The sequence below is a fragment of the Leopardus geoffroyi genome, chromosome B1, assembly GCF_018350155.1.
Source record: "Leopardus geoffroyi isolate Oge1 chromosome B1, O.geoffroyi_Oge1_pat1.0, whole genome shotgun sequence".
Lineage (NCBI taxonomy): Eukaryota > Metazoa > Chordata > Mammalia > Carnivora > Felidae > Leopardus > Leopardus geoffroyi.
The window spans coordinates 92,893,929-92,966,017 of record NC_059327.1 but is presented as its reverse complement, the minus strand read 5'-3'; the positions used below and the strand labels follow the sequence as shown (position 1 = coordinate 92,966,017).

The 72,089-nt window shown below is 34.1% G+C and overlaps 2 long non-coding RNA genes across 2 annotated transcripts in view; one reads left to right on the top strand and one right to left on the bottom strand.

Annotated features, from left to right (window-relative positions):
* Nucleotides 1–24,139: 24,139 nt before the first annotated feature.
* Nucleotides 24,140–51,059, top strand: LOC123583045. Its single transcript, XR_006704718.1, has 3 exons — nucleotides 24,140–24,356; nucleotides 27,494–27,580; nucleotides 50,998–51,059. It is a non-coding gene; the product is annotated as an uncharacterized LOC123583045 (long non-coding RNA).
* Nucleotides 51,060–70,927: 19,868 nt separating this feature from the next.
* The window catches only part of LOC123583040, a 19,307-nt gene continuing 18,145 nt past the window's right edge, over nucleotides 70,928–72,089 (bottom strand). Inside the window, exon 3 of the long non-coding RNA XR_006704714.1 lies at nucleotides 70,928–70,938. This is a non-coding gene — a long non-coding RNA (uncharacterized LOC123583040). The remainder of the gene's footprint in view (nucleotides 70,939–72,089) is intronic.

The following is a 72,089-nucleotide window of genomic DNA, read 5'->3' as shown; positions in this document are numbered from 1 at the left end:
AATGAAATGGGATTGCTAAAATTATACGAGACAGAAATGAATACCTTTGGAACATACTTATCAACGAATATGTAATATATATATTCACTGTTTCGTTTGAGGGCATGTGTATATGTGTGTGTGCATCCATATAAACTTATAAGCAGTTTAGAAAAGTATTTAATCTATTAATGTTTAAACCCTGTCTTTAGCTAACCTTGTCCTAGTCATTACTAGTCATCTTATATTACTCATATCAACAGGCAAAAAGGACTCAAAGAATTATAAACACTAACTACGATCTTATATTCATCAATTCCCATAATGAACAATTCAATCCAAAAATAAAATATGAGTGATAGATACTGATTTTAAGACCACAAGTAGGCAGCCCATAGTTTTGCCTCCACAGTTGACATAGTTTTAAAACAAGATCAGCCGGGCCATCAGGTCTGAGTTACCATGTTCCAGTATTCCGATCTTCTCTTCATATGTCTGCAAGCATTCACTTGGTTCATCGCACAAATATGATCATTTTAGAAGTTCAGTCATACAGTATGGTGAGCATACAGTTGAACAACTTTCTGAGAAGTCAAAAGCTATTTATAAATATATGCTAAATCATCTTTTGCATTTCACAGAGCCCACACAAGCATTTTCTTTTGGCTACTCACAATAATTTTATTAAGTAAGCCAATATTTAAGCGTATAGAAAATTAAGACTAAACATAAGGGAACTAGATTTTGCTGACAACCCTTTAAATCATTTTTGCTCACACTTTTCTAAGCTAGGCTAATTTTGCTTGCATTATTTTTTCCCTCTTTGAGACTGAATAAGTGGTTTGCTCATAATCCTGAGTTTAAAAAAAATTCATAAAATAAAAAGATACTGCTTTCACAGAAAAGTTAGATCACATGGAAACTGAACCTAATACCACATTAATATGAGCAAGAAATTAGCTTCCTTATACATTTTACATATTAGAACTCATACTGGACATTTGATATAACAATGACAGTAACAGTAACAACAATTTCAAAGAGCTTTTATTTATTGGGTCCTTTTTGTATTCTAAGCCTGTACCTTCCTGTCTTTTGTTTCAGAAATCCTTTTTTAAAAATTTTTTTAGGGGCGCCTGGGTGGCGCAGTCGGTTAAGCGTCCGACTTCAGCCAGGTCACCATCTCGCAGTCCCGGAGTTCGAGCCCCGCGTCAGGCTCTGGGCTGATGGCTCAGAGCCTGGAGCCTGTTTCCGATTCTGTGTCTCCCTCTCTCTCTACCCCTCCCCCGTTCATGCTCTGTCTCTCTCTGTCCCAAAAATAAATAAACGTTGAAAAAAAAAATTAAAAAAAAAAATTTAATGTTTATTAATTTTTGAGAGGGAGAGTGTGTGAATGAGCAGGGAAGGGGCAGAGAGAGACAGAGACACAAAGTCTGAAGCAGGCTCCAGGCTCTGAGCTGTCAGCACAGAGCCTGATGAGGGGCTTGAACCCACAGACTGCAAGATCATGACCTGAGCCAAAGTCAGATGCTTCACCGATTGAGCCACCCAGGTGTCCCTGTTTCAGAAATCTTCAACATCTTAAAAGATTGTCCTAAGAGTTGTGAAGAAGGGGGTGTTTGGGGGGCATGGGATAGGAAGGTGGAAGCTGACTTTTCAATACAGATATTTTAGGGAGAGAAAAAAGCGAAAATTTCCCTCGAGTGAGGAAGGAAGATAGTTGATTCTGTGTGGGGCATATACCTTGCCTTCCTGAATCATTCAGGAGAGGTAAGAAATAATTTCATGGTACATTTTAGGTACATGGGCTTTACATTAAGACTACTATGTTCAAAAGGATACCTGGCCGTCTGATTATTCTTACCATAGAAGCAGCGGAACTGCAGTAGGCATTATGAATGGACGACCACAGGGGCTTTCTCCGTTGTTCTGCCAAGACCTTTATACTAACCAGTGGTGTAGGGAAATCCAAGGAGACTTAAACTAACAGCTTAATTTTCTATTAGGTAAATGGTATAGAAGATTGGGGTCTTATTTATTCTCATTTTTTACAAGATCAACTAACATAGCACTGCTTCTCTCTCTGTCTTTTTTTTTTTTTTATTTTTTGGAATGATATTCATTACTGATACAAATGTTTAAAGCAATTTTAAAATAAAAAAGCTATATAGTGTATTTTATCTTCTTCAATAATCCCGAAATAATTTTTGACGAAGGAAGGATATGTCCTAGATTCATCCGTTTACAAGTAACTGATACCTAGTGACATGAGACCACACAAAGTTATCTCCACTCTTCTCTGATTTCGTGGTGTGAAAAAGCGGCAGAACCTCACTGATCCTTTGTACTGAAAGGGAAAAAATGAAAGAGGTTTTTTTTTTTGTTTGTGTGTATGGTTTATTTAATTTTTTTTTTTTTTTTTTTTAGTAATGACATCTGTGTCTTGTATCTCTTATGTACTGTTATATACCTACATGTTAAACACTGAACACTTTCATATGATCCAAGCGAAGCATCGCGGAAACAAGATTAATGAACGTATTGTGTTATCCTCATTGTATATACCTTCATAACTGAAATTTGTATTTCATTACCTTAGATTTTTTAGATTTGTAATTACATGTAACTTTGCTTCATCAGCTATGGAAAGTACATGTATTAACAGAAACACAAGAGAAGTAAAACACTGACTGAATCCTATAAATGTAATAAAGATTAAGACCCGAGTTTCAAGTCAGAAATACTACGAGTATGATTTAAAAGTCTTGATGCTAGCATAAAAACTTGTTACATACTCTCAAAATTGCATTGGGCTTCAGGCCAAAGACATGTAAAAGAAAGGAAGATAGTGGTGGGAATGTCTTTTTAATTGAATAAAGAGATTTTGCTCCAAGAGGTTGAAAAATCCCAACATTTAAGCTAAATAAAAACTCAGAGTATTAAAGGGAAGTAGGGAAAAAACAAGATTTATGTATTTACATTATATTTATAATTTATTTTCATTTTATATTTGAGAGAGAAACTGTTATGATAACCTATTCAGGGTTGCTAGGGGCCACAATAGCTGATGAGGGAAATTCAGGGGAGAAAGAACAGCAAAGATCAACTAAAATATATGCTTTGTCCTTCATATTTTGAATCCAAGTATACACATCAAAATCACGTATCTTGCATGAGAGTATGATGTTGAATCTGCACTCAAGTCTGACTTAATCAAAGCAACATTTGGGATTTTAATTTCTATTTAGGTACACTATATAATTATGCTAACTTCCTTGACTCATTCCTTTTTCTTCATCCACTTTTAGTTTAGCTAAGCTCATTTTTCACACAGGTGCCGAGCCTTCTCCTATCCAATTATCTAAAACTTTTTTCTGCTATAGAGATTACACGTCTTATTTTTGCTTTTATTTAATCTGTTACTTCTCTTAGTAACAAGAAACACTTTTACCAATTATCATCTTTGTTCTAAGATCATTTATCCGTACATGCTAACAGTCTTAGCTGTTTAAGACAGTCATTATCAACTCCGGCTACGCTTGGGGATCAGGTGCAGACAAAACTCTAACTGGAGATTCTGAACCAGGAGCCCTGTAGAGGTGTTTGGACATTTGCGTTTCTTTTTAAATTTTTATTGTGATTCCAGTGAACAGTTAGATTAGAGAAGCACTGGTATGTAATTATTGATATTCCACAAACATCAACTTGGCAGAAAGTAGCAATACTCATGTGCAGTTCTGTGGAATATAAAGGATTCATTACTATGGAACAGAATAGAAAACCCAGAAATGGACCCACAGATATATGGTCAACTAATCTTTAACAAAGCGGGACGGAGTATCCAATGGGAAAAAGACAGCCTTTTCAACAAACCATGTTGGGAAAACTGGACAGAGACATGGAAAGGAATGAAACTGGACCACTTTCTTATACCCATACACAAAAATAAATTCAAAATGCATGAGAGAATTAAACGTGCGACAGGAAACCATCAAAATCCTAGAGGAGAACATAGGCAACAACCTCTTTGACATTGACCATAGCAACTTCTTACTACACATGTCTCTGGAGACAAGAGAAACAGAAAAGCAAAAATAAACTATTGGGACATCTTCAAAATACAAACCTTCTGCACCGTGAAGGAAACAATCAACAAAACTAAAAGGCAGCCTATGGAATGGGAGAAGATATTTGCAAATGACATATCTGATAAAGGGATAGTATCCAAAATCTATAAAAAAACTTATCAAACTCAACACCCAAGAAACAAATAATCCAGTTAAGCAATGGGCAGAAGACACAAACAGACACTTTTCCAAAGAAGACAACCAGATGGCTAACAGACACATGGAAGATGCTCAACATCACTCATCAGCAGAGAAATATGAATCAAAACTACATGAGACACCTGTCAGAATGGCTAAAATTAATGACACAGGAAACAGACATTGGTGAGGATGCCGAGAAAGGAGAACCCTACCACACTGTTGGTGGGAATGAAAACTTGCATAGTTACTCTGAAAAGCAGTCGGAGTTTCCTCAAAAAGTTACAAACAGAACTTCCCTAAGATCCTGCAATTACACCATTAGGTATTTACCTAAGTGATGCAAATATAAGATTGGAAGAGATACATATACCCTGATGTTTATAGCAACATTATCAAACTAGCCAAATTTTATAGAAAGAGCCCAAATGTCCATCCACTGATGAATGGATAAAGAAGTTTATGTGTGTGTGTGTGTATATATGAGAAATATAAATATATATTTATATTACATATTAATATATATTATTAATGTATACACATATGTATATATGTGTAGTATATACACATATATGTGGTGTATATTTATATATAAATTATAAATAATATATAAATTATATATATTACATATAATATTTATGATGTTTATATATATTTTTTTATTAATTTTTTTCAACGTTTATTTATTTTTGGGACAGAGAGAGACAGAGCATGAACGGGGGAGGGTCAGAGAGAAGGAGACACAGAATCGGAAACAGGCTCCAAGCTCTGAGCCATCAGCCCAGAGCCCGACGCGGGGCTCGAACTCACGGACCGCGAGATCGTGACCTGGCTGAAGTCGGACGCTTAACCGACTGCGCCACCCAGGCGCCCCTATGATGTATATTTATACACATACACAATGGAATATTACTAAACCATCAAAAAGAATGAAATCTTACCATTTGCAATGACATGGGTGGAGCTAGAGGGTATTATGCTAAGTGAAATAAGTCAGTCAGAGAAAGACAAACACCACATGATTCCACTCACATGTGGAATTTAAGAAACAAAACAGATGAATATATGGGGGGAAAATGGAGAGGCAAACTGAGAAGCAGACTCTTTTTTTATTATTATTTTTAATGTTTATTTATTTATTGATAGGGACAGAGTGTGAGCAGTGGAGGGGCAGAGAGAGAGGGAGGCATAGAATCCCAACCAGGCTCCAGGTTCCGAGCTGTCAGCACAGAGCTTGACATAGGACTCGAACTCACAAACCCCGAGATCATGGCTCGGGCAGAAGTCGGATGCTCAACCGAGCCACCCAAGTGCCCCAAAACAGACTCTTAACTACAGAGGACAAACTGAGGGTTGCTAGAGGGGAGGTGGCTAGGGGGATGGGTGAAATGGGTGATGGGTATTAAGGAGGGCACTTGTGATGCACACTGGGTGTTGTATGTGTGTGATGAATCACTAAGTTCTACACCTGAAACTAATATAACACTGTATTTAACTCACTGGAAACTAAATAAAAACTTGAAAGAAAAATAAAGGGTTCATTACTTTGTTGCTTTCACAGGAGATAAGAATGCTATACCAACGTGGAGTTAATTAACCTCCTAGAGGTTTGAAATACTGTACTAGGTTTAATCATTGGCCAATTTAGTCCAGGAATCTAACAGTGAAATAGTGAAATAGACAATACAAATCATCACTGGAGTATTTTTGTTTAACTTAAGGCAGTTTATATGTATAAATATATACTTCTTTTACTTTATATATATTTTTATATTTATATTTATATATATTTTTTATATTTATTTATATATAAATATATACTCCTTTTACTTCTGGCCTAGTAGGGTAGTTTGCACTTTTTCACAAAGAATGTGGGAAAAAGAGAGAGCCTACAAGGGTCAATGATTGTTCTGATGCTCCTTCTGGCTCTTAATGGTGAGTAAGTCACCATTCTGTAGTAGATCACCCCTCTTGCCTCAGGCCACGCTATTATTCTGATTCAGTTTTATAAAGCTGATCCTTTGCTTTTGATCTCAGTTCTCTCTATTACTCACCTGTTTGATAACCTGCAGTGGATTATGACGATGAACCGTGGACCCAGACTATTCCTATTCAAATCTCAACCCTGACACCTACTAGCTATGTGACCTTGGTGAGTCACAATATTTTTCTCCCTTGTACTTCAGGTTCTTCAGCTGTCAAATGGGAATAATTTAATCTTTATTTCATAAAGATATATGAGGGACGCATGGTTTAATTACTCTAAAGTGATTAAAATGTTTCTTGGCACAGAGTACTCAGCAAGATTTTGCTGTTGCTATTATTTTTATTAGTAATAGTAGTAGTATTGAGAAAATTGTGCAGTGAACTGACTTTTCATAAACCTCAGTAAAAAAAAAAAAAACCCTCCAGTTTAGAATTTAAAAATGGAAATGTCAAATAGAACAGAATGCTTATCAATATATTAATGCATTCTTTGGCTCAAATAGGCAACCTTATTGGGTCACCACATTATAACATGGTGATTAGTTTTGCGAAACAAAAGGTTCATAAACTGATGCATTAGACATGTAATTAAAAACATGGATATATCTATTCTAAAAGTAATAGTTCATAATTTAACTGAGTAGGATAGTCTTTCCAAAGTATATGTTTATCTGCTAAGTATTTACCATCTTCTATAATATTCTTACGGGGGTATATTGGTAAGTACAATAAGCAAGGTCTAGCCTTCAATAATTTAGAGAGAAAAATAAGGAATTACAATGTAAGTATGCCTTATCAAGTGTTCTCATGTGGAAAAATTAAGGTTTTCATGAAAGCCCAGTGTAGGGACATCTACAGACTGGGCAGTGGGCAGTGTCCAGGATTGCTTTCCACACACAGAAAAACATTTTTTTTTTAATCTTGAGAGAGAGAAAGAGAGAGAACACAAGCGGGGAAGGGGCAGAGATAGAGGGAGGGAGAAAATCTCAAGCAGTGCAAAGCCCAAAGCGGGTTTGAGCTCGTGACTGTGAGATCATGACCTGAGCTGAAATCAAGAGTTGGCCACTTAACCAACTGAGCCACCCAAGTGCCCTCACACAAACACACAATTAAAATTGAAGAGGTTAATTACAATTTAGCCATGTGATGTGTAACAAACATATTTCTGATTTCAATGTGTGTTATTTCAGAATTGCTGAAAGAGGTTCAAAATGACTGGAGTAAAGAATGAAGAAACTGAGGTGAGACATAACAAGTGATTAGTTAGACAAAAGACAGCAAATGAGAAACCTGTTTAATCATTTGAGACTTTGAAGATATTCTTAAAAGTAATGATATGCCTTTAAAGTTTTTATTTAGATCTATTCACTACCTGTAAGAACCTGCCACGCACATACATATACACACACACACACACACACACAACCACACTCACATACACAACCACACAAGCTAAGGGCAAACATAGTTTTGGTGAGTCAGATGCTCACAGACTTTTGAATATTGAATGACAGGTCCAAGAGGGAATATTGATAGAAGGTGGAATGTTGATAGAATAAAATGGAAGGGAAGAGAATACAGAGAATCAGAACTGCGTATGAAAGGTGTTTCACTATGCTAGGCTTCCATCTTCTTTTAGTCTCCTATTTAATCTTCAAGTCCAATATAGTCACTGTTCACTTATGATAATCAAAGTATGTTTTTGTTGCTTGAAATCAAGAATCCAGACTAATAAAATTACCCCATTAGAGTATATCAAATGAGGAGAAAAAGTCCCTGGATAGTTCTGTGGGAAAACCCAATAGGTAGGTGATGATAAAGCATTAAGATACTGCACAAGAGAATGGGAATGAGCTATCTGGAAGGTAGGACACTGGGAGTTTGTTGACTCAGACATCAAGGAAGGAGAAGATATGAAAAAGGACAATGTGTTTAACATGGGAATGCTGCCTGGAGGTTAAAATAAGATTAGGAAAAGGGACGCCTGGGTGGTTCAGTCAGTTAAGGGTCCAACTCTTGGTTTCAGCTCAGGTCATGATCTCTCAGTCATGAGTTCGAACACCATGTCAGGCTCTGTGCTGACAGTGTGGAGCCTGCTTAGGATTCTTTCTGTCTCCCTCTCTATCTGCCCTTCCCTCACTCATGCTGTCTCTGTCTCTTTCAAAATAAATAAACTTAAATATATATATATATATATATATATATATATATATATATATCACTAGCAATTGTGGAAAAATTTGAAAAAACAGTTTATGAAGAAACACTGATTTTTGAAAATAGAGGCCAAGAGAATATTAATGGCTTATATGAAATGTGGGATTGATGAGGACAGAGTCATCTTAGCACGCTGAGAACGACTTGGAGGGAAGAAATTAGAAATAATTCATGTTATCGAAATCCAACTGTTAAATAATATTTATATTTCTATTCCCATTTTTCTAACAATCTGTGACTACTACTACTATCCAGAATTCTATGCACTTAATTTCAACTCTGTTTTACGTCTCCAGATGAACACGTTCAATAGTGAGCTCATCATCTTTCACCCCAAATCTGTTTTAGCACAGTTTCCCTCCACTTGACTGATGGAAAGTTTATCCTAATCTTTGCGTAGAGAAAAAGTCTGGGAGACATTCTTGATTCTCCTTTTTCTTTCATTTATAACACCCAATCAATCCACCAATTCTATTTGTTCAATCTTCAAAATAATTCCAGAATCTGACCACTCCCTATCTCCTCACTGCTACTACCAGGCTACTGGCAACCATATCTGTAGATGTATTTGCCCAAAGCCTTCTTTTGGCTTCTTTTATTTTATCATGCAATACAATGCTCAGCATCATCATTCATAAATGCAATCAGATCATGTAGCTTCTTTACTCAAAACATCTCAAGAATTCCTATTTCCTTCAAAATAAAACCTAAAGACCTCACCAGTCTCACAAAGACCTACATTATCTGATTCTTCATTTTCCTTGCTTATTTTTTTCTGGTCCCATGAGCCATTCTGTTCTAAGAACTCTGGACTCCTTGGTGTATTTAAGTCTCTAATAAAAAATCATGCTTTCAGCCTTTGTGTAAGTGAGTCTCTCTGCCTAGAATGTTCTTCCCAAAGATGACCAATACAACTGAACCTCTTATCTCCTTAAAATATTTATTCAAATATTGCATTTTTACCATGACTTTTGTGACTCCTTATGGCAAATTTCAGCTTCCCTTCAAAGATACCCAATTCCTTATCCTCTCTTGCAATTGCTACCATCAAATACACTGTGTAATTATTTACTCTATTTACTATCTTTGGTTTAATTTCTAGTTATAAGCTATGTATTTTTGCCTGCTTTTAATTTTTATTTATTTTTGAGAGAGAAGGAGACAGAGCATGAGTGGAGGACGGAAAGAGAGAGACAGACAGACAGAATCTAAAGCAGGCTCCTGGCTTGGAGCTATCAGCACAGAGCCCGATGTGGGGCTCGAACTCATGAACCAAGAGATCATGACCTGAGCCGAAGTGTGATGCTTAACTGATGGAGCCACTCAGACGCCCCTATTTTTGTCTGTTTTTAAATGATATTTCAAGGTCTTATAGCAATAATTAAAGCAAAGTGCTGTTGAAATTTTGTTTTATCAAATTGATTATAAATATATTTTTCAATAAGTTTGACTCTAAAGGAAAGAGAAACATCAGAGAGTATATGAAGTAGACACAGGATTGAGAGAATGAATTTTCTGCTTCTCTTTCTTCTGGTTTAATTGTAAGATAATAAACATGTATAAATTCTGAGAAGGAGTCAGTAAAGGACAGGATAAAGTGATAGAAGAGAGACAAAGACATTTTTGATATATGTTTCCTTATCGATTCCCTATCATTGTAATGTTTATAGTCTATATAATCTTACACAAGTCAAGTAAAATAATGATAGATTTTCTGCTTAATGAATTTCTTGCAAAGATAACTTATGAATAAGTTACACATTTTAAGTATTTCAACTTTTCAATCACATCTTTACCATGTAGTGGATTATTCATATAAATATAAAATTATAATATGGTTTATTTATAGTATGAAAGAAGGTTGTCCACAATATCCACCTATACTGTATTCAAAATATAGGTTAATCTCAAAACATAGAGTAGGGGTTATCTAATGTGTACCTCCCCTGGAAAAAATCAATATAAACAGATTGACTTGTACCAAAAGGCAATTACAATATATGTGTTACGGAGAATTCAGAGCCAAGACAAATGACTTATAATATATGAGCATGTGTACGTTTTTATGTAAAGTTCAAAATGTTTAACAAATACACAAATTTGTCTGTGTGTAATCTCATTATATAATTTTATTTGTTAAATCATATTTAAAACTATATTTGCCCTTATAAGAAAAAAATATAGGTTCAATATGTTTTTTTATGGAATAATGTCAGTTTGGTTTTTAAAGCCTCATTTTTTATCTGGATCTAATGTGTCCTATTGTGAAGATAATCTTGTTTCTTTCAGTCTAACTGAATGTAGGTCACTGACCTCCTCTAACCACACTCGTTTTGCTGATGAATGATAAACCTTCCTTTTTTTCTTATTGTCATAATAACACTTTTTATTTTCCCCTTTCTCTTTTTCTTTCTGTAACTAAATGCTGAGTCAAAGACATATTCATCTTGAATGCTAAGATTTTCAGTGTCCTCAGAAGGTGTCTTATACCTTGCAGCAATTTCTTCTACCTGCAAATGTACATTAACTTCTTACTGTTACTTTCAACAAGTGAAAAATAACAGTTACGGGTGCTATAGAAATAAAATTTATACCAGCCTCGTCAACCATATTTAAAGCCGTGTCTCATAACTGCTGGTTCTTCCTAAGTTTGGAAAAATATCCTTTCTAAAAATTTAGAGTAGCTTTCCACAAGTTGTGTTGTTTCTGTGGGGTGATAGACTATGAAATCTTAATCAACGGCTCTTAAAATTCTTATTGTAGATACGTTTTTATCACGATCAAATTTGAAATGTTGAAAATTTCATGATTTCATTAAACTAACCTGACTGAGATGATGTTGAAAATTACCAACACAGTGAATAGTTTTTAGATACAATGTGCACTAAGAAACAATTTTCAAAAGTGTTTTAAACTTTTAATGGTTCTAGCCTACGTGAAATACTTAATTCCATTAGATTTTTATTCTATGTCTTCCTTTGGACCAGAGAGCCTCTCTTAGAACTCCTTGATCTATCTAGTCTTCAAGGTCAAAAGAAATTCATTGGTTCATCAATTGAAGGAGTAGATATCTATTGAGTTCTTACGGTAATTTCTATCCACTTCTAGTCCCTGGGGACTCAAATGAGATGTCTCTGCATGCAAGCCTACTTGGGGATAAACTAGTACTTGTAATCAGGAAGGTAGGTCTAATAATACGACCACGAACAAGTTGTAGAAGGGTCACTGTTCAGGCTGCCACCTTTGGGTGAGCATAATAGGAAGCTGCTGGGAAACACACAAATCCAAATTAACCTTGGAAGAGGTATGGGAACTGGAAAATTGGGCAAAGAAAATCTGGGTATAGTTACCAACTAACAGGTACCTTGTTTGTATAAGGAGGACCTTCTTGCCTCCTTTCCCCTCTTTGTCTCTCTAGTCAGGCTTGAAAAAAGGTTTCAAAAAGCAAGTAAGAGAAAGGCATACCATCGGCATCTGCACTGTTTATTCTGCAGCTCTAGAAGACCAAGTAATGACATATTCTATTCTCTCCTCTGAATCTTGACATCACAGCCTTCCACCCCAGCCCCATCTCCAATAGTTGCACCCATGTTGGAAGAAAGGGGACAGAGAAATCCCTGTTAACAAGGAAAAATCCAACTAAGGAGCACCCTGGCTTAGTCATGTCTTATAACAGCTGCCTAGACTCACCCTAGAGGTGGTGATATACTGAAAGACCTCCCACCAATCATTTATTTTAGAACATTATAAGCAAAATTAATAATAGGGCTTTTACATGATGGTAATAAATAACCGTAAAGAAGAAGAGATACAAAGGTGATTGACTAACACTCATATTTCTTCTCTAACTTGTCTTCATATTCTGAAAGGCTCACGTGACATTAATATTTTAATAGTACTCATTTTATAAACTACATTGAAAAGTGTATTGATAGCATTATATTGCAAAATGATAAAAATAAGTTTGGAATGTTAGAAAGCATTTAGACAATAAAAATAGCAATTAAGTTATAATAATAAAGGAACACAGGTATCTTGTCAATGTTGCATTTTGCAAAATGAAAAATACGTTTCCTGCTCATTCATAAATTTTCATTTAATTGGCAGCTTTTTTCTACTTTTTTTATTCTCATAATTTTTACATGTTATTTAATGGGTCCTTTAAAACAATATATATATATATATATTTTACAGTCAGTAAAATAACTTCATTCTCCTAATACTTTTCAACTAGGCCATTAATATGTTAACTCTGAACACCTTCCAGCCTCAGAACATATATTCAACTACATTAATATGGAAATGTGTTGAAAGCTCAAATATAGACTTATGGAATGGTACAGGTTGGCTATTCTTCTTTTAAAGATAATATTTTAAAATATATTTTTCAAAAAAGAGTATTACCTGTGATATTTACTCAAAGATTCAAGCTTTTGTTATAGTCTATCTTTGAATGTACAATGTGAGTTCATTACTTATTTTAAAGTTGGTGGGGCACCTGGGTGATTCAGTTGGTTAATTGGTTAATCGTCTGACTTGGGCCCTGGTCATGATCTCACTGCTCCTGAGTTTGAGCCCTGCTCGGGCTCTGTGCTGACAACTCAGAGCCTGGAGCCTGCTTTGGATTCTGTGTGGCTCCCTCTCTCTGCCCCTTCTCTTCTCGCTCTCTGACTCAAAAATATAAATGTTAAAAAAAAATTAAAGTTGGTGACAAAGATCGTAGATTAGTTTTCCATTTAAAGTATGAGCCAGATGTTAAACCTCTGTTTTGTTGTTACTGTTTTAATGAGTCCTTTCCCAGATACGCATTCTGTAAATGTTTGTCATAGTCTGTAGATCACTTATGTGTTTTCTTATTAGTGTCTATTTTACTTAAAATTTTTACTGAGATAATTGTAGAACCGCATGCAACTGTAAGAAATAATACTGAGAGATATTATTAAAACCCTTACTTAGTTTCCCCAATGGTGAAATCTTGCAAAATTTAGTGCAATAAAGCAACCAGGTTGTTCACTCTGATACAGTCCAGATACATTTCCATAACTACAAAGATCTCTCATTCTTTTTTGAGTAATATGTCTAGATGGTATTGTGTTTTCTTTTTTTTCTACCCCCTTCACCCATTTCTCTCACTCTTTACCTTCTACCTCTGGCAAACACCAGTCTGTTCTCTGTACCTATAAGTTTGTGTGTGTGTGTGTGTGTGTGTGTGTGTGTGTGTAGATTCCATATTGTAAGGAAGATCATATGGTCTTTCTTGGTCTGACTTGTTTTACCTAGCATAATGTCTTTGAAGTCCATCCATATTGTCACAAATAGCAATATTTCATTCTTTTTATGGCTGGATATTCCATTAAATATATATACCAGAATTTCTTTATCCATTTATCCATTAATGAACAGCTAGGTATTTTCTATATCTTGAGTATTGTAAATAATACTGCTGTGAACATGGGGATACACATGTCTTTTCAAGTTAGTATTTTCAGTTTCACCAGATAAATGCCCAGATTTAGAACTGCTGGATCATATGGTAGTCTATTTTCAATTTTTTGAGGAACATCCTTACTGTTTTCCATGGTGGCTACACAAAATTATATTTCTATCAACAGTACACAAGGGTTTCCTTTTCACCACATTGTTACCAACACTTATTATTTCTCTTTTTAATAGCCATTCTAGCAGGTGTGAGGCATCTCAGTATAGTTTTAATCAGTATTTCCCTGACAATGATATTGAGCATCTTTTCATGTATATGTTGGCCATCAGTATGTCTTCTTTGGAAAAAACGTCTATTCATGTCTTCTGCCCGTTTTTAAAAATTCAATAGTTTGCTTTTTGCTATTGAGCCATATAATTTCTTTATATGTTGCGGATATTATTCCCTTATCAGATATACGATTTGGAAATATCTTCTCCCTTTCAGTAGGATGCCTTTTCATTCTGTTGATGATTTCCTTTGTTGTGCAAAAACTTTTTAATTTGATGTAGTCCCACTTGTTCATTTTTGCTTTGCTTTTTTTTTTAGTTTTTATTCAAAATCTAGTTAGTTAACATACAGTGTAATATTAGTTTCAGGTATACAATATAGTGATTTAATTCCTCCATACAACACACAGTGCCCATAACAACAAGTGCACTTCTTAAACACCATCAGCTATTTAACCCATCATCAATCAACCTCCCCTTTGGTAATCATCAATTTGTCCTCTATAGTTAATAGTTTTTTTCTTGGTTTACCATTCTCTCTCTTACCCTTTTTCCCTTTGCTTGTTTGTTTTGATTCTTAAATTCCACATACAAGTAAAATCATATGGTATTTGCCTTTCTCTGAGTTATTTATTTCACTTAGTGTAATACTCTTTAGATCCATCCATGTCATTGCAAATGGCAAGATTGCATTATTCTGATGGCTGAGTAATATTCCTTTACACACACACACACACACACACACACACACACACACACAACCTCTTCTTTTCCATTCATCAGTCAATGGACATTTGGACTGTTTCTATGGTTTAGCTATTGTATATAATGCTGCTGTAAACATTGAGGCACATGTATCACTTTGAATTAGTATCTTTGTATTCTTTGGGTAAATAACCTAGCAGTGCAATTGTTGGATGTAAGGTGGTTCTATTTTTAACTTTTTGGGGAACCTCCATAGTGTTTTCCAGAGTGTCTGTGCCTGTTTCCATTTCCACCAATAGTGTACCCACATTGTCAACAAACCTGATGTTTCTTGTGTCGTTAATTTTAGCCATTTTGGCAGGTGTGAGGTGATATCTCATTGTAGTTTTGATTTGTATTTCCCTGATAATGAGTGATGTTGAGCATCTTTTCATATGTCTGTTGGCCACCTCTATGGCTTCTTTGGAAAAATATCTATTTGTGTCTTCTGCTCATTTTTTAATCAGAATATTTGTTTTGGTTTTCTTTTTTTTGTTTTTTGGTATTGAGTTTTATAAGCTTTTATATATCTTGGATACTAATCCTCTATCCAATATGTCGTTGCAAATATCTTCTCTCATTCCATACGTAGCTTTTTAGTTTTATCTGTTTCCTTCATTGTGCAGAAGAATTTCTTTTCCTGGCCTCAGGAAACATATCTAGTGAGAAGTTGCTATGGTTAATGTCAAAGAGGTTACTGCCTGGGTTCTCCTCTAGGATTGATGGTTTCAGGTCTCTCGTTTAGGTCTTTAATTTATTTCGAATTTATTTTTGTGTGTGGTATAAGAAAGTGGTCCAGGTTCATTCTCTTGCATGTAGCTGTCCAGTTTTCCCAACACCATTTGCTGAAGAGACAAATATTTTTTCCTGCTTTGACAAAAATTAATTGACTGTATAGTTGTGGGTTAATTTCTGGCTTTTCTATCCAGTTCCATTGATCTCTAAGTCTATTTGTGTGCCGCTACCATACTGTTTTGATTACTACAACTTTGTAATATAACTTGAAGTCGAGAATTATGATGTCTTCAGCTTAGCTTTCCTTTTCAAGGTTGTTTTAGTTATTTGGGGTCTTTTGTGGTTCCATATGCATTTTGGGATAATGAACATTTATTTCTATTTGTTCTATTTGGACATTTAATAGAAGCAAAGTGATTATGTATATATTCCATAATTTGATACCAACAAACACTTTATAATGTTGATGTTTATTAGTTCTTTAGATCCCTAGAAAAAATGTTGACATTAAAAAGCATAACTTGGATGTTTATAATTGTAAAGTACTTCATTTGAAAGTCTTTATTAAATAATATTATTTAATCAATATTGATAAAATTGTATACTTTAAGATTTATCTGGTGGTAAGTTAAAATAGTTTTATTTTTTAAATGTTTATTATTTATTTTTGAGAAAGAGAGAGCAAGAAGGGAGGGGCAGAGAGAGAGAGGGAAACAGAGTCCCAAGGAGGCTCTGTGCTGTTAGCAGAGAGACTGATGCAGGACTCAAACCTAAGAAGCCCTGAGATCATGCAAACAAGAGTCGGACACTTAAGCAACTGAGCCACCCAGATGCCCCAAATTTTTATGTTTTTAATGTTTATTTATTTATTTTGAGAGAGAGAGAGAGAGAAGGAGAGAGTGCAAATGGGGCGAGGCAGAGAGAGGGAGAGAGAATCCCAAGTAGGCTCCTTGCTGTCACCTCAGAGCCAGGAGCAGGGCTCAATCTCATGAACCATGAGGTCAAGACCCGAGGTGAAATCAAGAGTTGGACACTTCGGGCACCTGGGTAGCTCAGTTGGTTAAGCATCTGACTTTCGCTCAGATCATGATCTCATGGTTCGTGAGTTTGAGCCATGTGTGTGGGTGTCTGCACTGACAACTGAGAGCCTGGAACCTGCTTCAGATTCTGTGTCTCCCTCTCTCTGTCTCAAAAATAAATATTATGTTCATCTGTTTTATGATTTTTGTCTTTCTCTGACTGAAACAGATGAACATAAGAGAAGGGAAACAAAAATAATATAAAAACAGGGAGGGGGACAAAAGAGAAGAGACTCATAAATATAGAGAACAAACTGAGGGTTACTGGAGGGGTTGTGGGAGGGGGGATGGGCTAAATGGGTAAGGGGCACTGAGGAATCTACTCCTGAAATCATTGTTGTACTATATGCTAACCAATTTGGATGTAAATTTAAAAAAAAATACACAATAAAACAAGTTAAAATAAATAAATAATAAATAAACAGTAAATTAAAAAAAAAAAAAAGAATTGGGATGACTGAGTGACTCAGTCGTTTAATCGTCCAACTTCAGCACATGTCATGATCTCATGGGTCATGAGTTTGAGCCCAGCATTGGGCTCTGTGCTGACAACTCGGAGCCTGGAGCCTCCTTTGGATTCTGTGCCTCCCTCTCTCTCTGGTCCTCCTTCTGTCACACTGTTTCTCTCTCCCTCTCAAAAATAAACATTAAAAAACATTAAAAAGGGATGCCTAGATGACTTAGTCAGTTAAGTGTCTGACTCCTGCTCAGGTCAGGATCTCACGGTTTGTAAGTTCCAGTCCCTCATCGGACGCTGTGCTGACAGCTCAGAGTCTGGAGACTGCTTCAGATTCTGTGTGTGCTCTGTCCCTCCTCCACTCCTGTTCTGTCTCTCTCTCAAAAATAAGTAAACATTAAAAAAAATTGTTTTAATTTAAAAAAAAAAGAGTTGGACACTTAACTGACTGAGCCACTCATGTCCCCCAACATATTTTTAAATGGCAGTGCATATGTATACAATATTGTATTTTTGAAGATTTATAAAGTTGTTTACACCTGAGAAAATATTTTGAAAATGTTAAAATTAATCATATCTGATATTCTGTATTAATAATAGCACATATAAAATCTAGTAATATTATGTACCCCCCACATTTCTCTGTATGTTTACATACTATATAATGCTTACAATGTATGTACTACATATGAGATAGTCATGGTTCATTTTAATATGAATCAAAATAAAACTTTTATGAAGGGATTATGCATAAGAAGTAACTATACTAGAATGAGACTAAATACTTCATGGATATAAGCACTGAATGGAATATAGTTTATGAAGATGTTTTTAAATGCTATTTTCTAATGTTATACAAAATAACTTTTGAATATTGTGTAAAATTAATTTAGTTCCATAGACTAGACTTTGTCTCTCTTGAGCATATTGCTGTCATTTTTCATGGGGTGTAATTTACAGACACACTTCAATAAAAATGATTTAATAATTTTTAAATGTACATTATGCAATGTTCATTTAAAGACAAGCTTTTACTGTACCCATTTTGATTTTCAAACAAAATTTTATTTCACAGCACATTAATTTCTATTATGTATTTTTGCACTTTGTCACTAACACACTTTCATTATTTCAATAAACAAAACTAAATATGGTATTAGCTGTTTGGATCCACGCTTCAGTAATTTCCCCAAACAGCTGGAAGACAAATAAATGAATGTAGTAAACTATTGTTTTAATTACATTTATGGATTCCAGGGTGTTTAAATACTTATTTATATTTGAACAATAGTGTATTTATGTCTATAAATTGATTAATGACTTATAATCTTGATCGTGAAATAGTAGAATCCACAGCTGGCTAAGTAATGTATTTTCTTGCAAATTACTTAAAGTACAGATGCCAAGCACATTGCATTCTCTATTTACTAAGAGAAGTGGTTTGCCAAGAAGTCCTTTTGTTACCAGCCATTCTCCATACTGGTACAGCTGTTGGAAATGTAGCTATCCATTTCAAACTAGCTGTGCCATAAAATTCAATCTCCAAATACTCACTAAAAAAACACATTAGGCCTCTTAACTTATCCATGAATTATGTCTTGTTTATTATGCCTTTTAAAATGAGATACGATGGACATATACGGGTTAGTTTAAAGTGTACAGCGTAATGAATTGATGTGTATATATTGCGAAATGATTGCTATCATAAGCTTAGTTATCACCCATCACCTCACGTGTTACAGTTTTCTGTGTGTGATGAGAACTTTTAAGATCTACTGTCTTAGCAACTTTTAAATATACAATGCAATTCAGTTACAGTCATCAAACTGTACGTCATATCACTAGGACTTACTTATCTGACTAATGCAAGTTTTTACTTTTTGACCAAATATCCCTGTATCCTTCACTCCTAAACTCCTGGAAATATTCTAGTCTCTGATTCTACAAGTTCGGCTTTTGAAGTTTCCACATGTAAGTGACACCATACCATATTTGGCTTTCTGACTTATTTCACTTAGCACGACGATTTCAAGTTCCGTTCATGTTGTCGCAAAGGGCAGAATGTCGGTAATTTCTCATGACAGATTTTCTGTTGTGTGTGTGTATACGAACAACTTATTTTTTATCCACTCACACATTGATGGACAGTTTGTTTCCATATCTTCAATACTGTGAATAATGCTGCAATGAGCATGGAGATGTAGATAACTTTTCAATATCCTGTTTTCATTTCCTTTGGGTGTATACCCAGAAATAGCATTTCTGGGTCATATGATAGTTCTATTTTTAATTTTTTGAGGAATTTCCATACTGTTTTTCATACTGGCTGCATCAATTTATATCCCCACCAACAATGAATAAGGGTTTTCTTTTTTTTTTTTCTATATCCTTGCTAATACCAGTTATCTCTGTCTTTTCGATGATAGCCACTCTAAAAGGTGATATCTTGAAGGTGATCTCTTCATTGTAGTTTTGGTTTACATTTCCCTGATGACTAGTGACATGGGACACCTTTTCATATATCTATTGGCTATTTGTACCTCTTCTTTGGAAAAATGTCTATTCTGTTCTTCTACCTAGTTTTTAAAATCAGGTTGTCTTTCAACATTATTTTCATTGCATTGAGTTGTATGATTTTTCTCTATATTTTTGGATATTAAGCCCTTGTCAGATAAATGATTCACAAATATTTTCTCCCATTCTGTTGGTTACCTTCTCACTTTATTAATGGTCTTTGCTGTACAACAACCACGAGTTTCTAATTCTCGTTCTCACTTTTGTCGGTCCTCATGCCAATCCCTACAAATTTTGTTCTTTGATAGGATGTTAAATGACTTTGTTTTGAGTAACACTTTAAATGTTTTTAATGTTTCCCCACAATCTTCAGCACAACAATAAATTCACTACAATAATTGAATACTCACTAAGAAGAGGTTGGACCATGGAGAAAAAAAAAAGATTTAATTTAGATTTTAATTTAGATAAGATATTGATAATTTTCTCAAGCTCTGGGTTACATGGTTATCATTTGAGGAGGAAATGAATCTCTCATTAATTTCCAAAGAGATAAACAAACATCACAGATATTCAAGTGCTTTCAAAAAATTATATGCTATAATTTTTTAATAACACCACAGCTGAAGAATTTATTAAATTCGTGAGCACAGAAATACAATGAGGCCATAAAAAATAAAAATGATTTCACAAATTTGGAAGTTAAATTCACAAATATCAGAATAGACAATAAAGGCTTCAATAAAATGAATTATATAATGTTAAGTGAATGAAAGGTGGTTAAAGTAAGGATTAATAGGAAAAGAAAAAAATGCTCTTTTACTTAAAATCATCAGCCAAGAAATCAGATAAAGAAGTGCATTTTTCTTTTTCTTTCTTTCCTTTTTTCCCTTTCCTTCCTTTTTTTATCTCTTCATATCTATAAATTTTTCACTCACTTTCTTTCTATAGCTCTATAAAGTTTCTTCTTTCTCTTACTCAAATTGGGTTATGGATGCAAAGTCATTTAGGAAAAAATTTATAAACTTTTAAAGTTCAGCATCAACTGAAGTTCAAAACTTCTCAGAATCCTCCTGACCCTGTAATTCTTTTAAGATATCTTCTATATGTGTTGTAAATTTTCCTTCCCTGTTACATCTGCCATATTCTAAATACACTAAAAAATAATTTGAGAACTATCTTATTTAAATATGAACGTATTAAATGTAAAAAGCTCAATGATGTTTTATACTATTTGTACAATGTTTTAAGGAATAAAATAAGTTAAAGAAAAAAATGTAACACCTCTATTAGTATTTCATAGGGAAATATTTAAATATGCATTTGCTTATGATTGTATTTTAGTGTAGTTATATATGGATATTAGACTGAAGGATGGTGAGTTTACAAGTCTTCCAGAATTGATTGATCTAATAAAGCTAATACACTTGCAGTTCAATGACAGATACAAAACTTAAGTTACCGAATATTGAGATAGAGGACAACTAGAAAAAATTATGTATAAACTGTTTTAAATATGTATACTTCTCAAAATTATCATGTTAGCAAAATTTAAAATAGTATTTAGGGATACCAAAAAATAGTGATTATCCTTTCCTTGTCAGAAAAGATTGTGGAAGCTATCAAAAAATGTTTTTAGAACAGCATTAACTCTGTAGGACACAGGAAGATAAAAGCAGAAATCCATAACAATGGATATAACTACTTAAACTAACACCACTGTACTTAGTAAAGAGGAGAAATTGGTGGGAATAGTACGTTAATATAAAAATTACAAATATTCATAGCAGACAATATTTTAAATATGTGATTAGAGTCATTGTAATGTGTTTCACTAAGAAAACTGGTCTAATTTGTTCATTACTTAGTTTTCTCAGTGTGGCTTTCATGCATATTCCTTCCTTAAGACACTTAAAGCTGGAAAACAGAAGTCTAACTAAAAACAAAACTAAATTACAAAGAAAATATTTTATTTTTTAACTTATATAGGAAAAAAAAATTCAAAGGTATAAAGAACATCAAATTAATGTTCCTGCCCCTTTCCCTTTCAGTAGAGGAGAGGCTTCTCTCCCCAAAGATCAAGATGAATCTCCTTAGAAACCTACCACATACCTCTTACTATCTCACTAAATGAACTGGGTTATCAGCTCACTCGTATAAATCAATTATGAGTAAAGTTAGTAAGATTACTCTTATATTATTCAGATGACCCTGAAGTGGAGGTTTATGGACTAGTAAGAAGAAGGAAAAGGACACGTGAACAAAAGTTAGGTTTGTTTTGGAAGACCAATAGGCAGAATGCATGCTGGTTAGAGAAATAAAAATGTCTCACGTTTCCTAAAACAGAGCTTGGATTATATTGTTCTATGTCCTAAAGACTTCCAAGTCTACTTGTTGCCTAAACACAATAAAGTCTGGACTGTTAATTTGATGTTCTATTACTGTTATAACAAACCGCTACACATTTAGTGTCTTAAAAGAATAAAATTTATCATCCATGGCTCTGTCAGCAGTCCAGTATGAGTCTCCCTGGATGAAAGCCTTCTGGAAGGCTATAGATTTGAGGCCTGTGCATGTAATATACACTCTTCTATTCTAGCCTCAGGTGGTTCCAGCCCCTGTCTGGGAATAGGTGTCTCCACACTGATTTGGGTGAGTTGGGGGAGGTTAGGTATCGAGGAAGATTGGGATTTGTTTGATAAGTGGCATGAGTCAGACCCCTTAAGGACAAGTCTGTGATGAGGGGCCTCTGGTATCTGCTCATCCAGGTAGTTTTCATCCCAAGACACCTCTGTTGCCCCATAGAACTCCAGAGATCCTGTGAGTTCAGGCTTTCTCTGGGAAGAGCGGTGGTTGCAACAGCACCGTGGGCTTGATTCTGCCACTCTCCAAGGTGCCCCTGAAGCTCAGTCCATTCCATTCTCTCCCAGTCCCTCCATCAGCACCCGCATTTACTCCTCCCACATGCTCACAGCCACATGGTGCACCCTGAAGGCTCCAACTGCACCCCATTTGCTTTCCAGGGAAATCCCACATTCTACTCATCCACTACAAACTTGAGTGAAGGGGTCAGCTCCCCCATCAAAAGATAATTTGCTTTTTAGTTCTTTTATAATTTAATCTGAAAAAGCAAGCCAGAATTATATCTATTTGACTTGCCTTTTGTTGTTGTTGTTGTAAAAGTTCTTAGTATTATCCTTATGTATATTATTTTAAAAATGTACAGAAAAACAAGATCTTAAATGCACAAATGCTTCTACACTTGACACTAAAATTCAAAGACTTATTTCCCCCTCATTATTCTTTCTACCGATACAATAAAAAGAAGAAAAAGAGTTGATGATATATAAAGCAAATGAAATTAAATCAAATATAAGTAATAGTAGTAAATCTCTTTGATATTTATAATCATTTGACATCTGTCCAGGGTATTCTTCCTGTTTAATACTAGAAGGAAATGTTTGGTAACATATTTAGAAGGGAAATTGGTCTCATTTGACTAAAAAAAAAAAAAAGAGATGTGAGCCAGTTGCTTTCTTCTATGGACTAATTTATCTGTAGGAAGTAATGTGATGTACTTGTGAACTCCTTTTTATACCTTTTTATTACCTCTCCAGTTTGAAGATAAGATTATTCTTTTCTTCCTCTTGTGTAGTAGGACACACCATCTGCTTCTCCATCATATGCAATCTAGATTTCTAACTACCAAACCATATTCTTACTCATGCTCTTTCCTACAGTGTAAAGACTATGTTTACACAGTTGGAGTTAAGCTTAACAACTGCTGATTCCCCAATACCAACCTGAATACCAGTATCAGAATAAATTCATAAACTCTAAACCCAACGCACCATGACAATTACCAAACCCTATCTCTAGATTTATCTCCCTTTCATGTTTCTAAACTCCAATCATAAATAACTTTTCACCTCTTTGGAACGTCTCAAAATTGTTTGTCCTTCTCCATAATATTCATTCCTCCCTAAGATGCTTTTCTCCAGTTTTCGACAAGAAAACTTACAAAATAGTTATACTATTCCTTTAATACGATGTTTACACTAATTTCACATCATTCAAGGAGGCATAGAATAATAGGAAAATGACAGGTGGGCCTCAAATGTAATTTGAATTTCCTTGTAACAGAAAATCCTTCCAGTCTGTAGCTATATGGCTTTGGTCAACTTATGTTACATACTCTAGGAACCATTTCTTTTCATCCATTATAAATAAGCATGGAAACACATTACAAAGAGTTCCTAAGTAAGGTAATTAACACGTGGCTTAATATTTGACATGATAACAAAGAAATATTGATATTGATAACAAAAGAAATATATTTTTCTGTTCTTAGTAGGAATGATTTTGAGAGTTAAAAGAGATCATACTCTGGACATCCTGCCAAAGAAGATACTCATAAGGTTAGTTGTTTTCATGCCTCAACATTACTGTTCAGAAATATACAACATTTTTTTTTTTTCCCCACAGCTCACTGTTCAAAACGCAGCTAGGGTGCTATGTTGCATCCACATTCCTCTTCCTATGCTTGAAGTTCTCAACAAGAGCAACACTACCATTCCTCCTGTTGCAATCAGATGCCTCTCTTGATATGATTTAACAAACGTATTGCATTGTAAATGAAGCCATAAACAACACACTCTATAAAATTATGAGGTAAAGTAAGAGACGGGAAAATGAAGGGATAAAGTTGATGAAAAAGAAGGGATGAAACTGATGATAATGTTGATGATATTATGAAAGAAAAACAGAAAGAGAGTAAGAGAGCACTAGAGAGATTAGAGACAGAGAGAGAGAGAGAGAAGCAAGAATGAAAATATTGGAAGCTATTTGAGATTTTTGTCCCATTGATCACGAGTTCATAATGAAAATATACAGTTTTCTTCCCCATTCTCACTCTACCCATTCAAATTGCCTCTAAATCTCTGATGCTAAGGTATTATTTGTCTCCCCTGTGAAATAATCCCTTTATTCCTGAATAGTCTGAACCTTGGTGTTCCTGTCTCTATAGGATTGCAATAATTTTACCACTGTTTGCTGCATCCCAGAGGACTACTTTGGTTTCACACATACTCCTTGCCTCCGCAACTGAGACAATATTATTTCACTTTAATATTTATGCTAATGTCATAAGTAAATATGCATAGGTAATTTATTTTCTGCCTGCCACTTTTCATAGAGTTTGCAAATTTAACTATCGAGAGCCTCACTTTATCAAGGAAATTGTGACATAGATCTTAAGCAAGTTTGCCAATAGTTACTTACCTGAAATTTGAATTTAGGCAGTTTGGCTCCAGGGTTCATATTCTTATACTTGTTCTACTAGGTCACCTGGGAGTTGATCACCCTGGGCAACATTTTAACTCTTTTTTTGCCTACTGGCAAAAAGAACAGGTCTAAATGAGCAATTCATTGCACTACCTTTTGGAAACATTCCTTCAAATAAATAGTAAGATTTCTCAGGAAGCAGATCTCAGAGTAACAGGGATGAAAAACAGGCTATTTTGCAATAAAGCAACTTTTACACATTGTCCTTGGATCCTTATATTCTGACCAGGGAAGAAATTATATCTTATAAATGCAACTCATTTAGAATATACCTCATAAAGGCCCTAATTGCAAAACGCCAGTGGCGGTTCCAGTCAATAAAGGAAATGTCTTCAATAAGCCATTCCATTATTCTACTGGGTTAGCTGCTTAGAAGATAGTTGGAAGATGTATCATTTATTTATGTACCAGGCACATGTGTGAATGTAATTGAAGCCCATGGATAACATCCCAAATGCCACATTTTTTAAATCTTTTACTTTTAAATAAGTTCTTTGTATAAAAACAAAATTAAATAGTATACCTTTAGTGTTGATATAAATTTTGGTAAGAACTTTTTTTGTTTTTCTGGTCTCCAAAACGTTGTCTAAGGAAAGGAAACCAACATTCAAAATCCTTGTCAGCCCAATTAAGGCAAATTTCTGTCCCTCCCTGGGATAAACACAGTTCAGTAAATTTCACCTTTCTCTTGGATGACTGATTCTTTTACGGTTGGGTACCACATTAGGAGTCAGTTCTGGTTTCCACTGCTGGCAGATTGGGTACCTTTCTGTATCAGATTATTTGTGTCCATTAATAAAAAGACATGCATGCTTTTGAATTTGTGATAAACTTCATCTATGCCATTATGGTCACATGTCTCAGAGACGTTCAGCGAGCACTTGGATGACTTATTGGTATCCACTAACGATCTCATATTGTTTACTTGATGATGGAGTTCCTTACCAGGAGTGGGCGTCCCCAATGAACAGGAGAGGGGGCACAAACTATCTCACATTCCCATCACACTCTGAGAGTCCATCCTTGTATTTTTCTCCCAGAATCACTCTTGTTCCCTGATAAATTGGTGACTGAAAAAAAAAAAAATTCCAGGAAAACTTTAACCTCTTCCTTGTCTTTATCAGAAAATTAAAAAAAAAAAAAAAAAAACAAAACAGTATTCTGGTAAACATATTCAGAGTATTTCCTAGTAGAAGGATAACAGGGAGTCCTTATGTGTTCAATTCATTTGGGAGACTGTGCCTAGTCTGTGTGGGAGATTATTCATAAATAAACCTAAATTTTATAGATTTGGGGGAACATTACTCGCTGAAGAATATCAGGTAAGATTTGTAATAAGGAGATAAAAATTGAAATTATACCTCAGCATAAATGCTCTTCCTCTTTAAGCTATGTTCCACATGCACTGCTGAAACCTTACGTATGAATTAAAACTAAAATATGTCCTAAGCAAGAGAGAAAATACATAAAACAGAATCAATATTTGTTTTTATCTTCTCCAAAAGAAAAATGCTTGGTTTGTTAGTGCTCTTGCCTGTATCCTTTGAATTACTAGTACAGAAAATATTATTATAATTTAAAAGAAAATATGTCCAGTTCTTTCCCTCTCTATAGCCATAACAATATTACAAATTATCTTTATATTACACCAGAGTTCTAACAAGTCAGAAATGAAGTATGTCAGTAGTAGACTACTGATCCAAAGGCTGCAATGTTAGTACTTTAAAAGTTGTTTTGGGGGCCATGGCATATGAGAGTGTCTGTGTGTGAGTGTGTCTGCGTGTGTGAATAAATAAGTGATAGAGGGTTTTTTTTAACACGTCCTTGATAGAATAAGAATGGAATATACATATTTCACAGAAACCAATAGCTAGAATGTCTGACTTATTATCTAGTTCCACTCTCCTCTTTTGACACATGATAAAGCATAGTCACAGTAACTTGTCTTGCCCCAAGCCACACTGCCAGTTACTTGTTCATTTCAGACAAAAGTGCCGCTATCTTGACTCTCAAGCCACTGCGCGTTTTCCTGTATGGCTTTTTAATATAATCTTTCTGAAAGGGGTCATAATACATAGATATCAAAAGGCATGACAGAATGGGGGTGGTGGTAGTGAAACAGTCAATAGGGCTAAGAATGCAGATGTGCTTCAGTTAAAAAAAAGTCAAGTAAAGGCGTGTAACTCCAAAATATATGTTGCCTTGTGTGCCGTATAGTCCCATTTTAGAATCAAAGTGTTATATGCTTTGGAATTTCCCCCTCCCCCACCACACACACACAAATGTTAGCAGAAAAAGTTTACAGAAACGAAGATCCAGTGAAAAAAAGTAGAATAACATCTGTCACTTTTCCTCAAAGTAGAACAAAATGCCTTAGAAGGTAATGGAATATCGAAATATAATCATGGATGTAATGGATAGAAAATGACCTATTCATAAATATAAACTATGATCTTTTGTTTTAGATTTGTTGTTAGAACACGTCTCAAGAGTTTCTATGGGAGATTAAAAAGTGTATTCGACTCTATAAATATGGAGCACCAAATTATAAGGTATTTTTATTTGTTTTAGTTTAGAACTAATTGGTTTATTAAAATGTATAATTCATGAACAGATTTTTTTCCCTTAGTTCCATATAAGAGGTTTCAGAGTTGTCTGGTTCAGTTTATCTTTTAAGTACTTTTTTTTGTAAAGATAAACTTCACATTTCATGAAGGTTTTATCTGTTTTTCTATCTGTGTCTACATTTTGGTTGCATTACTTAACCAAGATCTGTGATCACTCTGTTACTGAGTCCACTGTGGTATGGTGATCAGGGGGTTCTTGTTTTAAGTAATGTAAAGTAATATAAAAATGCACTTGACATATATATTATTAATTATTTAATTAGAACTATTTGTGTCAGTGTTTGTTTTTCCCATTTACTACGAATAATTAATAGTTGTATGTCTTGATTTATTATTACCAGCTGACATATTTTCAAAATCCACACGGAAAGACTAATGCATGCTTCAACACAGCTACAGTTGAGAGTAGATATTAAACTGAAATCCACTTCTGGTATATCTGAACCATAAATATTTCATGAAAGCACTTGAAGGAAGATAGGAACGATCCCTCTGTGTCCTGGGCAAGATTGCTCTTCTCAGATAATACCACTACATTCAGTATTTATTGGCTTTTATACAGATCAGCAAGGTTGCCGACAAGATGTTGTTATGCTGACTGAATAACCTCGGCTGTACTTGAATATATAATGAGTGTTGAGCATATGCGACAACATTCTTTGGAAAACACTATGTTGAGTGCATTAAGAAGATTTTGTTTTTAAGGCAAAATGCATACCTCATTTTGCTTCTACTTTTCGGTAATATACCAATACTGAAAGTAAATCTATGGCTTATATAAAAACAATGAATCTACTGGAATCTGAAGGTGTTCACTTCCTTATATATTTACATCAGGATATTATACTTTTTATGTACAACTTAAAATAATTATGTCATATGCCTAACTTCATTTCATACTTACACTGCATTAAACTATATTTGTGCTAGATTTTTAAAAGTAGATTTTCATATTTGGAAGAGTTTCAGATTCACAGCAAAATTCAGCAAAAGGCACAGAGACTTCCCTGGATAAGTCCCCATACGGAGACTTGTCTCACACATGCCGAGCCTCCCCCGACTAGTAACATCCCCCACCAGAGTGGTACAGAGTGGTTCATTGTTAATGAATCTATATTGATTCATCAGTATCACCCATTAAGATTCGCTTTTAGTGTTATACATTCCATGGGTTCGGATAAATAATTATACTAGTTATGGGAATTATGGGAATCAAGAGCCTCCTGGATGGCTCAATTGGTTAAGCATCTGACTCTTGATTTCAGCTCAGGTCATGACCTCACCGTAATGAGATCAAACCCCACGGTGGGGCTCTGGGCTCTGTGCTGACAGTGTGGAGCCTGCTGGGGTTTTACTCTCTCTCGTTGTCCCTCTGCTCCACCCCCACTCATGTTCTCATACTCTCTCTGTCTCTCTCAAAATAAATACATAAGAAAAACTTTAAAAAAACCCAACCTTAAAACAAGAAAAAGAAGAGGGACGTCTGGGTGGCTCATTCAGTTAAGCTTCTGACTTCATCTCGGGTCATGATGTCACAGCTTGTGGGTTTGAGCCCTGCATCGGATTATGTGCCGGCAACTCAGAGCCTGGAGCCTGCTTTGGATTCTGTGTCTCCCTCTCTCTCTGCCCTTCCCCCACTCTCTCTCTCTCTCAAGAGTAAACATTAAAAGAATAATAAGATGAAAAAAGAAAAAAAAAGTAGAATCAACATTAAAACCATATACCCTAAGCCTGTTACTAGCCTACATATAGTAGTAATTCATGATGATTATTATCATTAATAGAACAGTATTTTATACCAGTAAAGATTTATTTCAATTTTCTAAGCAAATATTTTGACTCTGTATGTTTATTAAACAATGTGGAATGGATATAAAGCAATGCAATAACCATATCAAAATTTGTCATATATCTGGGGTACCTGGGTGGCTCAGTCGGTTAAGCATCTGAATTAGGCTCAGGTCATGATCATGAACGCGCAGTTCATGGGTTGGAGCGACATGTCAGGCTCTTTGAGGACAGCTCAGAGCCTGGAACCTGCTTTGGATTCTGTGTCTCCCTCCCTCTCTGCCCCTACATCCTCTCACGGTCTCACTTTCTCTCTCTCTCTCTCAAAAATAGATAAACATTTAAAGAAATTTCTCATATTTCCGATATAAAATAAAGAGTAAGTTTTAAATAATTTTTTATCAAGCTAATGCCATTTTTGTTATAATTAAATTAATTAGCCACACTCTGACAGGTTTTTCAAAACATCTTTTGTTTGTTTTTTTTCCCTCCAAGAAAATGGACTAAAGTTTGGAAACAATACAAGAAGTCTCATATGTAAAGTGACGATCTACTCGGTAAGAAAAGTTTAGTGAAGATTTTGAAAGCAAAATAATCATACACTTTTACAGTATATTTCAACTCTGAATTATAAAATGGTTTTTATTATCTCAGTGGTAATATTTTCCCCTTAACTCTCTTTTATATTCTGAAGATATCTCACTTTGAAAAAATATCCTTGAAATATATTGTTACGATATAATAAAACTAAATAAATTATACAATTATAGGTAACTCAATTTGTCCATGCAAAAGTTGTGATAGAATGCTTATGACATGTACAAGAATAATATTTTTTAAGCTCTAATGTATTGATCAAAGAAAATTATCTATAAAAGCTTCAGTGCAGTTTGGCCTACGAAAGATGAAATTCAGGAAATAATTTTGCAATACAAAGTAAATTAGAAAATGCTCAAATTTTAAATCCCCAATGCATGAAACCATGCTTTAGCCCATCGTTAAAAACCAAAACCAAAACCAAAACCAAAACAAAACAAACAAAACTGAAGAGCTGTACATTAAGCATAATATTAACAAAAATTTATTCAGCTTGATGAAAGAAACTATGAAGCCTGTGACAGTGGAAAGGGCATTGCCATAAGTGGATTAAATTTAGTGACAATAAAATCATTAGCAATTACATAGTTTTTGTTTTTGTTTTTTTTTTCTTATAGTTGCTGAAGGTCAACTGTCTCTAGGCTGTTAAATTGGTTAGTTCATTCAAGGGTGAATGAGTCAAATACATAGTAATATCTATGTTCTCTAGAGTTATTAGTTAGTTGGAATTTATTTTTAAAAGTATTAACTAAGTGCTAGCGTAGTTAAATTCATGAAGCAAACATTCATACAATTGCATTTCATCATGTATCTGTGGCTATAAGTCCCCAACACACATAAAATTAGGACAAAGATACGTGTTTTGTTGAAACTGTCAGTGCAGAGCCCTGTGCAGGGCTCGAAATCATGAACCATGAGGTCATGACCTGAGCCAAAGTCAGTCGCTTAACTGACTGAGCCACCCAGGCACCCCTTAATCATTTAAAATTTCTTATGTTGGCATTTAATGCAAACACAATGGTCTATATGGCATCTAATCATACAATCTAAACAGCTTCCTGTTTTTAAGTGTTTCAAAATGAATTTTAAACTAATAAAGAGATTTAACTGTTTAGATAAACTGGTGACATTAGATTAGAGTAGCTGATTTTTAAAATATTTCTTCTTTAAGGGATGCCTAAGTGGCTCAGTCGGTTAAGTGTCCAACTTCGACTTAGGTCATGATCTCATAGCCTGTGGGTTCAAGCCCTGCATCGGATTATGTGCTGACAGCTCAGAGCCTGGAGCCTGCTTCAGATTCTGTATCTCCCTCTCTCTCTGCCCCTTCCCTGCTCATGCTCTGTCTCTGTCTCTCAACAACAAGTAAATGTTAAAAAAATAATAAATAAAAAAAAGTGGGGCACCTGGGTGGCTCAGTTGGTTGAGCGTCTGACTTCAGCTCAGGTCCTGGTCTCACAGTTTGTGAGTCCAAGCCCACATCAGGCTCTGTGATGATAGCTCGGAGCTTTAATCCTGCTTTGGATTCTGTGTCTCATTCTTTCTCTGCCCCTCCTCTGCTTATTCTCTCTCTCTCAAAAATAATAAATGTAAAAAAAAAAATTAAAACATTTCCTTCCTTCAATACCCTATTTGGGGGAAAGTGATTGCTGCAGGGTTTGTAAAAACTATTCTAATTAACAAATGTAACAATTCAAGAAAATGAATATCAAAAATATTAGCCATGATAGTGTTAGTTTATTATGTGGCTTCATAATTTTTATAATATTATAATTTACACTGAATGTAAGGAAGTGATGTTGTGGCAATAATAGTATGAAAAACACACTCTCAAAATATTTATTTGTAGGAACTGGACTCTATGATGAACTTGGGGATATAATTAAAATTAATCAAAAAATTCTATATGTAAATTTGTTTTAATTTTTTCTATTGCTCAAATGTAAAAACCAGAAACTGAAATTAATATTGCTCTGCAATTTCACTTACTTGTTTTTAATTAGCATTAAAATATTGCAGCACCTGGGTGGCTCTGTTGGTTAAGCATCTGGCCTCGGCTCAGGTCACGATCTCATGGTTTGTGGGTTCAAACCTCGCATCGGGCTCTGTGCTGACAGCTCAGAGTCTGGACCTGGTTCATATTCTGTGTCTCCTTCTCTCTCTGCCCCTCCCCCACTGACACTCTCCCTCTCTCTCTCTCTCAAAAATAAATAAACATTTAAAATTTAAAAAATAGGGGTGCCTGGGTGGCTCAGTTGGTTAAGCATCTGACTTCAGCTCAGGTCATGATCTGGAGGTTCATGAGTTGAAGCCCTGCATCGGGCTCTGTGCTGACAGCTCGGAGCCTAGAGCCTCCTTTGGTTTCTGTGTCTCCCTCTCTCTATGCCCCTCCCCGCTCATGCTCTGTCTCTCTCTCTGTCAAAAATAAATTAACATGAAACATTTTTTTAAATAAAATAAAATGTAGAAAATAAAATATTTGATCAATTAAGGAACTATGGGCATGACTATATTAATAATTTATTAGAACCTCAATTAATTTATTCATTTTTTTTATTTTTTAACATTTATTTATTTTTGAGACAGAGAGAGACAGAGCATGAACAGGGGAGGGTCAGAGGGAGAGAGGGAGACACAGAATCTGAAACAGGCTCCAGGCTCTGAGTGGTCAGCACAGAGCCCGACTAGGGGCTGGAACTCACAGATCGCGAGATCTTGACCTGAGTCCAAGTCGGACGCTTAACCGACTGAGCCACACAGGCGCCCCTAGAACCTCAATTAATTTAAAGAAGTAAACAGTTTATGTAAACTTATTAAATTTGTATCCTTTAAAAAAAATTTTTTTTAAGTTTATCTGTTTATTTTGAGAGACAGACAGAGTGAACAGGGGAGAGTCAAAGAGGGAGAGAAAGAATCACAAGCAGGCTTCACACTGTCAGTGCAGAATTCAATTCCCTCCCCCCACCCCCAAGCTGTGAGATCATGACAGGAGATGAAACCAACAGTCAGACGCTTAAGCAACTGAGTCACCCAGGCACCCATATTTTATATTCTATCACATTTTTAATATATATGATAATATACACACACTTATTTGTATGTGTATATATAAACATTTTTATCTTTATGATTACTTTTATTAATATTGAAAGAAAATAAATATATATATTTAAATATTTTATAAATTAATGAAATAATAAATTCCAAATCTAATCAAAGTTAATAGTTTTCTCTTGACAACATGCACGTTTACTATCCTTTACGGTGAAAGATAAAATTTGTTTTTTTCTTTATTCATTGATTTATTTGAGAGAGAGAGAGAGAGAAAGAGCCCATGAGTGGGGGAGATGGGCAGAGGGAGAGAAAGAGAGTTCCCAGTAGACTCTTCTCTCAGTGCAAAACCCAACATGGGACTCGATCCCACCACCCTGTGATCATGACCTGAGCAAAAGTCAAGTCGGATGCTCAACAGACTGAGCCACCCAGACACCCAGATAAAGATAAGTTTTCAGAGTTAAATGAGAACTCAACAGAAATACGAACCTAGTCTGTACTTGTTGAAAAAAGGGATTTATATTTTGCAAATTGATTTTCACATTTGGAATCTCATGACAGGTGTATCTATCCAGTAAACTCTTTCTATGTTAATTGAGTCACTAAAGTATAATTCAAACATGCATTTAAACTGTAGGTTCAAAATAACGATTAGAAAATGCATAAAAAATGTTATCACTTATATTGAACACATTATCCCATCTTATTTTCTTCAGGCATAAAATTACACAAAAAACCTGGTGGGTAAGAATACAAACCAAAAAAAAATGAGTAATACAGACTTAACCAATGATTTTACTAAGGATATTCTACTATGCAAAAGTAAGGCTTATGTTATAGTTGTCTGGTTGACAAACTAATTTTAACATTTAATATGAAATATTGATATGACTCAAAATTGAAACCGACAATTCCTGAGAAACTAATTATTATCATAGCAGTTCTTACGATTATATAAAAGCCTTGTGCAAATGGCTTAGTATTGCTATTAATGCCACATTCCTGTAAACCTTATGCCGCCAGTGTTTATACAGTGCTATTGTTATTCGAGTTAGCTTAAGTTCTTTAGAGTTTGGTCACTTGTGCTTACTAGACACAGACCGTTAGGTCAGTGGGTTTAGGAGTTCTTCATTTTATTCTTTCCCTGAAATGTTTTGGCTCTAGAGAGTTTTTCCCAGTGGCCTTTGTGAAGTCACATGTCATTTTCAAGTTTATTAACAGTCTTAATGTTTACTATGATAAACAGCTCATAACTGACAGCATAGTTAAACTAATAGATATCATGTATCTATTTATTGATCTCATTTTCCTACAGTTTTACTATTTCTTAGACTTTGTTCCCACAACACATATTCCCTATTTATTCTCTTAATCATTGTTTTCTATCCTCAAACTGTTTTATTTCTGTTTCATAAGGGTTTATGAATATTTGTATACCCAGAACAAAGCTGGATATTTGCTAACTGTCGGTGGTTTCTTTGATTCAGATAATTAATTATGACATACTTTGCCACAGGCATAAAATTTAAAATGTTAACTCAAATGTTTAACAAATATTTAGCAGTCATATTATGTGTACCAGCTATTGTGGGGCTATAACCCAAAATAGTGTTGTTTGCCTTTCAGGAATGCAAAAATTAAAAGATGAATTTTATCTTGTACATTTGAGATTATCAGATTGTGTGTGCACGTGTTGCCCTTGTGATTAAATAGATAATGACTAGTAGACTAATAACTGAAATATACATACTCAATAGTTTAATTCATTAGTTAATTAGTCTCATGTTTTTCTATTGATGCTCTTTCAAATTTTAAAATACTCATACTTGATTATTCAGTATCAATGATTTTTCTTTAAATTTATTTAAGATTAGACTTTCTCAACTGTGTCTTCTAAAAATAAAAGCTTTAATTGTAAGATTTCCATTAAGAGTAGTCTCTTTTCTCATGTGAAAAAATTAGTATAATTTTGTAAGATGTAAGAGAAATGGTATTTTGGGACTGTAAAAAAATAAAATAGCTAAGCTTCCTGAATCATTATGTTCAATCATAGGTAAAGCAATTACTTCTCACCACATGAGTAGCAGCTTATGATCATAGCTAATAGCAGTTTATGACTAATAGCTACTATACTGTTCATAGGTGGAAGAAAAGTCGCTATGGCCATCTATTGCAAAATTAAAAAACTAACAAACATATCCTTGCCAGTCTATTGCTGTCCAGTAGTGTGAATGTATTAGAAATGCTACTGAGCTTTTTTACTGAAAACGGAGGGGAAAATTATTGAAAAGTAATGAAGTTTTAACAGGATATATGCAGAGGTAGTTTTATTTTCCTCAAAAATATCTTCATAGAATCACACAGCTTAGAGTTGGTGAAGATTAAACGGTAGTGACTTCCAGTTTTCAAAGAAGTAGTTTTTGGAGCACATTAATACTTAAAGTTGTCTATACTATTGTTCTTCCCACACCGCCTCGTTGGCCTGGCCTCCCCACTCCCAATTCAGGGGGAAAAAAGAATTTCCTCCTTTGGTTGATACATTATCAACCAAATGTCTGTTTATCACATTGACAACAGAATGAAATAGTTTTATGTTTTTTCATTCTTAGGTGGACAAGAGAAGAAAACTTGCCGGTATTTTTCTCCAGCAATTTGCTGAGTGGAAATTGGTAGAGTACTGATATATTTTATTTTTTACATTTATGTGCAGATATAAAGTGGATAGAAATATATACATATGCATAAATAGCATGTGTGCATCAGTTCAAAATAATGTATTTCAAATTTTTATCTTCAAGTATTTCAATATAGAAAAACATAATAAAACAAGTCTAAGACTTAGGTTTAGCTCTGAGCCAACAGAGGAGTTTCTCTTAGTTTATTAGTCATGAACTACACTTCAGATCCCACTGAGTTCTCAACATAAATAATGAGAAGCCTTATTTTAGTGCCCAAATTCAAGGTGTATATGTTTAATGTTAATTATTATTGAGTAATCTTTTTTAAGCTAATGAATACTCTTACAATAATTGATTAAAATGCTAAGAAAAATAATATATAATATTGTCATGAATTAATTATTTCTTGTTCTAAATAAGTATTGTTGCTAATTCTCTAGTCTCACCATTAGTATTTTCTCACCTGAAGAGTGATCCATGCCTCAAGGCTGCCATCAAATGCAGCCCAACATATAATTTGTCTTGCTTTTCATGAAGCATAGTGATAATCAGTAAAATATTAAGCATAATAAGCATACTAAGCATAGGGCTGGATTGGCCCACACTGGTCCATTTCAATTAGGAGTCATTTTCAAGCCCACCAGGGTCTCATAATTTCTATAGTCTTTATCAAATAAATATACAGAGACTTCTGAAGATGTGCAGTCAATATTCTTAAGTGTCTATGTTCTTAAGGATTTTATTGGGCCAGTGGCTAGTGAACCAATACATTCTTAGGTTATAGTTAGGTGTTCAACTGAATACCTTTGTTATTTATTTATTTTTTTTTAATGAGGAAATAATCCTTATGACAACAGACTTCCTCCCTTTTTTCATAAGACTTCTGATGCTGCTGGATTTTGTCACTTTAAGGTGTTTTTGTTTGTTTGTTTGTTTGTTTTTACCAATTACGTACAGGAAGAAGATTGTGGCCACCTGTTCCACTCTAATCATCATGCTAGTCCCTGGGGCTCTGTTCAAATTTTACCTTTATGCCCCACTCACAAGCAAAGGGCCTTCACATTCATCTTTCTAGGGTCTGCCACATGCAGTTTTATGCAGGACATGATGTAAAGTCAGCGTAATATTCTTGTTTGTTTTAAATAAAGTAAGACAATAATACCATTAAAATGAGAAAGTGTGAGAAAGTGTAAGGTAAGAACAAAAGAGAGAGTTAGCAATAAAGAAGCCCTAGTCACAGAGTAGAGAAGACTGAACAATGGAAAAGAGGTATTGAAAAAAAAAAAACCTGCATTCTTGTTAATACATAAGTAATATTAAACTTACATAGTCAGCAACTAACTTCCCAGCAGCATACCCATTGACACATGCCTAAACCAGTCTTATTTCCACTCGCTACTTGGTGAAAATACACAGGAAAACAGAAGCACTTGGCTTAAGTTTCTCTTGATCAATATTCTCCGGCTCTGTTCAGAATGATTTTTTTTGATGCCACTATCGCCAAGTGTTTTAACTACACATTTCCATTCATGATTAATCTTTAAATAACATACATTAGTAAAATATTTAGTTTATAAACTTGTACACTACCTAAAAACATTTCTTAAAATATTATTTTTGTTCACCTTTTTCAAGGTATATAAAACAGAGTGTCACCAACTATTTGAGGATTCAGACAGTTTTTTTTTCTGAAAATCCTATAAGAATATATTTCTCCCCATCTTAGTGGTGTCCAGATGAAAAGTTTTGTGAATAACAATCATTTATTGTATGCTTATTGTGTATTGAATACAGAATAGAGAGAAGAGTTGGCATGAAAGGGATTATAATAAATATATAGACTCTGAGTTCAAAGAACTTGTGATCTGTTTGGAAAAGTTACATGAATACACAAAATCACTAAAATTTAAACCTCTTGGTGAGAAAATAGAAATAGCATCACATGTCTTAGAAAAATCACTGTTTTCCAAAGGAAAATTTAATATATCAAGTTCGAGGTTATAGTCTTTAGTTACAAAACAACTAAGGCCCTATGTATCAATATCAGTTCTCATCAGGAGATTAATTTTTTTCAATTTATTAAAGTAAAATTTCAGCACAACAAATGGATAAACAATATGTACATAAATCTTTAATATTTTTCATCCAAATTAAGAGACAGTACATTTTATAAATATTTGCACAAATATTAGAAATAATGCATAAGAATAAAATATAATCTTATTCCTTATGGAAAGCCAGTATGTCTGACATTTAAACTGGGAGAAATATTCTCTCTGTTAAACTTACACAGTGTCAGTGCACAGGCCTCTCAATATAAGAAGCCATAAAAGAAAATATTTAAGTCATTTTTACCATGCCACTTCCAAGTTACTTGATAAATTATCTTGTCTACAGATGTTGCCATTCTCAGTACATTGGCTTAAAAGTACACATGGAATATATGTTATGTTTCAAGTAGTGGGGAAGTTGTTTATGTAGGAATAAACTTCTATAATTATAAAATAAGTCTATAAAATACTTATTTGAACAAGTTATTTAAAAATATTTCCCCCTTAAAAATTAAATTTTAAGTCATTTACTGAACATTTAAAAAGCAACTGCAGACCTGGGCTAAGTATTGGAGATTTAAATATACAAAATATACATAGAGGTGTACATATATTATAAAATTAACTCCTTCAAGGAAGCAGTCTGTTGGAAGATATAAGTGTGAAGGAATGATTAGAAAAAAATCAACTTTCAAAACACTTATAAATAGTGTATTATGGGAGCACGGAAACCCAGCTTTTGGATATACATAAAGAGTACTACTTAAAGGAGATCAAGATGCTAGTTTTAGGAACCGTTTCTGCCAATTATTAGATGGAATCTTGAAGGTGAACGACATTGCCATTCACAGAGACAGACTGTACCATAATATTGAAAAGCCTGGGCGCTGGTGGGTGGCAGACATTGATTCAAACCCTCTTGTAAATTCATTCTGTCCATAGCCCTAAGATTGTCTCTACCACATAGGCCCTTCATCATACTCACAGTGGGTTATCAGAAGTGACCTGACCAGCCAATCCATAGGTTGGTAAATGACTGATTTAGTGCTGTGTCACAAGATCCTTGCCTAGCAAGGACATGAAAACTTCAGTGGGAAGAAAGAGATCAATCCAGGTTTCTTACCCTGTCAACACAAAACTCAAGGGAAGGTGAGCAGCTTTTTGTTGTACTTATTTTGCTTTGATTTGTGGGGCAGGGTGAGGGAGTGGAAATGGAGAGAGAAATCTTCATAAAGATGAAGTTCTGTAGTAGAAATACATGAATGACTATTTGTTGCTGTTATAGTATATTGTAAGATTCTTCTTAATGTTATGATGTTTAACAGGAAGGTATATAGTTAAAATAATAACTTACTTAATGGAGGTGTTTTGGATCATGAATAAGTTTCCAGTTCCAATCTTCATAAGAATCAGTGTATTCCTATTTTTCCTCTTCCCAGAAGGTCTGTGTTCAGTACTCAGTGAAGTTTAGTCGTGGGAGAGAAATTCTTGTTTTCCATTATTCAATATGTATCAGTAAAATAAATGCCCCTCCCACCTGTATTAGTTGAGCAACCAAAATACCTAATGAACATAAGACCTTGTTGGAAAGAATGAGAATTAGAAATGGTTATTGAAAGAGTAGAGAAGATACACATAAATTATTAGAAGGTGTTATTTTAGCCTATGAACTTCTAGAAGTTCTAGGAAACTTGTCTTTCATTCTCAACTGGAACTCTAATTGTAGTTATTTAATGTTAATTAATATATATTCTTACAATCTCTAACAAAACGATAAATTTCATAAGAAGTGGGATCATGACTTAATCATCTTCCTGTGTGAATGACATCCAAGGTAAAATCTTTTGCATGGTGTTTCAATGATTTGCTGTTGTGGCCTTTTGAATTTAAATCTCTGTAAAAAAGGCTGTGTGTTTTTTTGTAAGCCACTGAAGTCAGTGCTTAGTTAGATCATATTCAGAAAAATTTATATGTGCTTCTCATTCAGGATATAATCAGGGTAAAATTTCTTTGGGCTTTAAATTTGAAAAAGTAGGCACAAAGAAGATTTGTCAAGCATACATCATACATGAAACATCAAGGTGATTTTATGTAATATTAATTTAAGATGTCTCTATGGAAAATGTATATCTCAGACATGGTTGTAGGTATATATAGTATCTACTGCTTTTTCAATCTTCAAATAACAACAATAAAATTTGAGCAAATAAGTATAGAAATTCCAATGGGAGGTGCTGATTTACTGATACTCTACTATCACTTAAAATATTTATATGCTCTAGATTCATAGTTTTAAAATGTGTTTTTCATGTTTATACATGGCCCTGAAGTAATGTTGTTGTTGTTGTTGTTTTGTTTTTTGTTTTTAATGGTCCTTCCCTTCAAAAAAAAAAAATCTTATTCTCTAAACTAGTTTCATTGATTAGTTTGAGGAAAAATGAGTTTTCTGGTTTTAGGGCAAGCAGAAGACTCATTTGTTAAATTAGGCATTTGCCTAATGGATAAAGGAGGATCAGTAAGATTAAGGTCATGGATCTTCTCTTGTTGTCAGATAATGTGTTAAATAAAATCAAATGGATGATAAACAAGGGTAATTGCAGAGAAAAGATTCCTTTAGGGTTCAATTCAGAAATCTTCTAAAAAAGTGAATTTTCAGGTGGACACTCAAAATTGTCTTTAAAGTAGATAATAGGGGCAAATAAGAGAATCATTTTCAGAGGATTAAAATGTCCTATTCACTATTTATAAGAAGATGATAAAAATTGCTTATGTTAGAATTCTGATCAATGAATACACTTACAAGTGATTTGTGAATACATTTTTAAGTCATCTGTGGCAAAGGCCACTATCCTTTTTGACGAAGACAGTAATATCAGTCTTATTAAGACAAATTAAAAGGTCATATCAGAATGCAGACATAAGCAAAGCTCAGATTAACAGAACACAATTAATTTGGAAAGGTAGAAGAAGAATTAAATTACGTAAGCCAAATGGAGAACAAATTTGCATTATTTTGTCTTTAAAAACACATGATATGAGCATAAAGAATAAACCCTTAAAATTCTTCCCTAAGTAAGAAACAGAAAAGGCAAATTTTGAAGAACAAATACAGATGTAATGATGAATAACAGTACAAAACACAAACCCTTAGAACAATGTTGTTTTATTTATAGAAAATTGGATCATTTTGATAATAGCACTACATCAGAACATACAATATTATCTTGGGGGGAAATAGTCATTTTACTAAAAAAAAATATTGCTTCAAAATCTAAAATTAAAATTACAAATGATAAAGCGAAATAGACTAAGATTGCAAAAGACCCAATGGATATCAGAAATTTATGCCTACTTTTATATTTCAATATTGGCATTATGAAATCATTCATCAGTGAGAACAGACTTTACTTAATTTTATTAATTGAAGAGCATTAAATTAAAATTGAATGGACATTTTATAAAATTTGTGAGAAAGATATGCATCTAGGATTTATCATATTTTTTTTTTTCTGTTTCTAATGCTTAGAAAGAAAGGTAAATTGTTATGAACTGAAGCTTATACCTAAAAGAGAAAGAAGGTTTCAGGGAGCATTTGTTATTTACCATATTTATTCAAAATGATAAAACTCTAACATAAGAAGATAGTGGCAGGTGGTGCCAGTATTAAGTTATAGAAATATTTAAATTCTACAAAATTGTATTGATTCATAAACCAGAATTTTGAAACTAAACCTGATTTAGAAGTTTCTATCATCACTTTTTTGTTTAAGTTTCTTGTAGTGAATAAATGTAATTTGATAAAATGAACAAGTTATAGTTTTAAAGATCTTACTGTAAAAAAAGTAAATACATCTTGGCAATTGTGCCTTTTTTTTTTTTTTTTTTTTTTTTAGACTGCAAAGCTGAAATCAAAGGCAAGGTTAGTAAAAAATATACATTTAGAGCAGTTAACAGATTCTAAAAAGTTTGATCATCTTGTTTGAAATTCAAGGCTTGTACACTATTTTACTTACCTTTTAGTTTATGCTCTGTTGTTATACAGTTGTTTTCTGTATGCACTATATTTATTTTTCCTTTCCCAAATTGACATAAAATATTAATTTGTCATTTTTATATCACAGGACACAAGAGGTTACATTGAATAATATATAGTTGATAAATCAGTATTATCTTAATGAGGTTTAGTATTGTTATACTGCTATTGTGCTATTATTTCTTTTATAAGATTAGGTAATTGATTAGTAAAACCTTATACCAGAATGAGAAAGCCTTGCCATCAAAAACCCAAAAAATGAGTACAAAGAGATACAGTTCCTACCAGGAGTAAATTTCTATGAAAAGATAGGCAGGCTCAGGAGGTTAGAGTAAGAGTTTAGCAAGCACAAGAAGAAAGCCCAAAGCTAGATTATACCATGATTTATATTAGATAGTGGAAATGGTTGTAATTAATTTATTCATTTAGCACTTAACAACGTTCAAAGCTATACACTCAAGGTATAATTTGTACCTGGTCACGGATATATGTAGTTCTTGATTTATAAGCATATGATGAAACCAATTTATAACCAAATAACCTAATTCACCAGGTAAACCTATGATCAAATATAAAACCAATGTATAGATAAATAGTTTGTAAAAATAATTTCTTTTTTTTTTTAATTTTTTTTTCAACGTTTATTTATTTTTGGGACAGAGAGAGACAGAGCATGAACGGGGGAGGGGCAGAGAGAGAGGAAGACACAGAATCAGAAACAGGCTCCAGGCTCTGAGCCATCAGCCCAGAGCCGGACGTGGGGCTCGAACTCACGGACCGCGAGATGGTAACCTGGCTGAAGTCAGAGGCTTAACCGACTGCGCCACCCAGGCGCCCTGTAAAAATAATTTCTAAATAACATTTATTGTAAGAACAAGAATTATGTGCTGACTTTTACCCCCAGTTTCAAGCAGAAATATCTATTTTGGGAGCCCTGAAATTTCATTCAATTCAATAACTACTGAATATCTAAGTGTAGGACAAGCCTGGGTGGGACATATAAATACAATAAAAGTAGTATACAAAATATAAAAGAGAGGAGTAAGACTAATTTATTTCTGAGGAATAAGTAATTACTTATCAAACAAATAATATCTTGCATGGTATCTTTAAGAGAATATAGTTTAACAAATGGAGAAGGGAAACATTCTTGGAAACCATAATTTACAGTTGGTAACCACAGATGGTAGTTACCAAACATGTAAGAAGAGTTACATATTTTTGCTAAAGATCTTCAAGAATCCAAAGGCATTCAGATGCAATTTTAAAAAATAGATTAGGGGGGAAAAAAAAAAAAAGCAAAGCCTCACCTCGTTTGATGACATTACAGATTCTAAACTATTAAACAAAAAATTCCTCACAGCTGTTAAAATAAATATATAAGTCAATCGTTGTGCAATGCTCACTTAAGAAAATTCTTTACAAATTTTCTTACAAAGAAGTGGAATTCTTCAGAATTTTTTTTAAATTTCTTTTTACATTTAAAAAATGTACATTTTCTCTTCTTTATCACAAGATTTTAAAATTACCACTAACATTTAAGCTTTAAGTTGTTTTGTTGATTGAATAAAAAGGTATATGTAAAATTTTATTGTCTATCTCTATATATATCTTACAATTTTTAAATTCATAGCTAAATCCTAAGAGCAAGTTTGTAAATTTTCCTACAGGCACAAGTTCCTTTATCAGTTAATTTAGCTTTTAATAGAGGCTGACATTTTTTAAATGTATATCTTCTCCATATTTAGAGTACATAATTCTGTCTAAATAATGACACATTTTTTTTTTTTTAATTTTTTTTTTCAACGTTTATTTATTTTTGGGACAGAGAGAGACAGAGCATGAACGGGGGAGGGGCAGAGAGAGAGGGAGACACAGAATCGGAAACAGGCTCCAGGCTCTGAGCCATCAGCCCAGAGCCCGACGCGGGGCTCGAACTCCCGGACCGCGAGATCGTGACCTGGCTGAAGTCGGACACTCAACCGACTGCGCCACCCAGGCGCCCCAATAATGACACATTTTTTATACAAGGCAATTGATATCTTAAATTCAAGTTTCAGTGAATTAAAAAGGTTAAACATCTGGGCACACATGGATATTATTTCTTTATATTTTATACAAATATATTTGATATATTGTAAACACATTTACAGCATATCATCTGCCTTCTATTTCATAATAGTTTTGAAATTACTCATTTTTAAATACAATGTTTAATATAAAAGTTATTTACATTATAGCATATTTTATTACTTAATGTGTATAAGTCAGACAACGAATTAGAACAACATAAACGGGAGAAAACATTTCTGTATATTTTTTCCCCAAATTACCATTATAATGTGTTTTTTTCCTAAGCTTTTTTTTTTTTTTTTAAATTGCTTCCTGAATGGCTTTGGGTTACTGAATTTTTTAGCACTCACAGCCCATCATGATGACAGCTTTTATCTCATATTGATCATCAGAAAATCTTGGCCTTGATAACACGTTAGCCTTCAGCAATGTTTACTCAAACATTTTTATAAATATTTTAAAAAACATGAAATGCATATATTCTGGGCCTTGATAAGGGTAGTGGACATTTCTCTAATATTTTTTATTCTCTTGAAAACCCAAGACCATTACATTAAACCTGTTCACATCCAAATATAATTTTGTTCACTCTCTGTAAGTTTTTTTTTTTTTCCTTTAAGTGGATGAATTAAACTACTAAACTGTCCTGGGTTTTAGACCTCTATATTACTATAATAAAGTGATCAGAAATCCCACTCTCTTGTCAATTTTCATCAAAACTAAAATAAGAGCTTCCAAAATTACAATTACTTATCCTTTTAGTTTCTAAATTAGGGGAGCTTTCTCTCCTAGACCTATCAACTAATTTCTTGTCCACTTATTTCTACTGGCAGCTAAATTGGTTTTACACTCCAAAGTGTTCCATTATAGGAAAGAGGCTAAATAGTAATAATTTCCTAGCACATTAAAAAGATAAGAATGTCAAGAATTCTATGTAAATCAAGTTTTCAAATGGTGAGCAAGTGAAATAAATGATCACAAAACCCTTTGTTTTTTAATTACAATTTAATTCCCATCAGGCAAAATGTGGTTCCTGGTTAACTTTCATTCATCATGAAATAAAATAATAAACAGAATTCTCTGTTTTTTGTGATTTGAAGAGATCACGAAGACTCTATTTTTAAAGTAAATTTTTAAAAAATGGAGAGGCTTGAAAAGTTACTCATTAATGAATACAAAGGTTTACAGTGTATGTTATTCAAACTTGCTAGATGCAATCATTGTCTTATATGTATGTATATATATATGTATCTAATATAATAATAATATATAAATAAATATAAATATATAAATATTTATATTTATATTTATATACAAATATATACACAAATATAAATATATATTTAATATAATTATATATAGTATGTATACATATATATGTATATCATACTTGCTATATGCAACCTTTGTCTATATATATAACTTATAAATGGCATATCTGGCATTCCAACAAATGTCTGTCTGATTTAAAAAACCCTAAAGTCATAGTAATGTAATTTCAGTATACATTATTGCCTTTTAGAAACAAAAGGTGATCAGTTTGGATAGCCCTTGAGGCTGGTTTTCTTCCTCTGATAGCTGAGCTGAATGTTGATTCAGAGGATTCAAGTTAGCTAAAGGGAAGACCAGCGTTTCAGCAGGCACAAAGCTCCAGAGGTTTCTTCTTTTCTAACAAGCATTCCACCTCTAGGGGTTTCTATCATTACCTGCTCACACAGATATTCTTGCCCCCTGACCTTATAAATATGTAGAGCATTACTGGATGCGGGAGGGGTATGTCTATCAAAGTATTGGCCATCTAAGCTGTGTAATAGTGAGATTTGGAGCAAGATTTGCCACTGCTTCTTCCCTGTTTGTAAGTGTTCCCTCAATAAGCTTCTCTGCAGCATATGGCACTAGATACATATGTTTTGCCTTATTTGACTATCAAAAATTTAGGCACAAAATTCTAACACACCTCACTTAAAATGTGTAATAGCTTTCAACAAGAATCATGAAAACTATAAAAACAGATTTGCTCATATATGTATCAAACTAACACTTCATTCTCTCATTTTTTCCCCACATTTTTATAGTAAACTTCCTGTGGTGATTCGCCCGATCTTCACAAGTTTTATAGTCTAGTAAACGTAGAGATATGCACAAATGCAGTAAAATAAGTTAATTACCATAATTATGACAGAAGATAATGCACAACGGTAGCATTGTAGAAGGTTCATCTCAACAGGCCTATTTTGTCAGAAGTGGCAGCCTTTAGGCTGAGATGTGAGGGGTATATAATCATCTTCCAGACATATCAAAAGGTAGGTATAGTCCGGAAAGATGCAAGAAGAAGAACACAAACGTGAAGGAACAGTAAGGTTGCAAGCAGAATAATGATACCCATAAATGTCTATGACCTAATCGCTGGATGACCTATGACCTAATCGCTGTGAACATATTATGCCAACAGAAAAGGGATTTTGAAGATGTAATTAAGGCTAAAGACCTTAAGAGTCCAATGGAATCACGAGTCATTAAAATTGGATAACTTTGTCCAGCTCAAATTAAAAGAAAAAGATGCAAGAAGTCAGACCGAAGTAGCAGAAAGTGAAGTCAAAGAGGTTCCATGGGTGAGAAGGATTTAATACACTGTTGCAGGCTCTGAAATGTAGGTATCAACATGCAAGAACCAGTGACAGCCTCCAGGATCAAAGGGCAGACTCTGACAGTCAGCAAGGAAATGGAGACCTCCATCCTACAAACACAGGGGACTTTATTCCGCCAACGACTTGAATGACCTCAGAAGGAGATTCTTTCTAAAGTCTTCTGATAAGAAGCCAGCTGGCCGATCCCTTGATTGAGATCTCTGAAACCTAGAGCAGAGGAGACAGCTGTGCCAATCTGGTTTTCCGACCTATAAGAACTGTGACATAATTGTTTATATTGTTTTAAGAAACCAAATCTGTGGTGAGTTGTAAGGGCAACAATAAGAAACTAATGTAAACCATGATTTATAGTATCATTTGGGTTTAGGACCAAAGATGGGAGTGAGGAATCAGATCATAAGAAAAGTTTAGATGGTATTTTGTAACTTTTTGAGTTTAGATTTTATCTTGAGTTTAAATGTCAATTTTTAGTTACTGAGGAGCTACTAGACGATTTTAAGCTGAGGGTTAATGTAATTAAGTTAGAATAATCACTTGGGGCAGTGGAAGAGAAGACATAATAGACAGGAATGATTAAAGAGTGTGAAACTGACAAAAGATTTGGACAAAAGATTTGCAAGGTCCCAATCATAACATGATAAATGTTTAGTCTATAATAAAAATAATGGATACAGAGAAATCAAATCAGTGACAAATATTTAGGATATAAAATGGATAAGATTTTGTGATTCAGTAGGTAAAAGAAAAAAAAGAGAAGGAAGATGAGTTTTCCTCTTGGATTTTTCTCTCTCCCAGACTTCTGGCTTAACAAATTGTGTAGACAATAAATAGTTGCTGAGATATGGAAATGAGAGAGAGAGAGAGAGAGCAAGATTGAAATGGGCTAAAGATCGGGGGGAACATGATGAATTACTTTTTTTACATAGCTTAAAGTGACTCTGAATCCTTTGAAAAATGAGTAGTAAGTTGTATTCATGACTGAGCTGTTCAGTTCTGCAGATTATATAGAGTTGGACATTGTATAAGCCGACAAGTCATATATGTTGAGGCAAGTATTTCAATTTTGCTTGGAGATATTAGGATATAAGAAATATATGAAGCTGTGTTTATACATAAAATTCTCCTGATAGAGAAGAAAGCACATAATCATTTTAGAGATGGACAGAGGAAGGTCTTAAAAAACTAATAATACAGTCTGGCCTGATTGGCTCATGGATATCAAGGGAAGAAAATTTCAATAAGGAAACAATGGTCAGATATGTCAAATTTCCCACAGAGGTCAATTAAGAGACAAACTAAAAATGTACATGATTTAAACAGTGAGACTTCTGTCATATTTTTCCCCCAAGTAGAGTTTATAGAGATATCTGGCCTAGACAGGTGGTATTCTATGGACTGTGAGGAAGGGTGGGTTATCTATTTATTGCCTCTTATCTTAGTATATGAATCAGGGATACATACAGAACTTGACTAAGATTTTTCAACAAACCTGACAAATCAAAAAGTAATAAGTATAAAAAGCAGCAGAGCCTCTCTTTCAAAATCATGGGGTAACACACAGGAAACATATCAGTTTTTAAATGAAATTCCAAATTGATTTCTGTCTTCATGTTGAGTGAAAAGATAAGAAGTGTGTACATTTGGGAGTGACTGTGGAGTGCAACATGTGATATCTTGCTACCTAGCATCAAGGCATTTGCTATTTTGTTAGTTAAGTAATATAAATGACAAACTTTCTTAACAAGGCAGTTGAGGAACCTGAAGGAAAATGTTAGTTATCAGTGAGTTATGTCCAGAGTAAAATAACATATGATGGATTATAGATGATAGATAGATAGATAGATAGATAGATAGATAGATGATGGATAGATAGATTGTGATAGATGATAGCACAGAGAGAAGGAGGGAGGGAGACAAAGAGGGAGACGAAGGAAGGGGGGGGGAGAGAGATTGAGAGAGAAAGAGGGACAGAGAGAGACAGAAATATTTATTTTGCCCAATTTGCTCATGCAGCTGTGTAAGCTGGTCAGTTTGTAGGACAGGCCAGCAGAGCAAAAACTCAGGCAGGATTTCTAAGAGTCTTGATGCAGAATTGCTTCTTCATTTTGTAACCTGTTTTTGTTCTTAAGGCCTTCAACTGACTGAATGACACCCATCTACTTTATTGAGGATAATCACCTTTAATTATGTCAAGCTGACTACAAACATTAATAACATCTACAGAGTAGCTTCACAGGGACATCTAGATTAGTGTTGGACCAAACAACTGGGCACCCTAGCCTATCCACGTTGACACGTAAGACTTACTATCGCACTGGATATAAATTTTGGTTTGCTCTTGCATAACTGGTGACTTTGAGCAAGATATGATATGTCTATGCCTTAGTTATGTCACCAATAAAATAAGTTTAGAACAGTAACTTCCTCATGGGGATACCTTAATATTATAATTGTCTATATATGCAAGATACCTATATACTTAGGCCAGTGTAAACAGTCAATTCTCTCTATTATTCAACTTTTACTGTTATATAATACAACTTAAACAAATCATGTTTCCTGAATTACAATATTGTCCCATATGGTATGAATTGTACATGAACTGAAACTGGCTATGGGCAAGAGGGGTAATCAGAAATAATGTAGTATTTACATACTTTCACTCTTAATGGAGTAAAAATGGGAATCGCCATTTAACTCATGAAATACGAAAAATTACAGCAATACAAAAGAAAGGTAACTAGAAGGAATAAAAAAAATGACAAAGGAAGAAATTCGTGAGTTTGAAGATAATTAAGACCAGGCCTCAAGCTATATTAGAAAGCTGTAGTCATCAAGACAGAATGGTACTGGCACAAAAACAAACACAGAGATCAATGGAACAGAATAAAAAAAACACAGAAATGGACCCATGACTATATGGTCAACTAATCTTTGACAAAGCAGGAAAGAATATTCGTGGGGTGGGGAACAGTTTCATCAACAAATGGTGTTGAAAAAACTGGACAGCAACATGCAGAAGAATGAAACTGGACCATTTTCTCACACCATACACAAAAATAAAGACATAAATCTAGGAGCTGCCTTTTCAAAAAAGGGGTAAAATAGTAGAATATTCAACATTAATTATAAAAAGTAAGTTTGAGATAGGAATAATGTACAAAAATAGAGATGGTAAAGGAGTTGAAAACACATAGGAGAGTGATAATAATTAACCAAAGCTGTGTACAACTCCATGATAATAAAATATTCACATATAATAATAAAATGGTTGGTTTTTAAACAGTGCCCAGTTTATCCCAATTGTTCCAAAAAGAGGAAGAAAACTGAAATTGTCCAATAGCCATGAGAAAAGGTAAAATACTTTCAACATAAATTAGTACCTATAAATGATGAACTTAGGGCACTATCTTTTTTAAAGTTTACTCAAAACTACATTAAAATGTGATCTTTGTATTCTTTGTGTTGAAAGAGAGCTGTGAATCACATGTAATCAATAAGCTAGCTAGTCCTGACAGCCAATGTGATTATGAATTTAAGTTAACAGGAAAAGGTTAAATCTTGGGTGGAAATACTCTTTGATTTGTTTGCTTCATTTTGTGTTGGTTGGTGTCCACCAGATGCCATGAGGTGGAAGTCCATATGCATTTTTTACCAACTTTATGATTACTCCATTTTGGTAACTGGCAAGTATCAATAATTTTGAACTCCGGTACAATGTTTTTCAGACCAACTCTAACAGAGGTTTTAGTAGCTCAATCATTACTTGTAGTACCTATTAAAATTTTAAGTTTTGTCAATAAAGTTATCAAGTACACTCAACAATAAAATGTAATCAGTAAAGTCAAGTAGATATTTGGTATGCCTTTCCTTTATAAATATAAATTTTCATAATGTTTCATTTGAATATCTCTAAATTTCTCTAGTTAAAATTTACTTAAGTGTTTAAATTTCAATTGATATGAACAATTACGCTAAAATAAAAAATTTCCATAGCATGTGATCTTAAAAAGATTTACAGAGAGAATTTACAAAGCTGTTAAAAGTAATTTTTTGCGAGATGATGTTTGCCAATATACAGAAAATTCTAGAAACATCATGAAATAAATCTTTTTTGATTTCCTAAACAAAGATGTTCAATGTCAAACTCAGTCTACATTATTGTAATGAAAATTATGTTTCTTTCATAGGATTTTAAGTAAGCAACATGTAGAATCTGCAAAATGGTACTGTTATGTTTTGGTAATTTTATCTATGATGGCAAATTAATAATCTTTCTAATTGAAGCACATGTAAATAATATTCATTTTTAAACTTTAGGTTTTTGTTTTACATTGCCCAGATTGATACCATTTTTCTAATATTTGAATGTATCCATATTCATTAGGTACAGTTAAATATGATATTGTTTTTGTTCCCTCAGAGACCTCAGAACAAACAAACCATGCCAACACCTTGACTTTGGACTTCTAAATCTCCCAAATGGTGAGAGAATAAATTTCCTTTGTCTTTTAAGCCACCCAGTTAATGATACTTTATTATGACAGACCTAGGAAACTAATACACTTACTAAAGATGCTAATTTTGAATGTTTCATGTGGGTGGATTAAGAGGAGGTGTGGAATACATCATCTTTGCAAGAATATCTCCATATATATTAGAGTAAAATTATTTTCTTTGTGCAAAGATTTATCCTTCTCACTTCTGAACTTATACTCTAGAAAACTCAGGAGCCATCTTGAACTGTACATTAACTGCACAAAAAATGTTTATTAAATCAAACACTGCATATGAATACAGTTATCATATCATGCATATGAAAAGTTAGCTGAGATCACTTACTCTTGGTTTCAGAAGGCCTTCTGGGAACCTGGATCAAATATAAATATATGACAAACACTTGTGTATTTATATACATATATTTAGTTTAAATCTTCTAAATTATTAAGAAATTATGTCAAAAATTATAAAATGTATTTGATAATTCTAAAATTTAATAATCTCAAATTTTCTAACTGAAGACACACGTGATGATATTCTTTGAATCAATGTAAAAAAGTCTAGCTTCAAAATATAGTGTAGGGGCACCTGGGGGCTCAGTCAGTTGAGCTTCCAACTCTTGATTTCTGCTCAGGTCAGGATCTCATGGTTGGTGAGATAGAGCCCACTTCAGGCTGTGGGCTCACAGTGTGGAGCCTACTTGGGATTCTCTCTTTCCCTCTCTCTCTCTGTTCTTCTCCCACTATGTGAGCATGCATATGCACATTCTCTCTCTCTCAAAATTAACAAACTTTAAATTTATATATATTCCACTTAATATATTTTGTATATATTTGTATACATACATACATACATACATATATATGTATATATATTCCACTTTATTCACATTTTCATAGCAACCATATTGTTTCCTTGTGTTTGTCATTGAATGGAGAAATTTTTCTTGGTTGCATAATTTACATAAGTTATGCATGTGTCTTATTGCTTCTTCCTATTATCAATCTGTAAGAAATAAACTCACATTTTCAGCTAAAATGCTAAATGATGAAAATATTAACATTTCTATGGTTCAGGATAGAAATTGATATGGTGAGTTGACTTGATAGAACTTCCTATCTGTTTGATTACTTTTCTGTATTTGTTGAATCTACTGTGGGGCGCCTGGGTGGCGCAGTCGGTTAAGCGTCCGACTTCAGCCAGGTCACGATCTCGCGGTCCGTGAGTTGGAGCCCTGCGTCAGGCTCTGGGCTGATGGCTCAGAGCCTGGAGCCTGTTTCCGATTCTGTGTCTCCCTCTCTCTCTGCCCCCCCCCCCCCCCGTTCATGCTCTGTCTCTCTCTGTCCCAAAAATAAATAAACGTTGTTGAATCTACTGTGTTAAGGACTGTATCTCTAAATACATTTAGGCGTAGTCCATAATGTGACTTTGTCTAGCCTCAATGCTGGGTGTTCTTTCTGTTACTTTACAGAGATATGCAACAATATGTGAAGATCCAGCCAAGTCATTGGAAACTTCTTCCAACTCAGCAAGGTGTCTATCAACTGAAAGTAAGTCCAAAGTATTAGGGACAGTTCAGGTCAATGTGGCTTTCTGGCAACAGGCTTTTTCCACCCATTGTGTCTCTACTTGGGCATAAGATGCCAAGTGACAGGTCAGTTTTGAAATCTATGACTCCATCACATTACAAGGACTTCCAAATGAGGTAGTTGTGTTTCTCCAATGTTCTAGCTTTTTCTTTAACTCTTGCCCCTCTGAATTAGGGAGTTGTAAGTTTTTATTATATACCTGCATTTGTAATATATCATAACTTTCTTCTCAATAAGTATAATTTCAGTATATCTAACAGGAAGTTTTCATATTGTGTGAGACTATACTCAGGTTTCTTTTGATGGATTTTCTCAGTCCTGTTTTTTATGTATCTTTGCTTACTTTTATTTGTGTGTGTATATATATATGTGTGTGTTTTCAAGATGAATGGTATTCAACACCTACATACCAAACACTCCTTTCGAATCATACAACTTGAATATGATCTCATCTGAGTAGATAGTATGAGAATATGAAGAATACAGCTATGTACAAGAATGGAGAAATGCCTATACATAAATTAAAAATTGAAACAGTCTACAAACTGTATATATGCCATATTTACAACTTAGTATATGCAGATAAAAAAATAGAAATATATGTAACCAGCCCTACCAGAATAATCAAACACTTTTTATTTTCTTTCAAACTTTCTGGATATTATTTGCTGATTTTTCTATAAAAGCTAAGGGTGTAAACAAGTAATTTATATTATTGCTACTGTCTAACAATATTAAGTACTTATTTACTGAGTAATATAATAACTACATTACCTAAACTTTTATAATTAAACATGAAAACAATTCATTCGGGGCACCTGAGTGGCGCAGTCGGTTAGGCGTCCGACTTCAGCCAGGTCACGATCTCGCGGTCCGTGAGTTTGAGCCCCGCGTCAGGCTCTGGGATGATGGCTCAGAGCCTGGAGCCTGTTTCCGATTCTGTGTCTTCCTCTCTCTCTGCCCCTCCCCCGTTCATGCTCTGTCTCTCTCTGTCCCAAAAATAAATAAACGTTGAAAAAAAAAATTAAAAAAAAAAAAAAAAGAAAACAATTCATTCAAGTAGACCTGACCTGCTTTTCTTACATGAGGTCTCTGAGGTTTAAGGATATTGATGATATCCGAACTTTATGCAGCTTGCAATGACAGAACCAGTATTCAAATTCAGAATTCAGGACTCCATGGTTCCTCGCCATTCATTCCACACAACAATAGTGTTACTCAAAAAGCTCAAGTGTCTAATTCTTATAATGATATATCTGCAGATCAAGTGAAAAGAACCGGTTTTAAAGACACTGAATACAGTCACATATTTTAGCTTGTTTTTTAATGGCAATGTTTCTTGGTGAAATGTAAAATTAGAAATTTATGTTCGTTTTTAGTGCCAAATAAAACACACAGCATGCAAAAGATCAATGGGGATGCTTTTCTAATATTCATATATGTGAAAATATTGCTTTATTCTCATTGTATCAAGCTGATATTAATCAAATTGACATAATGAAAATACATATGTGTTAATAGTTCCTTGTATTTCAAGCACTTCAGTAAAATACATTCTTTTCCTATAAAACAGAAACTAGAGAACACTTTCAAATTAAGTGAAAGTTGCTGGAAATATGTCAAAAAATTAAATATGATAATTATTTAAAAAAATAAAAGAATTATACATTTCTAAACAGAGTTGGGAAAACCAATTTGAACACATAACTTGCAGAATATGTTTTTCATCTATTGAGTATTAAAGTAAAACCTAAGTAACTCTATAACACGACCATGTGTATTTGCTTTTGAATTACTCTCTGATTAACTTGGTATTTTTTGATGCTAATGAGTTTGCACCAACATTTACCCTATCCGGCCTTAAACAAAACAGAGGACTCAAGGGGATGAAACACAAATTTTGCAAATGTTAAAGGAATAAAGCATCTGCAAGATATTTTACATAAGCATCATAGAATATATCCCAAAAGGCATTGTTTGAAACTACGAAAAGGTTTATTATTCATATCAAAATGAATAGCATACAGTACTTTTGGGAGAGCAAGACATATTGCATTCTAATTCTTCCCATAAGCTCTAGATTTTCATATGAAAAGGAAATATAGCTTTCATAGGTCAGTTGCTTTTTTGGATCACCACGTAATATTTCTGTTTATAACATGATGTATTTTCTTCACAGATCAAAAGCTTAACTGCCTCATGAAAGTTAACATAAGGTTATAAATGAGATAGAAGGTCAGGTAAGTTTTATATATACCAGAGCAAAATCCCTTTCATTAAATTATATTTTCTCCTTTCTAAATAGAAGCTGTTCCCTATAGTTACATAAAAGATAATCATCCCCTAAAATTGTTGTGAACTTGCAATTGGTTAACTATAAATACACTGTTTTTGTGAAAAATACACAAATTCAATGTCAAAATTATTTGTGCTTTATTAAAATGTGGCTCAGGGTTTATTATTCTCAAACCAAAAAAATTAAAAAGTAATTTTCATTAGAATTAAAACGTTTTGTTTGTTTACACAGAAGTAATGTCAATATAGTATTACTTCTATAATTAATATTTGTATTAATTTAAAATAATGTTACAATATTAATGTGGAATTTTAATATTTATATCTATCCAGTTAAAATATATAGCTCATAAGAGATACTGTTTAGTGGGTATCTTCTATAATCATATAAATAACTATCTTAATAATAAATGAACTTTAAGATATTTTTAACACAAAAAGATATAAATGAGTTTGGATTCAACTCAATATGCTGGATTCCAAGGCCTGCACTCTTAGCCACTATCTCATAAGTAAAGCACTAAATGATATAATTTACATGAAATGTAAAACCAGATTTAAGAGACATTGAGGTCTTGAAATTTAAAAGAGAGTTAACATTTGAAATAGCCTAATCAGCCACTCACATTCTGAGCCCTCTGAGTACCTAGTTACTGTATTAAATAATCTAAATAACAATCCATATTACAGAAATAGCTACATAAATAATTTAAAGATTACAAAACTCTACCAGAGTCATTAATTAACATAAAGGATTATAGATCAAATTTACAGTTGGTGAAATGAATGGCATTCAATTCATGTAAGTATGTATGGCTATATTATAAAGATTTTGGCCTGCCCAGCCTCCTGCCATCCTCAAAGCAGTACTATTCTCTTGAGTCTAGAGCTCTGCTCTCCTATCTCTTCCACTCATCAAGGACTCATTTTTTGACCCAAACCAAAAGCCCGGGTTTATCTTTATATGCACTTAAGAATTTATATAGTACATTTGCATGCCTGAGAGTGGGTATCTTTCCTAACTGGGAAAACAGATGTATACTCGCATTTTTCTTTCTTGCAACACTTACTTGTTGTAAGGAGTGTTTGCATTTTATACATTTGGACGATTTTAATCTGAAATTCACTTCTGTTACACCATCCTCACTATTTGTAAGTAAAGTAAATGAAGGTTCTTTCAATTTCCACCTAATTCTGTTTATTGGGGTCTATTGTTATGTATTGAAAAACTGGAAATTGTTAAAAATCCAAATCCATTTAGGTCAATTTGCAGCAGAAATGAAAAAGAGAAAGAAAAACAAATTCTGGGGAAGCCTGAAGGAATATCTGTTTAGAGGCAACAGAAAACAGAGAAAACACTGCACTAGCAACAGAAGAAAAATCTGGACACCTCATTTGGGAAAGCGAAAGGGGAAGGAGTTAGAAGTCAAATTCATTGGGGCGCCTGGGTGGCGCAGTCGGTTAAGCGTCCGACTTCAGCCAGGTCACGATCTCGCGGTCCGGGAGTTCGAGCCCCGCGTCAGGCTCTGGGCTGATGGCTCAGAGCCTGGAGCCTGTTTCCGATTCTGTGTCTCTCTCTCTCTCTGCCCCTCCCCCGTTCATGCTCTGTCTCTCTCTGTCCCAAAAATAAATAAACGTTGAAAAAAAAAAAATTAAAAAAAAAAAAAAAGAAGTCAAATTCATACATATTTTCAATGTCTCTATAGGTGAACCTCCCCGAATGAATTAATTTACTTACTTTGTCTCAACTAGGCCTCAGATGTATGAAGAGCAGAATTACAGTTTACTGATACTTTACCTTCACCAACTAGAAATTGCCCACTACATAATTGACAATCTCTAAATATTTACTGTCTTAAAAGATGAGTGAATACAGTAGGCAATCTTTTGTGATTTTTGATACATTGGTTGAGAGATATTAATCAATATTTAGAAAATAAGCTACCAGGAGGGACACCTGGGTAGTTCAGTCGGTTGAGTGTCTGACTTCAGCTCAGGTCATGATCTTGCAGTTCATGGGCTCCAGCCCCGTGTTGGGTTCTGTGCAGACAGCTCAGAGTTTCAGATACTGTGTCTCCCTTTCTCTGCCCCTTTCTTGCTCGCATGCTCTCACTCTGTCTTAAAAATAAATAAATATTAAAAAAAGAAGCTACTAGGGAAGATATTATATTAAAGAAATGCATGTTATTTGTTTTGTTTTGTTTTTAGGTCTGGTAGTAAAAAAATATATTAGGAAATTAGCTTACAAATGTTTAAAAACCAGTGATGGGGGGGGGGCAAAAAAGATAAATTTGAAGAGAAAAAGAAATAGATGACACAATATGAACTTCATGGAAACCTGAAAGGTTGTCCTTGGAAATGAGGAAACCTCTTCATATTTCTCAAAATGAGGAGGAGAAGTGAAAATATGGTTAATCACAGAAATTCTGAGGATGTAGGAACACAATTAAAGGGAAGAAAATTAGAGATATTCTATTACATGTAATCTATTTCTCAATAAAGTAGAAGGTATGAAAGGTAGAGCACAGAACATTATCTGAAAAATCATGGTGGTGAATGTGGCCGGAAATGGGAAAGGGGCTACCTTGACCAGCGGTCAGTGTTAAAGTGTTGTTTTGTCCGAAAACATGGGTCCTGAATAACATAACGTGCAGGAAGCATGAAAGGCAAATGTTAACATTGCAAGACCACTTTTCAATATTAACACTTGCTGCTTTGTTTTAGCAAGGCAGTCTAACATATACTGTGTGTAACAGCAAGGTCAAAGCTATTTTCACAATAATGTTAAGACATTATTCACCTTTTTGACTCTTTTCTCTCATGAATGTACAGTTGAGCTTTATGGAGGTTACCTGAAATGTGATAGTGCAACAGAGTGCAGAAGCAGGTAAGATAATCCAGCTCTCTTCTATTAAACTAGGATCAAAGAAATTTGCAAAAAATATTAAACTACACCATTCCCATTGTTTTTTGTTGTTTCAGAAAATAAAGTTAGGATTTTATTTAAAAATATATCAACGTGTAATGGGTTTATTATTGCAAGTTAAATTTATGATTAAATATTTTAATTCTTTTCTGTTTTAATATTAATATTAAAGCATCAATAGATGCTAAGCCACATAAACAACATCCTCTGAGGTTTTTGACAATTTTTAGAAGTGTAAGTGAAAACTGAGACCATCAAGTTTGAGAACTCTTGGGACAGCAAACTAACTCGTAGGGCTTGGAGCCTGCCTGAGATTCTCTCTCTCCCTCTGCTCTGCCCCCACCCCCACGCTTATACCTTCTCTCTCTCTCAAAAAATAAATTAAAAAATTAAAAATAAACAAACTAAATGAAAGTAACTTATATAACATAGTTTAACCTGTCAAATTACTATAAGCTTCTCCCTCCCTTTCAATTATTCACAGATTTCACAAACTTAAATCTTCCCATTTTCGTCACTCTCTTGGGAAACTCATCAATTAACACCTGATTTCTACTGCCATATACTAATCAATTTTATAAATTTATCACAATTTATTTAATTAATTTTCTTGTGGGAAGATGTGCTATTTCCAGGATTTTGGAATTAAAAACACTGGAGCTCTGACCATGTCTTTTTTCACCTGTCTCCTTGTGTCATGTAGAAAAGTTTCTACACATAAACTTTGGTGTAAATTTTTTAGGATCTGCATATATTTTGCTAATCTAGATAATTTTAGGTGTTTCCCAAAGCAGTTCTCAAAATGTACATACCTGCCAATTTTGTATAAGCATTTTAGTTGTTGCATATGCTCTTTTGATATTATCAAAATTTTCAATTTGTATTAACTTGATGAATAGCAAATGATGATTTAACTTATGTTTCCATGAACACTGGTGAATTTAAGCATGTTTTTTTTTTTTTTTAATGTTTATTTATTTATTTTGAGAGGGAGAGAGAGAGAGACAGCGAGAAAGAGCAGGAGAGGGGTAGATAGAGGGAGGGAGAGAATCTTGAGCAGGCTCCACTGCTGTCAGCACGGAACCCAATGCAAGGCTTGAGCTCACAAACCTTGAGCTAAACTTTTCATTATCTGTCTGGTATCCTTTGATGACCAGAAGGCTGTAATTTAAATGTAGATAGGATATATTAATATTTTCCCCTATGTTTTCTGCTTTTCTATCTTGCTTAACAAGTACTTTCTATGCTAAGTTAATATGAGATGTTATATTAATCAGTCCTATAATTATCACAAACTATTACAAAGTTACATTATAATGATTTTATCATATTTAAGCTTTTTCCACTCACAGTAAAGTCTAATACAATGTAGTTGAAGTTTCATGCAGAGTGTGTGGCAGCAACTTAGCGTAGATTTTTTAAAATGAAGAGCCTGAAAATTTACATGCTAATGATTTTAACATTCTTTCATGCATTGTCAGATTCTGTTTACAAATATTTGCACATATTTATAATTTTTGTATATACATTTTAAGTGAGGCTGCCCATAGGTTTCACTTCTCATATTTGTCTTGCTTTGTTTGCTTTCAAAGTTTTGCTAGCATAATTTTAAAAAAGTAGGCAGTATTCTATCTCATTCTTTTCTGTGGAAGATTTTATAAAAGCAAAGTTATGTGTTCATTGAATGTTTTATAGAACAATCCAGGAAAATGGACTAAGCTTGTTGTTTTCTCTGTGGGAAATAACATTCATTGTTGTAGAACATATGGGTTTTGTATTTATTTGCGTATCTCATTTGGAAAGTTGAATTCTTCTAGGAAATGATTACACACATTCTCAAATCTTTTAGAATCATGAATTCATATCATGCTTATATATTTTCATATACTTACTTATAGACTCACTTCATCTCTTTGCCCCATATTTCAAATCAAACCTAGACATTATGTCATTTCATTCCAAGGCACTTCAGTATGCATCTTTGAACAACTTGGATATTTGCTACTCATAGGCACAATGTCATTGACATACCCAAATTAATAATAATTTCTTAATATCTTATATCTAGTTCATATTTATGTATTTTTTTACTTTCTATGTCTCTTAAGTCTCTTACGAACAAATCAATCTCTACTCTATTCTGTATAATGCTATTAACTGAAGAAACTGGATCATTTTTCCTATTAAATATCTCTCTTTCTGGATCCTTCTTTCTTGACTTGTGCTTTCACTTAACTGGTTCTCTCCTGCTTTTGTATTGCCAGTAAGCAAGATAGTAACTCCACAAGCGTAATGAGATTTAACTGTGTTTTATTTTTGCCCAGAGTTTTCATAAATGGTTCTGTGATTTTCATATTGAGTCACATCCAGGGGCACATCGGAATATTTATTGTTACTAATGAGTGGTTCAGGGGATGTCAGTCTCATGCCTGCATTCTTTCAACGATTTTATATTTAATGGTTTAATTTTGTCTTGAATAAAATTATTTAGAGGATTAAAAACTGATGATTTTTCTAATACAGTATTTCTTTGAACAATTACTAATTAAAATTATTCTGTAATGAAGATTTTTTCTCTTACGAACAACATGACTCTATATTTACTTTGGAATACATTTTTTTTAATTTAGCTATTTAAATTCAAGTTAGTTAACACACTATGTAATATCAATTTAAGTAGAACCCAGTGATTCATCACTTACTTATAATACCCTCTGTTCATTGCAACAATTGTCCTCCTTAATGCCCATCACCCCTTTAGCCCACCCCCCCAACCACCTCCCTCAAGCAAGCCTCAGTTTGTTCTCCATATTTAAGAGTCTCTAATCCTTTGCCTCCCTCTCTGTTTTAATTTTAACTTCCTTCTTTGCCCTGTGTTTATCTCTTGTATTTCTTAAATTCCACATGAGTGAAATCATATGGTATTTGTCTTTCTCTGATTAACTCATTTTGCTTAGCATAATACACTCTAGTTCCATCCATATTGTTCCAAATCGTAAGATTTCATTCCTTTTGATCGCTGAGTAATACTCCATTGGATCTAAATATATATGCACCACATATTCTTTATCAATCCATCAGTCAATGGATATTTGGGCTCTTTTGATAATTTGTCTATTGTTGATAGGCTTCTATAAACATTGGGGTGCATGTGTCCCTTCAAGTCAGTATTTTTGTATTGGATAAGTACTTAGTACTGCAATTGTTGGCTCGTAAGGTAGTTCTATTTTTAAGTTTTTGAGGAACCTCCATACCATTTTCCAGAGTGGCCACACCAGTTTGCATTCCCACCAACAGTGCAAAAGTGTTCCTCTTTCTCCGCATCCTCACCGACACCTGTTGTTTCTTGTGTTGTTTATTTTAGCCATTCTGACAGGTGTGAGGTGGTTTCTCATCATGGTTTGATTTTTTTTTGTCTCTAATGATGAGTGATGTTGGGTTGTTTTCATGTGTCTGTTGGCCATCTGGAAGTCTTCTTGGGAAAAGTGTCTATTCATGTCTTCTGCCTATTTCTTCAGTAGATTATTTGGTTTGGGGGTGTTTATTTTATAAGTTCTTTATAGATCTGGGATACTAACTCTTTATCCAATATGTCATTTGCAAATATATTCTCCCATTCCATTGGTTGCCTTTTAGTTTTGTTGATTGTTTCTTTCACTGTGCAGATGCTTTTTAACTTGATGAAATCCCAATAGTTCATTTTTGCTTTTGTTTCCCTTGTCTTGGGACATGTATCTAGTAAGAAGCTTGATGATGTCAAAGAGATTACTGCCTATGTTCTCTTCTAGGATTTTGAATGTTTCCTGTCTTACATTTAGGTCTTTCATCTCTTTTGAATTTATTTTTGGATATGGTGTAACCCTCAAGAAATTAGGGATAGAAGGAACATACCTCAACATCATAAAGGTCACATTTGAAAGATCCACAGCTAATATCATCCTCAATGGGAAAAAATTGAGACCTTTCCCCCTAAGGTCAGGAACACAACAAGGATGTCCACTCTTACCACTATTGTTCAACACAGTACTGGAAGTACTAGTATCAGCAATCAGAAAACAAAGAGAAATAAAAGCCATACAAATTGGCAAGGAAGAAGGCAGACTCTCACTCTTTGTAGATGCCCTCATACTCTGCGTGGGAAACCTGAAAGACTCCACCAAAAAACTTCTAGAACTAATACATGAATTCAGCAAAGTTGCAAGATATAAAATTAATGTACAGAAATCAGTTGCATTTGTATATACCAACAATGAAGCAGAAGGAAAAGAAATCAAGGAATATATCCCATTATAATTACACTAAAAACCATTAGATACTTAGGAATAATCCTAACCAGGAGCATGCAGGTAGTTCAGTCAGTTAAGCATTAGACTTTGACTTAGACCATGATCTCACAGTACGTGGATTCAAGCCCCACATCAGGCTCTGCACTGATGGTGCAGAAACTGCTTGGGATTCTCTCTCTCTCTCTCTCTCTCAAAATAAATAACTTAAAAAAAAAAAAAAAAACTGACCAAAGAGGTAAAAGATCTCCTCACTGAAAACTATAGAAAAGTTATGAAAGAAATTGAAGAAGACACAGAGAAATGACAAAACGTTCCAGGCTCATGGACTGAAAGAAAAAATATTGTTAAAATGTCTACTATGCAAAGCAATTTACACATTCAATGCAATATGTATTAAAATAACACCAGTATTCTTCACAGAGATAGAGCAAACAATTCTAAAATCTGTATGGAACCAGAAAGGACCCCGAATGGCCAAAGTAATGTTAACAATAAAAATTAATTAATTAATTACTTAAAAAAAAAAAAAAAAGCTGGAGACATCACAATTCCACACTTTTAAGCTGTATTACAAAGCCGAATCATCAAGACAGTATGGTACTGGCATAAAAACAGACATGTATCAATGGAACAGAATAAAGAACCCACAAATGGACCCACAAAAGTATGGTCAACTAATTTTTGACAAAGCAGAAAAGACTGTTCAATGAAAAAAAAAGACAGTCTCTTCTGCAAATGGTGCTGGGAAAACTGGACAGCGACATGCAGAAGAAAGAAACAGAAACTTTCCTGGAATACATTTTACACAGAAAACATGGGGTACATTTCTAGTTAATTTTCACAGAAGACTAACTACATCAAAAGATGATCACCTTTTTATTATCCGTTTCTCCATTATAACATTAAGGACTTATTTTTGTAAATATACTAAATGATTTTTAGTTCAATCAGAGAAACATTTTCCTTTTTGAGATTCGATGGCATCCTCTTTGTATCATTTCCTTTGTCTTTCTGAGAAAACTAAATTATTTCTAATGGCTTTTAAAATTTTCTGGTACAAGAAAATATCTTAGGCTCCTATTGTATGTCTCCTGTACCTGACTTGGAATCTGCAATTCCTCTCAGGAGATCTGGCTTATTCTTATATATTTGCTTTTTAATGGACAATGATATTTAATAATTACAATAAAAGAATTAGGGTAATCATTGCTACTTGGATTTGTTATTGCTTAATTGCTTTTTAGTAGACCAAGCAGCAGTTTATATGTATTCATATTCATGAATTTTTATTATTAATATTATAAAATCATGAGTATTTCAATTAATTCTAACATTAGAGTGTTTGTAATGTAACTTCTTGATTTTTATAGTTTTCTTTTCTACAAAAGTCTTTGTAGTTTACAACACAAAATAATTGCTTATTTGTCATATATATATATAATACATACACATGCATAAAATACATGGGTAAAATAGTTTGAGTATAATAGTAGCATCATCACTAATAATAATATGAAGAAAGAATGAAAATTAAGGTTTATTTCTAGGTATGTGTTTTTAGAATATATTACACTAAGTAGAAATAATCAAAATGCTGTGTTCTATAGTTACCCAAATTAAATGTTTTGTGTTTTCTATTAGGCAAAATAATAACTCTCCAAAGAAGTCCATGTTCTAATCTTAATACCTGTGAATATGTTACACCTACCTATCTCATTTACATATCCACAAGGAAATAAAAGTTGCATATGGAGTTAGGTTTGATAACCAGCTGAATTAAAAACCTTAACTATAGGGAGATTATCCTGGATTTCTTAAATGGACCCAATTTAATCACATGAATTCTTAGAGTCAGAAAGGGAAGCAGAAACCTAGGTGGCAAGATATGACATGGGAAGGACCTGTAGGACTTTATGGCTTTGCAGATGGGTCAATGGGGCAATTAACTAAAGATTCTTAATATTTAATATTCTTTAACATTTATATAGTCAAAGAGCTACTGAAATACATAAGTTTAAATTAACACACTAGAGCCCATCCAGGTTGTTGTAATTGTTAAATATCAAAAATTTTTCCTGTAGTTTTTTTTTTTTTTTTTTTTTTTCAACGTTTATTTATTTTTGGGACAGAGAGAGACAGAGCATGAACGGGGGAGGGGCAGAGAGAGAGAGAGACACAGAATCGGAAACAGGCTCCAGGCTCTGAGCCATCAGCCCAGAGCCTGACGCGGGGCTCGAACTCCCGGACCGCGAGATCGTGACCTGGCTGAAGTCGGACGCTTAACCGACTGCGCCACCCAGGCGCCCCATTTCCTGTAGTTTTTAAAAATATCAGATTTATTTTAAACTAGGGAACCTCTGAATTCATGAAATCTATAAATAGAAATCTTAAGTACTTGGTAGTTTCAAAATATGTTGTTATTACTTACCATTAATTTGGTGGTTCCTAGATTTAAGTACCAATTTACTTTGAATAATATTATAGTAAAAAATGAATTTGGTATTTTCCAATGTATCCATAAGAATCATACTTTTACATTTGATAAGGCTATAAGCTAATTGATATACATATATGTGTGTATATATATATATGTGTGTGTGTGTGTGTGTGTGTGTATATATACACAACATATAACTATTAATTTACGACAATAAGTCTTATGGTGGAACAGTTACTGAGTTGGTGAATAAATACAATGAGTCAATGACATTACAAAGGACCCAATATCCTTCCATATTGTGCTCTAACATATTCATCAGTGTGGACTTTGAATTTTCACTAGTTTTGCTCATGTTTGCAAGACGACTGTTGCAGTTTTGAGCATCCTGTTTAGTAAAGAAAGTACCTAGAAGAAAGCCAAACAAATGTCTAGATTATATGTATCTCATTTTTCAGAGGAAACTTTTCTCAGAAACACGAGCCAATTTCCCTAACAACTCATTAACCAGAATGTTGTCAAATGCCCAAGAAAAAAGCAATCATTGATGAGAGTAGTAAGATCCCTATGTTTGGCTTTTAATAAGATCTACCCCTGACCAGAGTTTAATGACATCCTCTGTGGGGTGTTTGTTCAATTAAATTGGCTTTTATTATTTTTAATAAGGCACACAAGGGAAGGGGATGGATGGAATAACAGTTAGGATTGGCTAAATTATGTTGTAAAAACAAACAACATAAAAATCTCAAAGATTTCAAATAGTAAAGTATATTTTTCACTTATGCTACATGTCAACACATGGACCTCTGTTCATCTAGGGCACTTATGTATGGAGGCTAAGAAAACAATGTATGCTAAGAATACAATGAATGTTCCCACAATTACAGAGGCAGGAAAAGAGAGAGAGACAGAGACAGACAGACAGAGAATATGGAATAGTATGTGCTAAAGCTTAAAACTTCTGATTGGAAGTGACATGTTACTTCCATCAATAATCTGAGTTTAACATGTTATAGATATATGATATTCCAATAGGAAGGAGGATCGGATATTTGTGAAGAATACACAGTTTATGAAAGTGCACATTTTTGGTCACCATATATTTGGTTCCTTCCCCCTCCTACAGGCAGATTATCACTTCCACATCCTAATCCCCTGCAACCAGGATTACTTCCAGCCCCTGCTTTGGTCTAAAAGAAAGATACATGGGCAGTTCACAGTAGTTTCTTCAGGTCTGAAAGTGCTATGTTGATCTATAATTCTGCGAATTAAAAAAAAAAGCTATTTATCCCATCCCATATGTTCAATAATCAGAAGGAAGACAGGGATGAGATAATCACAATAAACAATTCATTCAGAAAAGAGAAGAAGGGGAGGTATGCAGTATTCTTTTACTCATAGAAATTCTGAAATTCTGCTGTCCAGATTTGAAAAAGCAACTCAACCCTGGGACTAGGAAATGCTTCTTGATTAGACCCTGATTTCACTACCTAGAATAGTTTCCTCTACTTATTTCTTCTCTGTGATTTTTATTTTTATCCTCTGTAAGCTGTTTCCTTTTCTCATTTTCTATCTTGGTTACATCTGAAGAAAGCACTGTATAATTTGTTGCCCTTGGTGGTGAAACAGCTATTTCCCCTGTTCTTGTCATAGAGAGTTTGGGGCCCAAAACATCTTTTAGAAATCAGTCTCTTTAAGGCCAATGTGATAGCTGTTTTCACATTACAATGTTAAACATGTGCTACCTTTTAAAATTATTTAACTTTCAATCAGCTTAATGTGCCAGAATTCATATTCACAATTCTTTTAAAGACCTGCCTCTGTCTCTTAAATTACATTCAGGTAATTTGAGAGTAAGCAGCAAGGAGAGGCAAGTTTTCCTAAAGCATTTTTTAAGTGTAAGTACTTAGAGGTACCCCCTTAATTTTTTTGACATTTTAACCATGGGTACTATGGCCAAGGCTTTGATTTTATTTTTGCTATAAGACTGAGTTGAATAGGCCTCAGATGGTCTGTGAATTTCTCAATTTTATTTTTTACTGATTGGGAGAGAAAATTAGTTACCTCTTCTCCTCTTGCAAGATTTTTTCACATTTTCACTGTTTCTGATGTGTTTGTTCTTCCTCGCAAAATAGCCAATTTTTATGGGGGAGGAGACCTCATCTAACAAACACACGCTACTTTGATTGCTTTCATATTGTTAGTTTCCTATACTTCATTTTAAGTTACACACTTATTAGATATACTGTTTACCTTCCAAAGTATATAGGACATCATTTTTTTTCACATGTTTAACCATGTTATAACTTAAATTGTATTCCTTCTGACCTTCCATAACTGCTGCCTCATTACCTCCTACCCAGCTCCACAGCCAATTACACATGCCTTAGTAAGGGTTTATGTGAAGACAAAACAGACTTCTGGTGTTATTTTCCACCAATAGAAGCTAGGTTATACGTCTAAAATCACACGGACTGATAAAACAAAGGTCTATTTCCTTCTCATTTTAGTGATTCATCGCAGTTTGGCCCTGGTTCTGATCTCTGGGGTATTTGGTTTCAGTTCCAAACTGACAAAGCAACGTTCATCTGAAGCATTGCCTGTTTTCATGCAGAAATGAAGGAGAACAAGCTAGAGGATGCTCTAGCTCTCACAGCTTCTCCCTGAAATTGTGTATTTTGTTTTTACTCATATTTCAGTTGTGAAAACAAATCATACGGACTTTCCTAAATTCAAAAAGGTGAAGATGTCCAATGCTCATGGAGTGGAAGCAAATAATGGAGAGTGACTATCCATTCAATTTACCACCTCAGTGATGTGAATTTTTCAAATAGAATTTATTTTTTGTGTAGGTTTTGGTTTAGAGCAAAACTGACGTGAAGGCAACAGACAGTTCCAATGTGTACCTACCCCCACTCACAGAGCCTCCCCCAAATCAACATCCACCATCAGTGTGATGCATTTGTTACAATTGATGAACCTACACTCATCATCACTCAAAGCCTATACATTAGGGTTCACAAATGTGATATCATTTGTAATATAGTTTTTTCCGGTATCCTTAGAAAACAAAGCCTGAGCCAAAAATAATATATGTTAGCACTTTCTTGGGTGGTATAACCTTGGGGGAAGCAGGGAAGGATGAAAAAATTGAGTCTGGGAAAGGGTAAATATAGTGCATAGCTTTGTTAACAAGAGTATTTGGTTTCACTGGAGGTCTGCAGAGAGGTGGTATTATCCTTGTTTCTTGAAATAGTATTAAGTTGTTGGGACAAAGAGAAGAAGTTATCCATTCCTCCAATCCATCACTGCTCAGAGATATTCCACTCAGTCATCAAACCCTCTGCACTTCTAGGAGTTACTGTCTCCACTGCTTCCAAACGACAGCTGAATACGACAGTGGAGGCCTTCTACAGAAAACCAAAGGTGGCCAGGTGAATGAATGCGTGCCGTGAGTCTGCCTTTACCTTTCTTCTTTCAGCACCAACAAGGCAACTCCAGGGTACAAGCCAAAAAGCTTGATGTACAAGGCTGGTCACAAGGTGTTAAAACTTGTTCTCAAGAGGAATGAGAGGGAAAAACTGGGTAAAAAACTCTTGAGAGTTGAGCAGGTAAGCCTTTTAAACCGATGCAGTCCTTACTACAAGATGGCAACAGAGCCAAAGGAAACTCCCTCCAATAAAGGTTCAAACCTTTCCCTGAATTCATAAGGATGTGGTTAGTTTCAGCAGCTTCTGGAGGATCTTCAGTATCATCAGGCAGAAAACCAAAGCTAGTGAATGTTGTGAGGTGCGTAAATTGCTTTTAGCACAAATGTGTAACCAATGTGTGCTACACCATTAATCCATTTCTTCATGTATTGGTTCCAAAGTGTTTATTAACATCTACTATGGGGCGCCTGGGTGGCTCAGTCGGTTGAGCGTCTGACTTCAGCTCAGGTCATGATCTCACAGTCCGTGAGTTCGAGCCCCACGTCAGGCTCTGTGCTGACAGAGCCTGGAGCTTGCTTAGGATTCTGTGTCTCCCTCTCTCTCTGCCCCTCCGCTGCTCATGCTCTGTCTCTCTCTGTCTCAAAAATAAATACAAACATTAAACAAAAAATTTAAAAACATGTACTAATTACCTGGCACTATGCTAGGCAATGGGAATAAAGGAAAGTTTAAGGTAAATTAAACCTAACAACAATCACAAGTTTTCACTGGCAGATTCTTAGTCAAGGGACAAAAATTCACTCAAATGTGCCCTAATAAAGAAGAATGTATATTAAAACATGCAAAATAATTTCAGAAATTCAAATTCAGGAAATTTAACAAGGCCAAATAGAAAATGGACAATCAGAGTCACCTGGGTGCTCAGTCGGTTGGGCATCCCACTTCAGCTCAGGTCATGATCTCGCAGTTTGTGAGTTGGAGCCCACGTTGGGCTCTTAGAAGGGAAAATATCTTTACATCTCATAATTATATGTATGTACACTGAAGTTTCATAAAAAATCTTCTCATAAGCAAAAACATTTTGGTAAGGAAGATATCTCAAGATATAAGAAAATACAGTAATAAGAAATAAGAGATTACAGTAATAAGTAATAAGAAAATGAGTAATAATAAGCCGTGAGTAAGGATTAGAGTTTTGGAGACAATTATCTGGACTATTTAGGCAAAAAAATACGTCCAACAACAACAAATGTATTCCTCATCAGTAAAGAGGAATAAGCATTAACCACTTCACATCAAATGAACACGTTCCCTGTGTACATCAAGATAATTGGACATAGTTTCTACTTTATGCTTCATTGTATTTTGTTCATAGAGCGAGAGGTCACAAATATGTGAGTTGGCTTATTTGCTTAAAATAGCATTGCCTTTAAACACTTTTTGAACACTGATGACTAAGAAGAACAAAATTAAATTAACATTTTATTTGTAGATGTTCTTTATACAGTGAATAATGAAGCTTTGAACACTTGCCTGAGTTGTTTAATTTACCTCCAATGTTGTTTCATTTTAATCTGAATTTTAATGCATTAATTCTTTTCTTTCCCTTATAAGTTAATTTCACTTTTTAAAATTCCATATTGTGACAATGGAAATTACATATTGTTCATATCAAAATTTTCTAAACCTATTTTCTTTAGAGTTCTCTGACAGGCTAAATAGGATTGCTTTTTTTTTTTTTTTTTGGAAAATTATAGAAACAAAACTGTATATATTATGCAACAGTTAAAAATATATAGCCATGAAAATAATAAAGTTTGTTAATTGTCCGTGATGGATCTCAGTTGTTTATAATTATGAAATGCTTGACAATTAAAAACAATGTTGTTGACTTGCAAAAAATGTTATCATCCTTGGAAAGGTATAAGTTTACTTACATTTATTTCTCAATTCTAATTAAAAATACATTAACGTGAAGGTTACATTCCTACTTTTTCTTGTTTTCATTATTAACCAGTCATCTATTTCTTTCTATATAAACTGATTGCTTTTTTTCAAGAGCAAAAAAATAATGGGAAAATAATTTTCCAATAAATGCATTCTGAGCATGTAAAATGTTCTTCCATTCAACAAATTTTCGTGATCACTATGTATATGTCAAGCATAAAAGTGAACAAAGCATATTTCTAGACCTCATGGAGGTTATACTTTAGCACAGGATATCAATAATCAGGAAAATGCATAATGTATAATTGAGATAGCGATTAGCGTTATAAATAAAACAGAGCAGTGACAAAGGAAAAGAAGGGCTTAGGAATAAGCTAATGTTTTTAAATTTTTTTTTAAAAATGTTTATTTTTGAGAGAGAGAGTCAGAGCACAAACGGTGGAGGGGCAGAGAGAGAGGAAGACATAGAATCTGAGGCAGGCTCCAGGCTCCAAGCCATCAGCACAGAGCCCAACACGGGGCTTGAACCGACGAATTGTGAGATCGTGACCTGAGCCGAAGTCGGACGCTCAACCGACTGAGCCACCCAGGCACCCCAGGAATAAGCGAATACTTAAACAAAATGTCAGGGAAAGCATTCTGGAGGTGACATTTGAGCAAAGACTTAATAAAATAGAAGATGTGAATAATTCAGCTAACTGAAAGAAAATTATTCTAAGCAGAGCCAAGTCCCTGGGACAGTAGAATGTGTGACATGGTCAGTAATCAATAAGGCATGGCCTAGAGCAGTGTAGCCGGGGAAGAATAGGGGTCACAAAACACGGAAATGGAATCAGATTGTGGGATTGTGATGAGATTTACAGGCAGTATTTAAGATTATGATCTTTACTAGATAAAATTGGAATCCAGTAGAGAATTCTGAGAAAAAAAAAAAAAGAGTGAAAAAAATCTGTCTTATGCTTATTAAAATTATTCTAGTTGTGTTACTAAGAATTAATTCTAGAGGAACAAACAGAAAGAGAGAGACATCATTAAGCAACAATTTCAGATAAGACCCATATTGGGTTCTGGTCTAACATGAGGGACTAGAATCTTAGAAACATAGTTTTTAAAAAAGCAGTTTAATTCTGGAAATATTTTGAAAACACCAGAAAGAAAATTTGCTTTTAAATTGCATGTGTAATGTGAGAGAAAAAGAATAGTCAAGGATGGGGCCCCTGGGTAGCTCAGTTGGTTAAGCGCCAACTTTGGCTCAGGTCATGATTTCAGTTTGTGAGTTCAAGCCTCGCGTCAGGCTCTGTGCTGACAGCTCAGTGCCTGAAGCTGTTTCTGATTCTGTGTCTCCTTCTCTCTTTTCCCATTTTCCTGCTCATGCTCTGTTTTGGTCTCTTTCTCTCAAATATAAATAAACATTAAAAAAATGAAAAGAATAGTCAAGGATAACTTTGCCATTCAGGGCTTGAAAAACTGGAAAAGTGAAGTTGCTACTTACATGGATTAGAAAGAATGCATAACAGCATCTATTACACATTCAAGTGTAGAAATCATTTGTAGATGTTGTATATATGAATTTGTGACTCACAAGAGTGATCTAGGCTTGAAATACAAATTTGCAAATCATTGGCATGGAGGTGGCATATTTGAAGCAATGAGATTAGGTAAAATGGGCAGGAAATAAATGCATTGAGAAAAGAGTAGAGGGCCAAAAACTGAATATCAGGCTTTCAAATATTTGGAGGTCAGTGGTATTAACAAAAATTATAAATGTAGTCTAGAAAGGAATGTCTTGTGAAGAAATAGCAATACTGAGAATATTAACTGTCTTGAAAGCAAAGAGAAGACTGTGATTCAAGGAGGAAGAAGTGTAGAAAAATATCAAATGTTGACAGAAGTTTGAGCACGATGAGAAATGACAAATGGCCATGGATTTTCAAACATGGAAATTATCCATAATCTAACAAAAGTCTTATGTTGTGGAGTGGGCATAGGGGTGAAATTGTCTTACTCTGGCATGGATTAAAAGGAGTCATAAAAGAGAAGTACCTATGTGCAGTGAATTTAAAACTAAATTTTTAAAATAGTTTTACTCTAATGGGGAGCAAAG